The sequence below is a fragment of the Aythya ferina genome, assembly GCF_964211825.1.
Source record: "Aythya ferina genome assembly, chromosome: 1".
Taxonomy (NCBI): domain Eukaryota; kingdom Metazoa; phylum Chordata; class Aves; order Anseriformes; family Anatidae; genus Aythya; species Aythya ferina.
The window spans coordinates 90,827,239-90,893,543 of NC_140296.1; the positions used below are offsets into that span (position 1 = coordinate 90,827,239).

General features: G+C 43.2%; 1 protein-coding gene and 1 long non-coding RNA gene across 4 annotated transcripts; both read right to left on the bottom strand.

Annotated features, from left to right (window-relative positions):
• Positions 1-7,117: 7,117 nt before the first annotated feature.
• On the bottom strand, positions 7,118-27,500 carry NDP (norrin cystine knot growth factor NDP). Of its 3 annotated transcripts, none has more exons than XM_084521790.1 (4): positions 27,273-27,500; positions 26,183-26,350; positions 16,390-16,741; positions 7,118-9,695 (listed from the first exon to the last, which is right to left on the bottom strand). In XM_084521790.1, exons 3-4 carry the CDS (start codon positions 16,561-16,563, stop codon positions 9,468-9,470), a joined length of 402 nt encoding a protein of 133 aa, XP_084377916.1. In that variant the 5' UTR covers positions 16,564-16,741; positions 26,183-26,350; positions 27,273-27,500; the 3' UTR covers positions 7,118-9,467. The 3 variants fall into 3 exon arrangements, with proteins under 3 accessions (XP_084377916.1, XP_084377917.1, XP_084377918.1); XM_084521791.1 differs by lacking the exon at positions 27,273-27,500 and adding an exon at positions 25,399-25,472 and having other exon boundaries at positions 26,183-27,182; XM_084521792.1 differs by lacking the exon at positions 26,183-26,350.
• A 23,789-nt stretch (positions 27,501-51,289) lies between these two features.
• Positions 51,290-52,986, bottom strand: LOC311430360. The gene is made up of 2 exons (XR_014688730.1): positions 52,863-52,986; positions 51,290-52,751 (listed from the first exon to the last, which is right to left on the bottom strand). It is a non-coding gene; the product is annotated as an uncharacterized lncRNA (long non-coding RNA).
• Between the last annotated feature and the right edge of the window lie 13,319 nt (positions 52,987-66,305).

Consider the following 66,305-nt stretch of genomic DNA (forward strand, 5'->3'; position numbering starts at 1 on the left):
GTCAGAACAAATATTCTACTTAGCCTACACTTTAACAAGTCAAATGTTGCCGGGCCTCTGTAGGCTGCCCCATTATGTGAAATAAATTTGTGGTATGTTTACTTTCTCAAAACTTTGCAGCTCTGCTGTCTTTTTATCTCAGTTTTGAATGCAGCTTATGAGCGATTCTCCTTCTCTGCCTGCTGATCAGAGAATCACTTCGAAGTCAACGTGATTATTTTGTGGGAGCCTCCATGATGAGGAAGAATGCCTTGAGCTCCCCTGCTTGATTTAGTGGCACAGTTTGTTTAGCCTTCTTCTCAGGAGTCATGTATCATGAACTCATCCAGGAGAAGAGATACTGTGATGAAATTGTCACATTGCCCTGTTACATACAGGGGCATGGATTCAGGAGCCTGAAAGAGGCCCAAGGAGATAATCTACTTCACTGCACTATCCAAAGGTAGGATCAGCAGTACTTAAACCATCTCTAGAATGACATTTATCTAAACTGTGCTTAAAGACACACAAGGATATCTCTTCACAACCACCTACTGCATTTTTTTTCCAGCTCATTGTCTTCTGTGCAAGGTTTTATTTTATTTTATTTTATTTTATTTTATTTTATTTTATTTTATTTTATTTTATTTTATTCGTTATAGATGTTAGGAATCTACCCTCTGCAGATGCTTTTTGCATATTTTAATATTTTCAGCAGATTTTCCCTCAGCCTTCTTTTCTCTAGTTCATACAACCCACGTCTTTGCATTCTTTCTTATAGGCTGTTCTCATTCCCTTTGTCTACTGGAATTTCTCTCCTCTATAACAGATCAAGCTTTGCTAATGCTGAGTATACTGGAAGGATTGCTTCAGATGCCTCACAATGCCTTCAAGTATCACATGTAGTTTTCTCATAACAACATGGTGTTATTGAATAGTGCTTTGGAGTAACCCACCATAAGCTCTTTATCTCTTCCTGGAGAATTGCTGTGAAGGCTTGTATTTGTGCAGCTGATTATTCTTTCATGACTGCTGCAGCTTGCAGGTCTCTGTTCTGGATATTAGGAAAAATTCAGGTTGGACATTGGGAAAAAAATCTTTACTGAGAAGATGGTCAAACACTTGAACAGGCTGCCTAGAGAGGTGGTTGATGCCTATTGCCCTTAGTAATGTGCTTTTTTTTAATGTACTTTTGGGTAGCACTGAAGTGGTCAGGCAATTGATCTCTGAAGGTCACGTCCAACTGAACAATTCTGTTCTAATTTAGGCAGCACTTTCAGTTTGTCAGGATCTCTTTGAATACCAATCCTCTCTTCCAGTATATTTGCAGTCCCTCCTGCTTCATGTCATGTCCATGTCAGGTGAGTTGACTCCAGACTCGGTCATCTCAGCTGGATCTCTGCTGACTGCAGTGGGAAGCCAGACATCTGGCTAAGACACAGGTCTAAATCAAGGTATTTTGGTCTGTGAGCCAAATCCCACCTGCTAAGTTCTGTGCAACACACAGGATATATACACTATTTGGTATATTCTAGCCATGTTTTGGTGCATGTTTTTAGAGTGCAGGAGAAAAGAAGTGAGGAGGATAATAGTTACAGTACAGAGGTAATGCTGCAACACTGGAATTTTTGTTAAGCTGATCTGAGTAGCCCCTAACAGTAATTAGCAGTAGTCATGTGAAAGGGATAGTAAGTCTTTCTAACCATGACCTATGAGATCATCTTAAATTACTAATGGTGTTTACATTTGTAATAATTGGGCTTTATCCTGTGAAAGAAACAGGGGATCAGGGAGGAAAATAAAGTAATAAGAACAGAATGAAAAGCATGTATCAGCAAAATGTTAAAGTTGAAATTTGTTTTCCTTACAACTGGATTTCCTTTTAAAACTTCTTACCACATGCATGAGAAATAGGTTTGGATGCTGGTAGGAGAGATCACAAAATGCAGAAGGTTATATGGTGCAAATGTAGTTTCAGTTGACAAGTTTGTCTAGAAAACAGCTTATATTTATGGCTATTCACAACCATCAGGTTTTGTTTGTTTGTTGCTGTTTTTTCTTTTTCTTGCACAAGTGGCATAAGACCAGGAATTCATGAAAATGCAGCTGAAATAAATAAACACCAAAATAGGAAAGGAGAGCATCTCTGTAGGATGCAGAATTATTAAGCCTACTTAGTTTGGATTTAGGCTTTGTCTTATTTGTTTTTGTATTTTATTTTGTTTTGCTTTCAAAGTACCTTTCACCCTTCTGGACTTTCCTTTGTCTACAATGTGGTTACACCCAATTCTTCCATGGAGGCATCACTTTAAGTATCCTCTTCTACCTGTTAGTGATTCTCACCTGTAAAGGCTCAAATATCATTTAAGTATGAAAATGAAGCTGGATCACAAAATTTGCTCTTCAAAATCCTTGGCTGTTAACTGAGTGTCTGAGCTGTGCTTCACTTTTATTGTCCCAGCTACATAAAGCTAGGATGCTAGAAGGTAGACTATCCCAGCTGAAATTGTCTGAGACTTGTGGTATCAACCTTGTTTGACGCTCAACAAAACCTCACAACTTATGTTAGGTGCAAGAAGGGGAGCAGGAGCTCAAAGTCACAGTACTTCATATGAAATGACAGTGGAGTTAGAGAAACACTGCTGGTATTTCATGCCACCACCCTTGTAGAAACAATGCAAGAGTCTGTTGCATGCTGACCCCACAGCCCAGGCTCACTCTAGCCATCAAACTTTTTAGTTTGTTGGGGCAACAAGCTAGGGTCAGTTGTTATAAACCTCACCTCATTTGCTGCCAGTATTTCAATGGGACACAGGGCACCTGCTGATACCTCTTGGATGCCCATGTAAGGTTCTCACCACTCTACAGATACCAGAGGATGCCCTCAGTATAAAGCTGCTTAAAAAAAAAAAAAAAAAAAAAAAAAAAAAAAAAAAAAAAAGTGCTGCATCCCAGGAGGCTGGGGAGTATAAAATTGTGGTAGGCAAGATTTGAGGTTATGTCAGGCTCTTCTGAGAGTATGGATTGATGTTTCTGGCAGCTTTAGGAGAAATAAGAAAAGTGGAGTGCAGTGTTTTTGCCTTTTCGTGTCTTGCAGGTTCCAGGACTCTTCCTATCCCCTTCTGCTGTCCTAAGCTATCCCCTGATACTGTTCAGGATGTCCACATTCTTCATTCTCCTGAGCTGCCACAGGCCTTGCTTGTGGCACCACTGAAAAGGGCCTGGCTCCTTCCTCTTTGCACCCTCCCTTCAGATATTTATGGACATTGATGAGACCCCCCTGAGCCCCCTCTGAACAGCCCCAGCTTTCTCAGCCTCTCCTCACAGGAGAGGTGCTCCAGACCCTCCATCACCTTTGTGGTGGTCCTGCATTGCACTCTCTCCAGTATGACCATGTCTGTCTTATGCTGGGGAGCCCAGGGATGGACCCAGCACTCCAGGGGTGGTCTCACCAGGGCTGAGCAGAGGCGAAGGATCACCTCCCTCCACCTGATGGCAATACTTTGCTTAATGCAGCCCAGGATACCATTAGCCCTCTTTGCCACAAGGGCACGTTGCTGGTTCATGTTTAGCGTGGCGTCCACCTGGACCCCCACAGCCTTTTCTGCAGAGCTGCTTTCCAGCTGGGTGGCAGCTCCCAGGGTGCAGGACCTTGCACTTTGCCTCGTTGAACTTTACCAAGTTAAATAAAGAATTTACCAGCATGCCTATGCGCCCAGTCAGGACAAAAGTCCTTCGCAAACAGCTTCCAGAAACCTTTTTTTTTTTTTTTTTCAGCTGGCGAGGAGCTCAGCAGTTAACACAAACTGTGAAAATCAGGAGACCAGCACTGCTGCCTGGCTCTTTCCTCGCAGGGCTGTGGCCAGCAGGAGCTGCAGTACGTGAGCTCCACCTAAAGGCTCAGCCCCAGCCCCAGCTGCCGCCCAGGAAAGGAGGGGAAACCGCAGGGACCTGACGATGTGCGAGGGGAAAACGTGCATGACTCTGCAAAACGCAGGAGCAGAGTCAGTAATGCCCTTTGCCTCCCTCGCACTGGGCATGCTGCTGATCCAGCGTCATTTTGTATTTATGGCTTTTGATTTTATTGTGTTCTCGGTATCTAAGCAGTTCAAGGTCATTCACGCAGCAATTTTGTCTGGCAGCAATGGTACTATTAAGGTTTAAATGCATACAAATGCATTTATGAATATATAAAGGTAGATCTGTGTGTCTCTGTATTTTTCTCTTTTACACCTAGTTGAAAGAGTGTAAGACAAACCATTTCCTACAAAGCTATGATTATTAAAATCATGGCTAAATACTAAAATGTGCGGCTTTAAAGTCTGCACTGTATTGCTGCAGCAGGTCACAGGTTTCTTCTGCCACCCTCCATGTCCAGTTACTGCGTGTTTGGATGAGCCCTCTGTGTGACACCGTGGAGATGTCTCTAATATTAGCGCCTAGATCCCAGCATCACGATTGTTCCCTTGGGTTAGAGGTTCAATGGAAGCAGGGCAGGGGAAAGGAATGAAGAAACTTTAATGAGCAAAACTCTGAATTTCCCTTAGTTAAGGGCAGCTGATTTATGAATATCTGATGCTGAAGGCTGACAACATCCTGAGCACGTGCATTACAGAGCTAGATCCTTTTTCCCTCACTTCCCCCCGGCCCTACTGTAGTTTTAGCAAAGTACATAATATGGCATCTTTGTTCCCCCAGACTTCCTCTGCTTTGCTTCATTCTCATCTGCAGTTACATTCTGTAGAAAATAACTAAAATTTTAAACAATTCCAGAAATGAGAAATAACACAATTTCTAAACACCTTTCTAAAAACTAATTGTGCTAATAATTCTCTCTGTCCATATCCCAAATGGATCAAAGCTAAAGTTGGGAAAATCTGCAATTTATATTAATCTTAATTTAAATAAAATGTACAGGTGAAAAGAGTAAATGTAGACATGCAGCTTCATATGGGATGACCCTGATCCCCTTTATAAAGGCAGCAACAGGGCTTTGTGCCTGGAATATTTATTTGGCTACAGCAAACGTCCCCTAACGTGACCACAGAGAGCTGTATTTGAGAGTCAGCTGATGGATTTTGGTGGCCTTGGGTTCCTACTCTGAGGTCTCACTTGTGGAGATCTATGAGAGAGATTCAGGCCACCTGCTTGCTAAATTTTGTCCATGCCATTGGTTGTGAAAAGTAGCTGCTTTCCAAGAACAGTAGAGAGGAGCTAGGAGATGTGCTTGGTCCTCTCTAACTAGCAGCCTCTCAAGGAGGGGTAGAAGGCTGTGAGGTTGAAGAGACATGGCTGTGAAATAGAGCTGTTTTATGCGTATATATACATCTGCATTTACACATTGATATAACAAAAAGATCAAGAGTTCTTAATTTTAATAGCACCAGATTCGTCCTTGATAAATCTGTGGGGCTGATCACCCTTATTAATGTTTAACTTCTGCAAGAGCATATTTATTTCATTTTCAAAGAGCAAAGAGGTCAGTCAGCAATTTCAGTACTTGAAATACTTCCAATGCATTTTCAATACGATTCGTGTGAATTTTGCAACCAGAATTTCTAATATACTCAGACACCTGCCTGAGATATTCTCGGCCCTCAGCCTTTTGGACAGAAGCCTCTCTGACCAGCAGAGGTTACCTCTGCCTTTTCTTCAGGGACTACCCAGGAACTTGCATCTGCATGAGGTCACTTGGCACACAGAACACTGAAGCCCAAAGAGAAGACTGAATTTTCTGCCAATGTCCAGGATATTCTTAGCTTACTCAGACTGCACTGCATTTAGTGACAACTGTGTCAATGATTGTGCTGCCTCTCTTTTGCAAAGCCTACAATGCATACTCACACAAGCTGGTAGAGACTTTGATTTCAGACCTTCCTACACACAAACAGAATGTTTGACCCAACACACACTGTTACAGAGAAGGGGCAGAATACTTACAATATGCAAGATCGTGGGTTCTTTGTCAAATCACAGATTATTTCTGATAAACACAAAAGGCAGTGGCACTATAAGTTTTTTCCTGCAAGCAAAGGAGGTCAGCAACGTTTTAGTGTTTCCTGTGGTCTCCATGAGTGCACTCAATGCATCTGAAATGTAACACCCCCACTGCTGGGATGGGTGGCTTTCAAAAGCAAACCAAGCTGGACTCAGAAACTTAATTGAGAAAATAGAGGGCACGGGAGTTAAAAATCTGCATATCACATCTTGAACAAACTGCAGGACCACCACAGTTGAACCAGCCTTTCTGTGCCTGAAGAGTGAGGCACAACCAGGGGAGGGAAAAGAGAAAGCTGTGTCATTGGAGTCTCAGGGAGAAGATGCTTTAGCAAAGAAAAAGCTCTACAGTATTATCTGGACAAGTAAACCTCTCCCTCCATTTGTTGTTCAAAACCAACCCAATTTAAGAAGCACATACGCAGTAATCACACTTGAAAAACAGAGCTTAAGTACATAGAGTGGGGTAAAGCAAAGAAATTAGGAAACTGCTTCATCTCCAAACACCATTTAGACGCCTTCTCTTGAGCCAAACCCTGTAGTTTTTACCTGAAGCCTCATTTTCCTTTGTTTCAAAATGATTTTTGAATCAAAAATTGATTTTTACCATGAGTAACCTTGTGTGCTTCATTCAGCACTCACTTGCCTAATATTCTTATGAAAATGTACCAAAATATAGTTTTATGAGAGTCTTTTGGCAGAATAGCTCCACCTTTTGTTAATGTTAATGTAAAGATTGCCTGACAAAGCTAAAAGAAGAATTTGGAAGTTTGATTTGTTATTTAATATCCATTTCTAGCTATTTACAAGCATGTTTTGCCTCATGATGCCTAATTTCTGTTTTTATTGCTTCTGTGCATTTATTTGACTCAGCAGTTAAATTAGATGATGTGGAATTCACTTCACCTTTACGCCCAGCAACAGACTTTATGATCACAAGGTGATGATTTCACTAGAGGAATCAAGCAAAAGGGGAAGGAATGTGGGGTGTGAGAGGGGAAAAAAAATAAATATCTTTGGTTGAAACACCAATACACAAATAACTTCTGTGCGACCTGTTTGAGCAATTATAGCTCTTACACTGTGACAGTGAAGGGATGTGGAAATAAATACTAGCCAAACTCTTCTCTTACTATAAATATTTTTTTATTTTTTTATTTTCTAAATTGGCCCAGGAGGGGGGGGGGTCTCTTCTCAAAGCCCTCTTCTGACCCCATTTCAGGACTGTCACAGGGTGCCATGCTGCCCACCCAGCCAGCAGAGCTACCAGGAGGCTAATTGTCACCTACACCTTGTGTCACAGCCCTGTGGCCTCCCATTTGCACTGGCAGAGGAGGCCAGTGGTGGCTAGATATAGCAGCTACCCTTAAAACATTTCCCATTCCTCAGACAGCTGCTTAGGACTGCTTGTGTGCTTTGAGGTTTCACATATTTTGCAGTGCAGTTACTTGGTTATTGTTGATGTTTTGGATAACGACAGGAAATTTCTCTATCTATGAACAGTAGAGGTTGGTGCTTTTTTGGATGATGGGGTTTTTAGCTGCTGGAGGTTGAAAGAGTCAAAAAGGGATGCCCATATGATCTTCTATATAAAGCAGTCTGCTGATAATGCCCAGCTCATGCTCCCAGCCTTCACCCTTTGATGTTCAAACCATTCTTCAGAGGTGAGAAGAATGGTTGACAGCGTGGAAACAATGCATGGTGTCTAATGAGCTCACTGGGGCTTGTTACACATGGTTTTGACATTTTAATCCGAGCCCCCCAGCTTCTAACAGTTTGATTCACCTGTTTGTTTGCATGCAGTACTGTGATGTTAAGAACTGGCCACCTCCAAGCCATCTCATGATGACAAAGAGAGTTCATCTCAGGCAACACAAACTCCTCCCTAACCAATGTCTGCAGGTGTATTTGTCCCCTCTAATTTTCCACTTAGGACTGATTGCCATACTGCTCAAGGATTTGGCTTGTGAGGTCCATGTCTGTCACCCACCTGCCTTCACATCCCAAGCCTATTCGCCACAAGGAGTTAGTCGCAGAGGAGTTTGGCTTTGCCCTAGCAGTCTCAGTTACTCCTGTGTAGACCACAGGACAGCTGCCATCCCTGGCAGACCTCGGGGACCTCCTGCTACATCAGTGTGTGTCTCTGAGCTGCTGCATGTGGCATTTGCTACAGACAGACGGGATGGAGCTGAACAGGTGGACCAAACGCTGGGCTTGGGTAGGACTTTCCGTCCTCACCACAGTGCGTCAGACACTGCTGAGCAGGAGAGCTGCTCCAGCCTGTCTGAGAGATTAACTGTGGGACAGTGCATGCTGATCCTACCAAAGAACAGAAACTGCACTGAACCTGAGTCCTTACCTGATAGAGATGTCTCTGGCATCTTCATTTCTACCCAAATAATGGCTTATCTAGGTCATTGTGGGCCTACAGCCCATCCAGCAGCTGCCAAGCTGGATGGTGAATCCACCAGCGCCCCAGGTAGCAGATCATTAGGTAAATCAAAACACAGCCCTTGTGATCCAGTGGATAACACTGGGGTTCAAACTTGGCTTTAAAACTCCTATGGGCACACCAAGCAAAAGTGATGCTCAGTGGTCTATAGATGAAAATAAACTCTAGGTTTGGTCATTACTTTAGTGGCTCTGCACATCAAGAGTTCTACCCAAGTTAAGAAAATACTCCACTTATTATGTATCATTTTAATTTTTGTTTATTTTCTAGTGTTCGAGTAATGGCTTTTGTGACCATTGCCATGTGTCACATTTCCAGGTTTTTAGAGGGGGAAAATGAGTCTCATGACCTTTCATTTCTAAAGAGTTCCTCAGCCACTGAACTGTGGTGCTGTGTACCACAAATAATCATTTTAGCTGGCACTGGGTAATCCCAGTGCTACATTTCATACCGGGTTCACTTTTCAATTATATGTTTGCAATTTCTGCTAAACCACAGTTAAAGTTATCCAGCAGTTGTCTGCTAGATCGGTAACAGGTAACCCTTGCCAATGACACAGTTTGTCTGAAAACCAATATTATGAGGAGACTGAGAATACACTGACAGGTTAAGAGGTGGTGTGTGGGACTGATGCCCACCCTCTGCCCAAACGCCGACTTCCAGAGAGCAGCACTGCCATCCAGCTGACCTTCCTCCCTGTTCCCTTGCTGCCCTGGGCCTATAGAGAAGGCACCCCTCTGTCATCAGGGCTGGGCCTGAAAAAGAAGAAACTGGCAAAAATATCCTTTCAGGAAAAAAAAAAAAAAAAAAAAAGGTTTCTCAAAAACAAGTCCACGTGCTTTTGCCTTTGTCACAGACTGTGCATTGGTACTGGCAGCATCCAGGGCCCCAGGAGGTTTTCTGCGTTAGCTCTTGGCTCCAGCCCAGCTTGGTTAGTCGTGTCCTTCCTGCAACCCCATGCTGGGAGCACTGGCCTCACCCAGGGTTACTTCTCAGGAGCCTTCCCCAGCAGCAGCATCCTGCTGTGGCGGGCAGGCCCCTAGGAGTTGCACTCCTCGCAGTGGCAGGAGAGGATGTAGCGGTAGGTCGCGGTGAGCCGCATGCCACCTGAGCAGCGCAGCCGCATGGCTTTCAGCTTGGAGGTCTGGGGCCGGCAGCAGTGGCAGGTGGAGCGGAAAGGCTGCTTTAGGACGGTGCTGAAAGACACCATCGGCTCCGAGCGCGACGTCTGGCTGCAGCGTCCTTCGCAGCGAGCCAGCAGCACCATCTGTGAAGGAAGAGATAACGGGTTAGGAAACATGCCTCAGTGGCTGTGAGAGCACATTCTAGCACCTGCAGATAGGGCAGGTCCTTCCAGTCTGGCTGACCTTCCTTCACCTCCTGCATCTCCCTGCCGGGGTGGTGGAACCCGGCCCCATGCATACACTGCCCTGGAGCTATGCCCGAGTGAGCTGAGGAGATAACGTGGACGGGAGGAAAAAGGAAAAGGTCCTTCTGGGCACCCAGACACCATTACTGATAAGAAATACAGTGCCTGGCTTTCTGAAAGCTGACCTGAGGACTCCAAACAGTTGCAGCCGGCCCCATTTTCCAGGCACAGTGACTGCAGGCATGGCTTGTTAATCCTGGGGTTGGGGCAGCCAAGCCCTTAAATCATCAGCCAAACCGATGCTTCAGCTGGATATTTTCCAATGTTTTGAGTTCATATAGTAGTGATCAGCAGAACTGGTCCTCAGGGCCAGTAAATCTCTCAAATGCTTAGATATATAAACATATAAATTAGCAATATAAAGAAGCAGCTTAGTTTATGGCTTCTAAAGCAGTAAGTTTCTAGCTCTGTTGTCTGCAAAGATCACCTGGAAGATGTATTTGCAATTGTGTGTGTGTATGTTATATATAATTATATCAGTTGTGTCTGTATAAAATGCACTGCATAGCATAAGGCAGTGAAAATGTAAAGAGATATGAACTCCTTGCTAAGTGTGAGGGTTCACCAGTGAGATTTTCAAAAGCAGTACAAGCTCCATGGATCTTCTCCTGGGTGCACCAAGTGAACTGTAACCAGGATAGGATAACCTGTACAATGGGAGGTGCTAAGGAATGAAATCCCATGGGAAGTCACCTGCTTCCCTTCCCAAAAATCCCTCATTGAGCAGGTGAGATAGCTACAGTCTCCCAAGCTCTATATAAAATGTGGAAATGATGTCTTCATGATCAGGTGATCATGTGGCTAGAAACAACTGGTATCACCTTGCAGAGCTAAGTTTTGTAGAGCTATAAACAACCTCTCATACCTTTTTGGGGAATTAAATATTATTTAAGTCCAAATCAGCTAATTCTGGCTAACGAATACGAAGTTCAATATCAACTTTTTGTAACATCCAAGCAAGGTAAAAATGTAGCAAAGGTTATAAAATATCCACTAATAGAGTAGTAACTCTATCCTATAACCAAAGAAGATAATTGCATTTTAACTCTGTTGCACACATCTCATGACTTCTCTAGACAATCCAAAAGGACAACTACAGATATGATAGCAAATATTTTACAATGTTAAACACCTCTGAAATTCTTTCACTGCTCATACTTGACTGGCTACAAAACACCAAGTACAATATACCATCACTGCCGGTGTCCTCGGGAAAGGCACTTATCATCCATAATGAACACACTTTGTACAGTACTTTAAAATGTCTCTTCCAAGCATAGTTGCATGCTAAAATGGTTACTTGGAAATGCACTAATATATTAACAATTACACTTCAGTCAACATGGGCTGATCACAAGGAAGTTGCCTTCATGAGCTGATGTGCTGGCTTGGTACCTACCACCTTCTTCCTCAGTTTAATTAAGAAAGAGGTTCTTGTTGCTCTCCAATAAACTTGCCATCTTTCTTGATTCTTAGTATGAACTTATTGTCCCCTTTCTTTAATTCTGCCTATTCATAAGAAAATTCACTTCAACTGCTAGCAATACAGGTATGGGAATGAAATTCCTGTATAATATTGAGTCACATGTAAGCTTTGGATGTATCATCAACATCAGGTTCCATCATACCAGTGTATTTAGTGTGTATGAGAAGAGGGCAAGGGACAGTTACTACAGTCCTAGCACCCCGTTACTGACAGATGAACATCCACTTTTATCCCCTGGCAAACAAAACTCCCTTCCCATAGTGAGTCAGGCAGCTGGTGAAGAGCGACATGGGTGTCTAACCTTGTGTGCATTGCAAAGGAAAGACAGCAGATTAGGACATTTAAGACAATCAGTTTCCTTCCCTGCATCTTGACAGCCCTCCTTAGGCCCCCCACTCTGAGCAGGTCATCAGAACATGAGCAGTCTCTTCCCCAGCTTCTGGCCGATGAGGAGACCGAGAAGCAATCTGGCTGCAGCCTGCAACCACTCAAAGGAGAGTTATAAAGACAACACAGACAAATGGTCTTCAGGAGTGGCAATAGGGGACATAAAATGGCCACCAGCTGCTTTTTGGAAGGTTTAGGGGACCTCCAGAGTCCCCTCCAACCAACATTTCTATGATTCTGTGATTTCGGACTGAACGTGACAGCACACATTTCTGTATGATGGTCATGACTTCTAATGTTTGATGCCTCTGGAGCCGGAACAATTAGTCACTTCTGGCACTTTTATCCTAAGGAGGTTATAGCATGCATCTGCTCCTGTATTGGCAGGTACTATCAGAAGCACCAGGGGAAAAAAAAAAAAATCTAATAATATCAATATCTATCTCAGCGTTTCTAGTGCAAAACCAATCAATATTTCTTCAATACACCACTGCATTTATAATTGCTTAGTGAGCTTTGCCTTTTAAAACATGTTTCATTCTTTGGAGACTCTAATTTCAACCTCAGATTTTTCTGGCTACCTAGTTTTACCATACCTCAGAAGAGGATGGTTAGAATTAATCACATAAAATTGCACAGTGTTGGTTTTACACCTTATTTTTGGATTACAGTGTAAATTTTTACAAAAGGCATTACTCCATGGCCCTCTAGTCAAGCTTGCAGGAGAAAATCTGTTCAGATTTCCCATTTTGATGCCTTTCTAAACTTCTGGACTAACCTGAAGCCCTCGGCATAATTTAACCTCCTCCTCATAGATCCCAAACAGCACCAGCAGATTTTAGCAGGTGTGCAAATGAGCTGGAAATAGCATGTACTTTAAAAGCTTTGCTTTGCCATTTAATCAATTGCACCAGCTGTTTATTGCAGCGTATAGCATAGCGCAATAGAGATTATCGCCTGAATAATTAGTAATGATCTGATGGCATAGCACAGTAATACAGTAAGTGTATATATAGTAAAAATGTGTGGGTACTTTATAACCTGATATCTGTGCCTCTCGGCTCCCCTGCTCCCCCGCACATAGTAGCCTGTGCATGTCACCTTGCGGTGCTATTCACGGGAGTGCAGTGTGATGCAAGACAAGAGCAGCAGGGATTTTGCATGCTTGTTTGGCAGCTAGAAAAATATATTTTCACACTTAAAGTCAGCAAGCTCATAAGCATCTGATGGCTGTAGAGCAACCATGTGCTGGAAATTTAGAACTGGTTTGTTACAGTGGGTGTCTGTAGTCCTCTACTCCACACCCTTCAGCAGCACACCGAGGCCTAGAGAACAGATGTGCTGAAATGCACAAGCAAAGGCTTGACTTGCACACAGCCTAGCCACAAACAGGAATAGCTGCAAAGCTCACAAGCCACCTCTTGAGCAAACGTCTTCATCCATTTCCTAAATCTTTCTTCATCTGGCATGTCTCTCTGGCCTGGATTCTTTGCTCCTAGGCTGTCAATAGTAGCACTCCAGCACATCTGGAGGAAGCACTTGTGACAGCCAATACTGTAATTTACGAGGATCTGATTGCACTGGTGAGATGATCCAGCACATTTAAGATCAGTGACAGAGGTCAGGCAGAAACCATTATGGTCCGGAAAGGCAGTATTCATAGGCTGACACACATATTTCCTTGAAGTCAAAGGAAAACACGGTTTTTCAGGAACAAATTACTTTCTTTCATCCCTCCTTTGCATCTTCTATACATTTTGTTACTATAATGGACTACATTTCCGAAGGCTTTGGAAACCTGTTTTCAACATCTGCTCGAAGTCACAAGCAAGAGGGATTTCAATGGCTAAATTACATTAGCTGGACATTTCCAAATGTAACCCAACTACTTCCCATGTGGGTACAATTGGCAGCCTCCACAGAGAGTTATGGCGGACACAATCCTTTTTTAACCAAGACAGGCAGCAAATGCAATGCATCTTGCAATTTCTGAAGCCATTTTTAACTTCTGTAATTCTACGCTGCACTAAAAGGGAAAACATACAGAGTGAAAAGGGACGGCTTGGTGGAACCAATGTGTCATGCCAAAAATGGGCAAAGTCTCTGCTTGACAGAAATTGTCTGTCCAAGCTCCACAATAGAAACTCAGTGGAAACAAGAGGTACCACAATTCCCACAGCTATGCCAGCAGAACTTGCCTTTTTTTGGCTTGTTTATATTTTATCACAATATATATATATATAGGAGCAGGCATTGTGTCTAATTTTCATTAGCAAGTCTAATATCGATCTGTGTTTATATGCTAAATCCAGAACAGAAGCCATATGTCTAGCAGAATGATTCAGATTCCTGAGACCTTAAAAAAAAAAAAAAAAGCTTGACTTAACAAGCAGAAAGAAGGTTTCTAGGAAAAGTCAAAATTGTTCTGCTTTGTATGGAAACTTTTCAACTGTTTTCATTTTCCACTTCATGAGAAAATCCATACAACTTACAGTATTGTTAAAACACATTTCTTAAAACTGTTGTGGAATTTGGGAAGACAAAAGATGTGATAATATTTTCAAACATGATTTCCATTAAAGGTTTGATTTCAAAAAAATGTCACGGACATTCTCGCAGTTAGAGTTACACCATGTTTATGTCAACAGCTTTTTTTTTTTCTTTTTTTTTTTCTCAAAGCCCTGTTTTAAAATAATATGTTTTTCATTAGATTGTCTTCCTTGTTCTTATTTCCATCAGTCTTACTCCTACAAGCTTGATTGCTTTTCTCTGTCATAGGGATGATAAGAAATTGAGTTGGTGATGGGATTCCTTCCTTCCTTCCTTCCTTGTTTCTCAAAGAGAAGGAAGTGTTCGTGTTTCCTTCACAAAACCAGTGCCCTATCTGATGCCTGCACCAGCTGGGATTTTAAGAAAAACTAGGAGAGGAAACAGAGCAAGGAAGGCAGGAACACAGTAAAAGGGCTTTGTTCGGGTGATCAGGAGCATGCACATCTCAGCCATGGTGCAAAACAAATGACAGCATGCTGGAGAGGTGCAGTCACAACTCCTGGTCACAGGAACACAGGCTCCACCTAACACAGTTACCCTAAAAGCCACTGGGACGCCCAGCCAAGGAATTGGCTGTTACCTAACACAGTTACCCTAAAAGCCACAAGGACGCCCAGCCCATGAGTTGTGCAGGAAGCAATGCCCTGAACAAATAAGAAAACCACAGATGGGGTGCTGCGGGGGCTGTTTTGAGGGATGCAGGAGTGTGTTTAGCACAGAGGCACCAGTCCTGGGGACAGGAGAGGCTGCTGAAGAGGCAAGAAGCAGAGGCAAAGCCGTGCTGTGGGAGCTCACTGCAGCCAGGGATCGGAGGGGTGCCAGCTCACAGGAGAGGACAGACTGGGACATGGGAGCCCATTCTCCACACAGCCCAGCAGGCTGTGAGATGGGTGTAAGGGAGCCCCAAGCTTGGCCTTCCCACGTGCCCAGTTTGGAGGCTGCCAGGCCCCCTAGCCCCACTGATGGTGCCCAGCCACTGCCACAGGCACCTCCTGGTGCTTGGGCACTGGGCTGGGACGATTTTCTGTTGATGCTTCTCTCTGTGCTTTATTCTACACGTTATGGCCTTCTGCTGCCAGTGGTATTGCCTCATGCACACGTTGAGCCCAAGAAACAAATATTCTGCATGCAGAGGGACTCAGGTGAAGGAAGAGGGGTCTCTGCAGCCAGCATGACTCCTCCCTTCTCAAATCTCCCAGGCTTGATGCTGCTGGGCTTTGCTCCTAGGCAACACCACAGCTAGCCTTCCTGCCCTAAAACCCACCATGCACTCATCTTCGATTGCTCTCCTACGTGTCCCAGAGCCAGCAAAAGTGCTGCTGCTCCCTTCTGCCAACCCAGGGAGCTGGGTGTGTGAGGCAAATCCCTTTCTGAGGGACAGAAGGACGGCCAATGTGGAGACAGCATACACACTGGTTTAGTTCATTTGGAACAAATGAGGACAAGACAAAGGGGACCAGCAAGGATTTTCCCATTGTTTCTCCCTATTCTTTTTCTCCGCACAATGAAATAAATGACTGTGGGCTACATATACTGACCGTTTCGACACAAGATTTTTCAGGCTTGAAATCTCAAAGGAAAGGCAAGCTTTTATTTCTCTCTGTGAAGCCCTAAAGTAAACATCCAATTGGCATTCTTCACGAAAACAAAGGCTTTGAAACTAAATGGGGGAAAAAAATCAGCAGTGTTTTTCACATTCTTTTTTCATTACCACTTTATAGCTTGATTCTTTATCTCAGGGCTCAGTCTCACAAGCTGTAAGTTTACATGCTCTGGATTAAAGACTCACTTGCAGGAGAGGTCTGACTGGGATGATCTACTCTTCCAAACTTGCCCATCTCCTTGGTGCTGGCAGCTGAGCCCCGAACTTGCTCCTTTGACTTGATTCACTTAGTGCGTGTTAGTTTGACCCATCACTGTGTGCTTCTCGTTTTGAAAAGGTGAAGAAGAAAAGACCCAGGAGACTTCCTCTCCACCTGACATGTATGCTCAGGTGTCTCTATCTCTGCATTTGCATTTTGGTCACAAGGAATTGATGCAGAGGGACTCACACAAAATGGCTCATTTTAACAACTCCCCTGCAGTGAGGGGGGTGAGAGGAGCCCTTACCTTCGAGCTGCACTTGTACAGGGGGTGGCTGATGGAGTCCACATAGTGATGCCTCATGCAGCGACTGGGGTCAGCGTCGATCATGAAGGAACTGTCTGTTTTACTGTCCGCATCTCCCATCATTGCCAGGAGCGAGAGCATAGAAATAGAAGCCGCAAGTACATGATTTCCCATTGTTGAGGAACTTCGCGGTGATAACAGCAGAGGGAGGTAGAGTATTAAAAAAACTCCAAGTCGTGGGACCCAGTTCCTCTCCAGGATAGCAAAAAGTCTGGTTTAAGTCTCTTAGCTGTCATTCTTCTGGAGTTAGAGTTTACTGAGATTGTAATCCATCAGAGAATCTCCCGAGTAGCTGGAATAAAAACACCATAAATCACAAACCTAACCAAAAAAAGCTCTGGAGAAAAACTGACATAAATAATAATAAGGCTCATAGGATTTTTGCTTGCCAAAATACACTCTCTGAGCAAGCATCATTCCCACAGTAGGTACAGCATGCAACATTAGGAATGAGATGTCAAGGCCTTGTTCCTTTAAGCCCTGCTCTGTCTTTCTACTAGGGAGAACCTTTTAACTTGTAATATCATCAGTGCTGCAACACCCATCTTTTCAACTTGGTGATGTCCCTGATGGGATCCCCTCAAAGCTGGTGATCAGTAACACATCAGAGCATGTTGCAAATGGCAAGGAGAGCTTATTCTCTCAAAACGTCAAAGATGCTTGGGGAGCTGGGGGGGGGGGGTGGGCACAGCCAGGCTGCCTCCTGCAGCCCTAGGGGGAATTTCCCAGGCAGTAAACAGGATGCTCCACGGCCGTGTGCCGCTCTCCTGCAGGGACAAGGGATGCACTGAGTCCCAGCCCAGGCATGAGCAGAGCAGTGCCTGTTAGTTAGAGCAGGATCTTAAAAATCACATTATATTCCCTAAGATCAAAGTACATCAAAATAAGCTATTGATTGGGGAAAAATAGATATGCAGGTGGGGTCACACAGATTGCCACTTGGTCATCTAGTTTCTGATGCATGTTGGAGACCATCCCCTCAAAACAGGCACAGGACAACCCTGAGAAGCTCCCCAGGTGGGAATCTCCCTGGGCTGCTCCACCACAGGCCCTGGGGAATTATTCCAAAGCTGGTAGTCTTAAATGGGCGATTTACTTTTGCTTTTACTACAGACAGCTATGTCTTGAAAGAGCTGTGAATCTCCCACCCAAACATAACCTGACCGAGCAAAGAGCAGCTGTCAGTACAGCTAAAAGTGTGAGGACTTTCTGAAGAAAATCGGGGTAAAAAAGTTCACCGCGCATGCAGAGACGTTCTTCCCGAGTGCCTTGCCTATTTAAAGAGATGCTGTGTGCCTTTATTGCCTTACACAAGCTCTTTCAAAACTGCTCTCTGCTTTGCTGGCGATGCTCTAAAACGACTGATACTCATCTCCCAAACAGTCTGAAACTGCGAGGCCTCCCCACCAGAGTGCTTAATGATTTGTGTACTGCTTGATGGCTCACTCCAACACTTTTGCAAGAGGAGTGCATAGCAGTGGTAAACACTTCCAGAGCTCGTCCAAGCTGGGAGTCGGGACTTGTCGGGCTGAAGTGACATACAAAGTCTCACGCTGTGAAGAAATGTAATTAGGGATACTCTGTGTGTTAGACAGTTTTAAAAGCCTTTTTTGGGTTTCAAACTATTGTCCAAGTGCCTAAATAGAAAAGGAAAAATTATGTGACTGCATCTAACTGACAATATATATTTTTTTCCAGACTGTTACCTATGACCTGCTGTATTTCCTTAAGCAAATGTTTTTCAGCGGATATGGCACTGAAAAAAATACCGTATCTTCACAGTATATGGAGTTTAAGCAACATTAAACACTCAAGATTTGGGATACATCTGTGCACAATCTCCTTCATCTCAACAAATATTCCTCCAAACATTTTAGCAAGGCAAGACAGAAACCTCCCGGTCATGGGAGCTGGGACAGAGCCTCCACAGAAGCGAGATGTACAACTGTGGTTCATGGAGACGCTGTCCAAGCATTAGCTAACAGGACGAGTGATGCACTTTTTTGTGTTTAACCTTTTACCTACTTTCCTATTCTTTATAAAGAGGCTGACCAAAACACTCGGCTTGGCAAGGTTTCTCTCCAGCATAGCTAACCAGTATTACACACCCAGTAACTCCCTCTCTGTCCAAGTAAATTTACTTGATATTGGATGGTTTCATCCCATTTACCACTATGTCCAGGGATCCCCATTTCCCACTCTCTCTGTCCCACTATCATGTTGTTTATTTCTCTATCTTCCTATGGTTTTGATCAGTGTGATCTAATACAGTGAGAGAAATCTGGACTCCTGGCTCAGCTTTCAAAGGCTTATCTTTCTAGTTTTCTTCAGGAAATAATTGGATGACACAGAGTCTGCCTCATGAAAATACTGTGAGAAAGCTGGAAAGGAGCAGGGAAAAATGTGAGAAAAGGAAAATGTGTGTACCTTCTTTAGGATAAGTACAGCACAAAATCTGTACAAAAAGTATTAGCGCTCTCACAATCTTTTGAAATCTCTGTGATACTTTCCTGGCAAAGGCGTGTAGTGAGATCTGATAATAAAACTCCAAAAGAAGAAGAGAATGGTGCTATCACATTACTTGTTAGTAAAAAGAGAGGTGTCTTTTGTGACTCATCTTTTGTGAAAAAGCTGGGTTCTGCTGTTGATGGGCATATTGGCAATATGACTTTGTCTGCATTGGAAGCAGGTCTGCGAGCAATACTGGGATGTTTGCACATCCAGTATCTACTGCCATACTTATATGAGGCATACATATACATTTCTCAAGTACAAATACCACATATAATTAAGCTATACAGAAAAAAATAAATAAATAAATAAAAATCTCACAGGTATATTTAAACATACAGAAGTCAGTATGCATTTGGAGCAGCAGAAAAAAAAAATGGTTGGGTAAAAAGGGTCTAAATATTTTCCCTCAGGTACATCACCATAGTGAGTATTTTGACATGACATTTCCATTTCCAGCCGAAATTATGCACTGGCATTTCACTTTAAATTAGCATTCAAAATTTATTTCTTTAAAAGAAAAAAAAGTTGTAATCCTTTTGAAATGTTGTCTGAAATTATAAAATCCTACACAGTACATGATATCAGGAGTGGCATCTGTAGCTTCCTGTCTATCTTTCTATCCAAAAGCAGAAGTACATATGTAATCATTAATCAATATGTATGTTCCTAAGATGACATTTTGTGTTCTTTTCATTTTATCAAAATCAAGAATATCACACAGAAAATTTTTATTTTATCTGAGCTGCCTTTTTTCTGGTTTCTTTTCATGTGAAAATTTGTGGTAAACAATCAACCTGCCAAGCTACCAAAGAGGAAGCTAAAACACTTCTGCTTTACAGCATCCAATAAAGAAAAAGATGCAACGGTGACTTCATCTTCCTAGGCTGAAAATTGGCTCCAAAAATATTTGGCCCAACAGTGGATGAAAACCACTCCTCCCCGTTCTTTCAGAATTCACTGATACGGGCATTACACGTTGTTAATAAAAGGCTTACAACGCACTTCCCCTATAAGTACTTTTGGGGAATTCATATGGACATAGCATGCTAACTTACAGCTGTTATCCAAAACTGCTACAGCTGTTACCTAAAAACTGCAGGGAAAAATAGAAGCCATCCCAAAGCAAGACCATACAAACACGTAACCCAAGGTTGTATTGCACATGAACATCAGGGCAGAGTTAAGGTTACTTTCCCAACTTTTAATTGTCATTAACTGTTTTTTTGAATGCTGAAATAAAGATTTTTCACCATTGTCTTAATATAATTCAAAGAGTAGTGAAGGTTAAGGAGGTTTTTGTTTTCTTTAAGGACAGTGGAGAAATTCCATCATCTGGAATTATTTAGCCAGTTGCTTTGAGAGAACGTAAACAGAAATTCCCTTTCGCTATGTATCTTGGAAAAAAACAGGAACTGAGGAATTCTCTGAAGGTCTATTGGATCTGCACAGCTTTTACTCTGGAAGATAGGAAGGGAGCAGTGGAAAAGCTCATTTCTGGTGTACTTCTATTAAGCTGTTCCCTGCTCATGAGCCCTGTGAATTAGGCATGCACGTATGTTCAGCTTGGCCTTCACTTGCCATGTATTTTCCATGCTTGAGACTCCTGCTTGACGACAATGGTGCAGTTCAATTCACTCAATGTCTTTTATGTTTCAGAGGCTGCCAAAATCCAGTTGGAGCAGCAGTGTGTATATATAACTAAGCCTGGCCTTGCATGTTGTGCATATTTAGTAAACACAATTACTTGGATCCTGCCATGTGGTTCCCTCATTCTGAATTTGTTATGTAAACACAAAAGTTACAAGACTACTCAGTTTCTCCAACTCCAGCCCTAAAAAAAGTGTCACTATCCACATATGAAACTCTGTGTGTGTGTGTGTATAGATCACCACTGCTGTTTGGACAGAAATGCCACAACGATCTTTAGGAGGGCAAAATGGATTTCTCCAGAACTTTGTCATACCTGGAAAAGTTTGAATCATAAAGGTTAGGATTAGGGGGACGTGCGCTCTACCAAGATCTGGACTGGAACAGAAAGGACTGTGTTGGTCAAACTGTGTTCCAGTGTTACAGGATTTGTTCTGCAGGGTTAAGTTCTCCATTGCCATGAGAAGGGACACAAAAGGGGCTGGGCTGGAGAGGTGGGGATGGGCAACCTGTGCTATGCAAATAAATGTGTTTTTCTTCTCGTTGGGTCTGTTTCTGGTACAGCAATGAAGTAGCTGCTGGCCTCTACTTGCATTTGAAAGCCTTGCTCTGCTCCACAGCCACCTTTCAAAACACCTGATCAAGACACTGAGCTGTCACATGGCAGCAGGTGAACTTGAGTTTGGGGGGGAGATGTCTCCACACAGCACTCAGATGGTTTTCTTCTCCTCCCTTCTGCCTCAGCTGTGGCAGAGGGGCCATGGGGTGGCCATCGGGGCATGGGGCTGGGGAGTGGGCCCACAGGGGCAGTGGGTGCTGAGCCTCAGACACAGCACAGGGCTTTGCAGGCCCACAGCATAAAAGCAGTGCAGCTCTGCGCAGGGAGGAAAAAAAAAAAATAGAAAAAAGCCTCAAGGCTTTTTTTTTGGCCTGACGGGAGCCGGTACCAGCTTGTAGGCAACAGGAAGGAGAAAGGAAGGAAACAATGAAAAGGAAAACAGGCTCAAAAGAAGGGGTTGGAGCCTCTCCATCTGGATGCCCACAGAAGGGAAGCACATCTTCTGATCCTACTGAGACTACTCTGTCCTACAGCCTTGACCCTTGAAAACCAAGAAGAGAAAATGGGCACTGCCTCTGGGCAGCCAGAAATGTCAGGCACACTGGTGGCAGCCCAGAGAAATGCCTACACTTCATCTTCTTTGTTGAGGCTTTGCTAGTATGTTAATATTTCTGGAGATAAATACTGTGCTGGTAAGCAGACTGGAAAAAAATAATAAACAAATAAAAGAAAAAGAAAAAAAGACCATGGTAATTAAAGCAAAGGAAACAATGAGACAGTAGTTGCAGCATGTGCAAAGGAAGAATGCAGTGCTGCAGGCATGGGGCTCGCTCCCATGTGGCCTCTGCGCAAGACCCCACGAGTGGGGGCAAGATGGGGGACCTGGCACGTAGGGTGGAACACATTAGGTACTCGAGCAGCCTGAGCTTGGCTCCCCCTCTTGAAGTTTCCAAGCGTACTTGCAGTCCTCCAGGTAGCTACGAGAGGGGGGAGAGCCACCGGTAGGTTTCTGCTGGGTTGAAATAACAAAGTCTAGTGGGTGCTGCAGGCTGGCGCCCGGCCAGCAGACAGACAGGGACAAAAAATCCAGAAAGGTTTTTAATACACTCGCAAAGAATAGCTTCTGGTGGACAAAAGAGCGCTTGTATTTTTGTTCTTTCCTTTTCCTGCCTCCAGGAAACTTTAAATAGACTGATTAGAGGCATGCATAGGATCCATCTCTAATGAGCTCTGAAGCGCGCCGCTTAATGGCAAGGTGATGCCAGCCTCGGATTCTTTCTTTATTCTTGCTGAATAGGAGAACAGTCCTGATCCCGAGTCTGGGACAGGAATCGAGAGGAAGACAGTTTTGCACTTGCTCATCCAGCGGGTGCTGGATGGCATCACCCTTTGGAGAAGCACCTGGTGCAGAGCCAAGCTCTCAGGAGGTGACTGGCAGGGTGGTGGCTGCTGGGTAAATGCAAATACTCCCAGCCGAGCATTAGCTATAGGATTTGCTTCAGTAATTACCTCTGCTTTGGTCTTATGACCCAACATAAGGCAGAATGACTCTTGGCCAAATTACAAGTTGCTGAGAGGTCTAGGGCATTCGGGCATGTGTCCTCTACCTGTTGGAGTGTGCTGCAAACCAGTGGGCATTTCTGGTTCTCTGGCTTTTATTATTCTGCATGCCTGATGACTAGAGGCTGCTTTGAGGCACTGACTAGAGAGCCTAAAGAACCATAGTTATCAATAGATGCGGGAGCAGGAATGAGTTTCTTACTCTTTAATATGAAGACATCCCTGCCACCAGGACCAGTAGAGAGCTATGCATGCTAGAGACAACCAACAGCCGAAGGGGATGTTTCCTCTTTTCTGGCCATAGGGACAGAGTCCTCTCTTCTTTTACACACAGCAAAAATTCCAGCCACCATCCGTACACCTCGGTTAATTAGGGAACCTAAACATTTGGCTCATGGCAGCAATTTTGTCTTCTAACAAGGGGAACAGCGTTCCCCTAGGTCCCACTCTCTTTGAGCCGTGCTGCTATGACAGTAATGCGATTGTCACTGCCATGGTATGCTTAACCTTTGCCAAACCAGAGCTGAGGCATTAAGTCAGATCTTCAACTCACATGTCTTAAAGGGCAACATAACCTGTGCTGCCTCTACAGGCCCGTAACAATAAGCATGAAAATGTGACAAGCGTAAGCCCTAACAATGATTGATGCAGATAGAAAAAATAACAAAGAGCAGCTAAAAAACACTGATGCAGTGGAATTCCTGGGAGCGGTGTCTCCATGGCATCAGCAGCCAAGTGCTGGGACACCAGGAGAAAGGCTGGATTTGCCCGTGGTAGAAAGGATCACCACACTACACAGCGAAATTCCAGTAAATGGGACAAGAGCTGATGGTGTCTGGAAGTGGTAGTGCCACTGCTGCCCGGATAAAGGTCTGAATTAGATTATGTGAAAAAAGAAGGAATATATAGACCACCAGCTGCTCAAAGGCTTACAACAACCTTGCTTTTATTGTTCAGCTAAGTTAGAGGTGGGGCATCAGAGGGATTCCACGCATACCACTGCAGAGAAATTTTAATATGTTCCACGCTGACACATATAAAAAGGAAATAACAGCTGATCATAGCCAGCAGAGCCTGAAGCATCTCTTCATATGCCTGCACAGAAGAATGGGCAAAGAGGGGTGCTTTTGGTCAGAGAGATGGCCAACCGAGCTGACCTGGCAGCAGCACCACTTTTCTCCTGCCACCAAGCTGGCCTTTGGCGAAAGGGCTGTTGAATGGGAAGCAACGAAAGAGAGATGGAAAAAAGGTGAAGCAGGCACGGCTACTGACCCCATCCCAAGATACCAGGGTGTGTAGAAGGGCAGGGGAGCGGAGAGGCTGAACGCTTAACATGATGAAAAGAAACACGTGTTTACACAACCCACAGCAATCCAATGGAACAAGATATTGCAGAGGGCAAAAGTTTAGCAGGGCGCAGCAAAAGGACTTGATATGTATGAGAGGGTTGCAGCCGTAAGGGTTTTATTTTTAAAGAGTTTGGGGAAGGGTTGTAAACTCTTGGGACTCTGAGAGCTCAGTTGATGGGGTTAGGGGAAAATCCTTCACAGCAGCAAGTTCCCCTGTAGCTGCCTGCCCCGGGGTCTCTGTGTCTTGCTTTGATGTGGCCGCTTCCAGCCACGCTCAAGAGGTGGATTACTCAAATAACAGGGGGCTGTGGTGCGGGCTCATGTAGCAAAACTTTCCTAAGCCGCAGAGCAGCAAGTCTGTCCCGGTACTCAGGGGGACATTAGAGGCAAAGGAACTTGTCCTGTTTGTAATATAACTGCCTGATAGTTGTAATTGCATTTACAACAGTAGTATTTGGAAAATAAATAAATAAATTATACTGTCAATTAAATAAATAAACTGCCAGACTTTTTGCAAAAACAAATGTCTCAGTGGCTTCACGCAAACTTTGCACCCTAGGTCTTCAGCTCCTTTCAAGATCCAAGGACAGCCTTGGTCACTTCCAAGAGCATCTAGGAGCAGAGGGCTGGGGAGGAGATAGGATCAGCTGCAGGAAATGGGGAATGAAGTCACTCCATGAGGATTCCCTGTCAAATGAGTCACAGGGGCATTGGTGCCAGACCTCCAAGGAGGTGGTTCGCTTCCCTCCCACCCTGGCAAAAAACACTGCAATGCTGGCAACTCAAGCAAGCAAGAATATACACGTGGCACATTAGGGATTGTTCCCTATGGCACGTTAGGAGTTGTCCCCTATGACACATGAGGGGTTGTTCTGGTGGTGTGGATGGCTATTGCCAACATCAGCCATGCTTTTGTGGCTACCTGGGGTATTGCTACTGATACCTGTACACAAGACTGTCCATAACAAGAGTCCTGCTCTGCAAGGAGGAATCATCAGCATACATGCATCTGCTCAAGAAAAAGTGCTGAACAAAACCACGAAACTTACACAGGACACATTCATGTAGTGATCTGAGTTTGTAATTGGAATAATCAGCAGTAGCCCCTAATTATATGCCTTAACTAAATCAAATCACATTCTATTTTGTAAGCCTGAAACGTCTTCTATTCCTTTCCCTTTTGCTTTTAAATGGAAAATCTTAAAACATCTTCTTATAATACCAGTATTACAAATAACACTGCATTGTTCCAGCATGAATAATGTCAAGGTACAAGTCACATTGGTAACCCCTGATTCAAGCTGGTAAGTAATTACTCACCAAATAGTTGTATTTAAGTCAAGGGAATTATTCATGTGCATAACTGCTCACAGATATGAGTAAGGTCCCACAGCCTGGGCAAAAGTGAACATCATTAGCAATTCAAAAGAAAAGAATAGAGGCCCTAAAATGTAGGTGGAGGAAGGACAAATAACAACACTGCGATTATTATATCCAATTCATTGACCCCCCACCAGGCATATGGGCTGCTTCCAATAGGAAATAATTTTACAGTGAGGAACTGGTTTGAAGTGAGTTTGTACCCACTGGTGGTTTTAAATAATCATTCGACTGTTCTCTTCCAGTATGCAGTGTCCTCACCTCTCAGCAACTAGGACAGAGTCACAAAGCTGTAGAAACTGTGACAGTTAGCATTTAGGAAATGTTTTTTCATCTTTAAAGAACAGCAGGAACTTTAGCAAGTTACTTGTCAAGAATGCTAGTCCAAGGTAGAAACAAATAAGATTTATTACAGGGAAACTAAGAGAGAGACTTAAATCAGCTTAAAAGGTAGGATAAGAAATCTGCTTGACAGTCCCACAGGGGTCAGTCCACACACGCTGCCTTGCAAATTCATATTTGCCTCGAGAAAATTATCCCCCCCAACACACATTTGTTGTGAGTTGCTCTGCTGTCACTAGGACGTTTTGCTAGCATAGCACAAACAACTCAAACAACTGAGATTGCCCTTCACGTGGTTTGTCTTTGTTGCTCTTTTTTTATTACTATTATTTTTTGCTACTGGACCCATTAATTTGAACTTTTATAGGATGAGTTCACTCACCTGAATCTCAGCAGGGAGATGGGGCTTTCTTCCACAGCAGGGCTCTCTCGGAGCAGTATCCACACTGGGGGATTGCACTCACACTCCTCTGGTACTTTATCACTTGGCTCATAACAGCGAAACTCCTCTTTTCCCCCAGAGAGGCAGAGAACAGCTACACTCGCGCCCCTGACACCGAGGCAGAGTGAAGAATTGCCCCGGTAAGCTGGGATTTCAGAGTGCTGAAAGCCTCCCCCTGTCCTGCAGTGGGCGGCCAGGGGGTCCTGTGCAGCATCCTCCCACGCCACTGACTGCCTGCACGGCCAAGCCGCACGATCTGTCGTGCCGAGGGGGTAGGCTACCTACTAAATATACCCCTCGGGGCTACAGCACAGGCAAACACCGCGGCTTTCCTCCTAGGCTTCAGCCAATCAAGGATGTGTATTAAATCTAGTCTAATCAATAGCCAGTGCTGTCCAGTCCGTAGTAAAGCTTCCCAGAAGTTTGGATAAATAATAACGTGCAAATTAAAAGTGCTCCTGCAAAGCATGACACACAAAGCTAGAAATAAATATTGCCTGTTGTTTCAAATTATTCTGAGCACTCCAGCAGATGACTGGCAAGAGAACAGCATGCATAAGTAGTAATAAAAGTAAACAGTTCAGCTTTAAACTAGCAGGCTTGCCTGTGTTCATAGAGCCCTATTGTAATGGGACAAAGGCAGTGCTGGCGGTACCGGCGCTCTCGCTATAAGCTCAGGGCAGCACCCAGCTCATCCATTCACTCCAAAGCCATACAGTGACAGCCAGCACAGAATTGCACACATGAGCCCACAATGCTCACAAAAACAGAAGTTTAAGCAAGTTGCTCAAAAGTACACTGTGCTACCTCTCCACTTGCTTACAGGCATCCTTCAGGCAGAAGACAGAATTAAAGATACGATAATAAGAAGGAGGCACAGGTACTAGAGCCGTGTCCAGTCTACATTATTGCAATCCAGTTAAAAACTGGCACACAGGGAACATGTATTTGTCAGATAAACAGGCTAAGGTCTCGATTTAAGTCCATGAAACACTCAAAATCTGGAGGAACCTCTTATTTGCTTGCTTACCTTCGGCAAATGCTCTGCTCCTTCCTTCCCTCCAACTCTTCAGAGAGCTAAAAAGAGGTCCTGTTACTTCCAAATGCTTTGTTCTTCTGTCCCTCTGTCACATGGCTTGCCTTTTATATTTGCAACACACAAAAGTTAGGGCTGTTATTTAAGAGAGAGAGGGAGAGAGAGGGAGAGAGAATGTCAAATGGAAAAGTGCCATTGCAGTCATATATCAATCAGGGCAGCGGCAGCAGCAGCTCGCTGGCAAATGGGAATTCCACAGAAATGCGAAGCTCTTGTTATCTGAGAAATCACAAAACACCACCAGCCAAGCTCCCCTCTGCAGGGACTTATTAGTGGCAAGCTGGGAAATAGAAGGAAATGTAGTTTTTCTGTTGATGTTGTTATTGTTTCAGATCTGGAGATATGTATGCGAGGGCACATATGAGACAGTGGAATATAAGTCCTGAATAAAATTCCTTTCTAAATAAATGCACTGTGTGCAAGATAAAGCAAACCACTGTGAAGTGGAGTAATTGGAGCAAAGTGAATAATCTCAAAATAACAATTTAAAAATTTGCTATGTGTTTGCACTTGGAAAAAATCCATAGGGAAACTGCCCTTTCCCTGGATTACTCATTAATATCCTTTTTTTGTTTTTTTTTTTTTTTTTTTTTTTTTTCTGATGATTTTTTTAAAGTATATTTTTACGTGATTGATCTCAGATATCCTAAATTCAAGCTGTTCTGCTTTACTGCAATTGGTCACCTAAATCATCTGACTCTCCCAGGCTTTCCAGCTGGGTAAGCAGGCAAGCATTTTCTGTACTAATATTTGTGGGCAAATCTGCAGTTCAGATGCTTCAAACAGTCTCACCCCAAATTCAGAAACTTCTCTCAAATAAACCCTTTATTCTCACAGAAGCTGGGTTATTTAAGATTTCAAACCGACATTGTCTTTCTGCTTTACCCACCTTCCTCCAAAGAATGCCAAGTTTGAAAACGCTCCTCCTTCAAACCTTTTACGTAACTGTTGTGCCTTTTATGTAAAAATGAATGCCCTGGGGGGCTGAAGGCAGACTCCATCCAGTGGAGAAATGCACTTACAACGAGCGCATCCCAAACATGTTTGGATATGCGTAGCTCTGGATGCACCGAACCTCCTTTTTCCTCTGTTCCCCAAGAGGAGGACGTTTCCCTTCCTTTTGGAGTGCCCCCTAGTCGTCCTGAAGCAGTACAGGAGCCCAAGGAAGAGCAGACCTTAGCCAGTTAATTAAAAAATAGGCGACATAGCTGGCCATTCACAAGCTGGATCTGTTCAGAGGCACTGGCCAGCAGATGGATGGGGTCCTGTGTCGATTGTGTTTGAACTCTAAAGGAAAGTTGGTATTTGATGGATGATGTTATTAGCTAAATGTCTTATGTGGTATAAGATCAAAGAGCAGATGGAAATTATGCCTTAAAAATAGAATAATCTAAAAGGGGAATGGCTTGTAGATGAGTAAGCATCATGGAAACAATAAAGGAGACATTCTTTGGCTTGCCTTGCTGCAGAGCCAGGTTTGGCTGGTGGGATAAGCAAATGATCCACTTAGGACCCAGATCCTTAGGATGTGAGTTTTGCTGCACATTTTTCCCCTCATATTCAGTGTTTACTTTGTTTGGACTCTTAAAGAGAGGAATGGCCAGCAGGTTGAGGGAGGTGATTGTCCCCCTCTGCTCTGCCCTTGTGAGGTCTCACTTGGAGTGCTGTGTCCAGGTCTGGGGACCCCAGCACCAAAAGGGTGTAGGACCATTAGAGTGGGTCCAGAGGAGGGCCACAAAGATGCTCAGAGGGCCAGAGCACCTTTCTCCTATGAAGAAAGGCTGAGGGAGATCTTCAGCCTGGAGAAGAGGACTCTGGAGAGTCCTCATTGCAGCTTTTCAATACTTAAGGGGGGGCTTATAAAAAAGACAGACAGCAATTTTTTGCTTGGGCAGATAATGATAGGTCAAGGCAGAATGGTTTTAAACTAAAAGAGGGGAGATTTAGATTAGAGGTTAGGAAGAAATTCTTCATTCAGAGGGTGGTGAGGCATCGGAACAGGTTGCCCAGAGAAGCTGTAGATGCCCCATCCCTGGAGGTGTTCAAGGCCAGGCTGGGTGGGGCCTTGGCCATCCCACCATCTGGTGGGAGATGTCCCTGCCTATGGCAGGGTTGGAACTGGATGATCTTTAATGGCCCTTCCAACCCAAGCCATTCTATTATTCTGCAATTCTATGATTAAGTCAGATGTGGGTTTCTCTCACAGACTATATGTGTCATGGCGCTCTGCCTCCCTTGCCACATTCACCCAGGGTGGACAATGGCACAGCTCAACAGCATCTTTGCCTTGTTGGAGTTGCAGGCTGAAATGCCACCAGCGTTCTGACATTGCACTTTTATTAAACAAATAGACTACCCGGAACAATAGTTTTGAATTTAGCCAACTCCTGCTTTTTGAACTGAAGTCATTGGCCCTTTGGTCATTCAGCTGCCATATCCATTTGTCTCTTGTTATTTATTTTCCATGGAAAAAACACGGATATTATTTTTCCATGGGAAGGGTGTGGTTCACGTACCTGGTTGCTCACACTTAGGAACTGCCATGTCCAAGACAAAAGCCAGGCTAAGTAGCTCCTGGGTGAAATTTGCCAGGAGATAGTAGATAACTCATTTGCCATCCTTATTGCAAATTATGTTCCTTAAGTTCTTACTAGTGCAGCATATGTTTGTTTTCTTTGTGTCATTTATAGGAGACAATATCCATATTAGTTACTTGTTGGGTGCCAGGCTTACTTTAAATGCTCATTAATTATCAGTTACATGTCAAAAAGGTATTTTTGAGAAGTAGTACTCAGTTGTTTTCTACCACAACTACAGCTTTACAGATTCCTAATACAGGAAAATCTGCAGACATTGGACTAATTTTTATTTTTTAAATTAAAAATTGCTTTCAATTTTTGATCTTCAGCTTCAAGTCCATCTTTAGCAGTAAGTAGGAGTTAATCAGCAGTTAATTAACCTCACAGGCTGGCAACTTATAAACTGACACCCTCATTTGTGGTCTGAATGAACTTACACAAGATTGCAAGCACAAAAGCTAAAGTATAAAATATAGCCTTTCCCCTCCTCCCAAACTCCCCAAAAGTGATGACCTATAACTTTTTCATAGTTGTTCATAAATCTTCATCTTCTCTTAACCACTGTCACTTAATCCTTCCCATAAAAACAGTATTTTAAATAAACAAATAAAAGCAGAAAGAATGGATCAGAGCTAGGTTTTCAAAGATGATTAGACATTTGAGAAGACCACAGATGTTTGGTACGATTTCCAGAAGATCTAAAGATCCTGCTGCCATCCCAGTTTTAATCTGAGTTCTCTTCAGGGGAATTTATCTTACCTTGCACAGGAGTCACCAGAAAACTAAGTTTAGGCTCTCCCAACAGGAAATTGAGAGTTTCCATTCCAAATTGCATTCATTTCAGGCCAGTTTAAGGTAGTCATCAATAACAATCTTTCTCCTCATGAACAAAAAAGGAAAATTTGCTAAATTAGTAGGACTAAATACCAATTTTTTAGATAGGTAAAACTAAGCAGGATAAATACCACCCAGAAGTACTGAAGCAGTAGTTTTGAAGAGATAGAGAACCACTTCTGAATGGAGTTCTACCAACATTCATGGCTCTATCCTCATGAAACGCATTGTAGCCCTGCAGCCCTAATTTACTTGCTTCCCTGTTCCACCTCAATATGCCCTACAAGACGCAATATTTGTTCTCAGAAAAACATTGTACTACCATTACCTGCAACTTAGTAGAACTGAATTCTTTGCCTCATTAGCATCGTCAATTTCGCATTGCCTCCTCAAAAGAGCAGGATTTCACCTCCACATAGTGCGCTTGTTGTGAAATGCATTCTGATTTCTGCAGCAAGATAAGCCTCAAGTTTCACTTTGAAGGATTTTCCAGTGCTGCAAGTTCATAGTCTTTGTTGTGCAATTTTTGCTTTCTGAGATGATGGGTAACAGACCTCAATACCATCAAATGTACTGTCAGAAGAGGCACAACTTGGTATATGTGCTGGTTGCACCTGTGAAGGCCATGAATAGAATAAATTTGCAAGGACACTTTTTAAATTTAGATATATACTCACGCACAGACACAGACATGCATGCTATTTCTGCAAGCATTTAGAGTGGGCAGGATGCATAGGAATACAGCTCATGGAAGGATGATGCTTTGTTCGATTATTGAATTGGTAAAGGGTGGACTATATTAGGGACTTGGCTATTGGTATTTTTTTTACAGCTGGGAATGTAGTGGGAACTGAAAGAATTGTAACGATGGGGAAGGGTCTATAGTAACAAGTAACATAATGTTTATATAAAGAGCATATATTTTGTACAGACAAAAGATACCCAGAATCCTAAGAGGAGCTATTTTCTATCTCTTTTAATAATCCAAATAAATACTAGGTAAATAATAAACCCAACATGTAAAATTACACACCCATGTACATTAACCTAGGATCAGGTGCCACAAATGTCTTTCCAGCCAACAGATGCTTTTCACACCTTATTTTATCCTGCCATGCATTCCCTGAGATGCATTTTGCAAGGTTATTTAAACACCTGCCTGCGTATATTCTTCCATAATCTAAACAGGCCTCTTCTTTTAGTATTTCTTTGAATACATGAATGGGTATTGTTAAGAGATGGTATCTGGAAGTGTTTATTCAGTGGCTTACACATATGTCATTACTAGAGCAAAGCACCCTTTATTTAGGGTCTAAGGCTGCTATAAAGAATACTGCGAAAATTGGGTCTGGACTATGTGCTTAGACGTTTTACCACAGAATTCAGACAGACATATTACCTACAGATGAAACGCCTATTTTTTTAAAATGCTGTGAAACTGCATCTGTACCATGACCAGAAGTTGGTGTGCCCCCAGCGTTGGTGTCCTCTTGTTTTCTTCAGCAAAGCAGTGGGAGCCAGTCGTGTAGGTCTCCCCTGGGGTATGCTGCCTACAGGAGGCAAATGATGGTGGAGTACCAGTGCTTAAAAAAGCCAGGCTTAGGAGCCTGGCTGGGAAAACAATGTACCAGGGAGAGATCTTGGATGAACATGGCTTGGACGTGTCTGTGGAAGGAGGGTAGGTGGTGATTCGGATGGGGAAGGTTAAAGTGATCTGAGTCACTGCTCTGCCCTCCTAGAAAAAGGCTGCTTACCATTAATGCCACTCAGGCTCCCCTGCACTCAGCACAGAGCCTTGAAAATGGGTTGTATTGGAGAAGTGAAGAAGCCTGGATTCCTACGCATTTTTAAGCCTATGTCCCTCATAGTTGCCCACTCAGGTTTTCATTACCTTCAACTCCCCGGCCCCTTCATCTCCTGAGGATGTGGTGTCCCACCATGCCTCAGTAGTGCCTTTTGCACCCACAGAAATTTCTACTTCTTTTTAAAGCTCCTACCAGAATACTGAGCAAGGGGCATTGTGCCCTCACTGGTGAGCATGAACATGCTCATCATCTGTAGTGTTGCAGCTCCTCACCTCAGACTGCTGAACTGTATGTGCTTCAGTTCCCTTCTGCCAGATATCAACAGCATGCAGCACTCTTGCCTAGGGACCATGCCTCCTTACATGTCCAAAAATTTATCAAGAAACTTAGTTTTCTCTGAGACCTCCGCCTTGCTGTAAAATTGATTGAAATTAGTTGGCTGGCTGTAAAGCCATTGAGAAAGACTATGGTGAGGGGTGGTGGACAGAAAGGCAGCTCAATCCTATAAGAAAATCATGAACGTGAGAATAAAGATGTCTTTTTTCTACCTTCACATTTTAGAAGATAGTGTATCTTTGTCCTCAAAGAGACTGTGGCCACCATAATCCCTATCCCCATCTCCTTTGGAGTGACTGGATGCACCACTCTGGATGCCCAGGCAAAGGGTAAATCATGTATAAACAGCACAGGCCTGACTACTTCATGGGGCTGCAAACACATCATCCTACCTCCCCAGATCATTTTAACCATTAGTCTGAAGATCTGGTGCTAATGTTTGTTCCTAAATTCTTGTTTAGGAGTCAAATCTTAGGGTACTGCAATGACAAAATGCTGGCCAGCATTTCTACCACACTCTGCCTGCCATTGCCACTTCTTTGTATCTAATGAAGAAAGAGGAAAGCTGCTGTGCTTCTGTGAATCTCAGTGATATGGATCAACAGTTCTGCAGATACTTGTGGGATTTCTCTGCCCTTTCTGAAGCTAGAAATCTCAGACTCAGCTAGTCGCTCTTGGTTCCTCTTATTGTTGGTGGAAACTACAAATAGGTGCTGCTCATAGGGCTCTTTATTTGATGATGCTAGGCTGAACTGCCTCTTGTCAGTATCTGTTTCTTTCCATTAATAACAAAGGAAGACAAGAGTGTTGGCCAAGATGCCAAGAGTTCTGGTTTACTAATCCAGCTGTTGGATGCCTTGGCTATGGCACATGAATTCCACCTTAAAGGTTGCTTGAAATTATCGTATAACCATATGCCGTGTATACATAATATGCCAGATATCCATAGTTGTGCATAGGTCAATGCTAAGTATTTTGCTTTTTTTTCCTGAGGCTGCAGGAAAGTTTTGTGTCAAACAGTGTGGGATAATAACACTTGATGTGCAGTGTAGAGTTTGCAGTGTATTTCTTCCATCTGTTGGAGGGAGGAAGAAATACACTGCAGAGATTTGTAACCTGTCAAATGCTTATCTGAATATCAAAGAGCAGTTATGATGTGTCCTGTGGGATCTCCAAACCACATCTAAAAGTAGGCTCTATTAACCCTAATCTCTTGTGTGAAGGAGTCTTAATCATGCCCCTTATGGGTTTCTCTTGTGGAGTTTGAGACCTTGGAATACAGCCTACCTGTGGTGTTTCTTCTCCCAAGGAATTTCTCCCATGCATCTCCAGCATTTATTTACATCTCTGCCTCCCCGTGCAGGTGATACATGATGCACCTTGGGTATCAGAGTTGGTTTATGCCTTACCATCCCAAAAGTTTCTGAGGGTCAAACTGTAGCTTCATCTCCAATACGGTTTGCACAACAAAGAGGGAAAAAAAAAAAAAAAAAAAAAAAAAAAAAAAACACAACTCAGGTGGCAGGAGTCACTCCACTTACTTGAAAAGAGCTTTTTTGCCTTCCTCAGCATATCAGGTGTAGGAGTGTGATTTGCACAACATTTCTGTAATGACAAGAACTCTTCCGTAGTTTCACTTATAGCAGCAAAAATGACCTGGCAAGATACAACCAGATTCTAATAATAGCAACCTTATTTTGTTATAGCCCCCTGCCAATACCTACATGACATGATTTTCTTGCAGTAAAATTGCAATAACCAAAGTGGAGATGTTTTTCCACGCTGCTTATTATCTGAAATTAAATACAATTAATTTGTTTACTACCCAACTTTGTGTGGTCACTCCCTGTACAAAACCTCACATGTAAAAAGGAAGCAGTAAGTGAAAATCAGCCCCAGCTGTACAATTTGGGTTAAAATTGGAGGGCAGCTTGCCATATGTGAAGTTGCTGAGAAGAAATGCTATTTAGAGCAGGAAATTTGTGATTCATAATTGACATTAACTCTAGTTACCCTCCAATGTGCATGCTGTACTTCATGTGAAATTATTATAACCAAAGAAAGGCCATTCCCTTGAGCAAGTTCAAGTTAATGTTTAGGAAACCATTTAAGTTATTATTAGGACAAAAGTCATTATGGTGGAATGGTCGGATGCTCAGATTGTGCCCTCAGTTGCAAAACCTGTGCATTTAAATACCTCTTTTCAGGTAGCTCTTCAGACATGCTCATTTTGGCCAACCCACTGAAATTTCAGCCTCGCAAATGTCCCCAGTACAAACTCCCAGCAGTTTTAAAAACAGCTAGAGATCATTCAAGCTCTCCCTGTGGGCATCTTCCTAACTGCGCCCAAATTTGTGCTAGCCTTTGGTTTCACATGTCCCTCTGCACTCAGACGAACTCCTCGGGCCACAGCGGCTGGAAACAGGGCCCCAAGGACATGTCTGTACCCAGCAGTGTGCAGGCCCCAGCTTTGATGCACCGTGTGTGGGCAGACACCAAAATTGCAGAAGGCAGCTTGTGGAAATTCAGAGACTGCCCAAGGGCCAGATCCTCACCTAACGGGAGCCAACAAGGCTCTGAGGCCTTTGGGGCAGCCTGTGACCCTGCAGTATGTGTTAACTTGGTACCAGGCTGATGTCCACCTCGGCAGCCAGCTGCTCTACCTCCTGGTCTCCACAGCAGAGGAGCCCACCGAGCTTCCTTGGAGTGCTGCAGTTTATCCAGTCCAAATGAACATGTGAACTTAATTACTCCACCGTCCTGTAAGCTTAGAATAAGGAATTAAATAGATCTTGTTATGGATTTTGATATGAGTGAAATTTTGGCAAGTTATGCAATTTTTATAAGCTTTTTTTTTTTTTTCACATGAAAGTAAGAACATCTTTCCTTCTGATAGAGAATATGCCTCAAGCTGCAAGCATACATGTAAATCAGAGGCAGACTTCAGGCACAGAAAGAGAGAAGAGACTCACACGGTTATAAATTCAAGCATCTTTGAACTTGAGAAAAGCACTGTAAACCACTGCCACCCTATTACCACTAAAAAGGAGAGATCTGGATTCCTCTCTCCAAGGCGAAGTCCTCTGCAGGCCCAGGGGACTGAAGATGCTGGGCCGTGGCTGCTTAAGATCTCCCGGGCCTGAGCTGACTGTTTTCAAGTAGAGGACAGACAAAGGAAAGTTTGCCCTCATGCGGCAGAGCTAAAGCTTCAGAGCCTTCCCTGAAGGAAGCAGAATTAACTCCAGGGAAAGGAATTGGGATTTGCCAAGTGCAGGAAGTCAGCTAGGACAGACAAGCTGATAAAAGGTCAAGCAGAGACTGTGAGACACCTCAGGAAAAAGCCCTGAGGAGGAAAGGCAAGCCAAGCCTGCACTGGGAGTTGCTGGAAGAGTATATACGATAGCGACGTCTTCTCAAGCTGCAGCTAATGCCCAGCATTTGGGAAAAAAAGATGCAAGAATTGCTGCAGATTATGTGGTCTGTGAAAGAATAAACATGAAATTATGGTGAACAGCATGGGTGAGGAGGATGGCAGCAGCACCAGTAGAGGGAAGGGGCTTACTCACAAGAGCAATGAAAAATGTTGTTGCACAAGATAAATGGACAATCAGCCCCTAGGCAAATGGAAATAATCAATTTTCGGCTGGACAGAGCTGCACAAGCTGATAAGGGGTCTGACAGGGTTACGAGCACTGAAAGAAAAGCTACAGACAGCATAACATAAGAAAAGAAAGGGCTCAGAATGGGTTGTTTTCCACTGAAGGAGATAAAGGCATGTGTAAATGAAAGAGAGTTCATAACAGTGTCAAGGATTTTTAAAATGTTACATCCTTGATCTCATCTGAAGGGTGAATGCTCTGGAACAAAAAAAAAAAAAAAAACAATAGTGGAAAAGGCAGAGGAGCTCCAGGGAAAAGAGATGCTCCCCGCAAGCTGCAGAGCAGAGCACAGCAGCACCTCTCCCTCTCCATCCCCACCCTGGCCAGGGGCATGGGCAGCAAGCCCAGGGCTGGGAAGCAGTGGTCCAGGGAGAAAGGCAACCCGTGGGGAGCCCACACCCACCCACAGGAGGGAACATCGCTTACTGAGCAGATGAGGAAAATGGGATCAGAATGTGAAGAGAGAATGTTTTCCTCATCTCCCAGAGGGCAGTGGCTTTTAGGACATGGCTCATGTTATACGCTATACTTGACACGCCACCCTTGGGCAGGAGCCCTTCTTAAAACTGAGCGTGCCTCCAGCATTTAGGAGATGTTCTTGCCTCACTCTGCAGTGACTGAAGCTGAAGGTGTTTTTCAAGAAACCTGCCATGAAAATCCACCTTTGGACTGCATAAAGCTTCCTGGTGTCCGTATGCAGTCTTACTGTCAGAAGGGAAGAATATGTACAGACCTGGGAGCTTGGTCAGTGACTGCCACAGATGCTGCCCAGGCTTCTGCCCCACAGACAGTGGCTCAAGCTGTTGGCCACGGTGAAGGCACCTGGTTTTCCCACTCCCTATCAAACACTGAAGGGAAAATTTTAAGAAGTCTTTGAATGTTAAAGGACACAGGAAGGGCAGGAAAGGTCTGGTTATGTTTCTATGTAGAAGAGGCTGAGGCACCAAGCTCAAGTGTGGTTCCCTGCTGGTCCATGCTGTGTTACTCTTGCCCACTCCTTGGCTCTCTTCTAAACCACCCCACTCAGCTGCGTCCAAGCGAAATCTCACAGAGAAGGAATTCAATCTTACCGATGCTATGTGGGCCTGTGGCTTTGGAGCTGGGACTCAAATGCATCCACACGGATGGTGACTGAGGAACTGAAAAACCCTGGAGAATGGGCAGAAAGTTCTAGTGCACCTGACATAAGAACATCTGACAAGGACACAGCCTTGTGGGCACCTGTCAGACCCTGGGGTGTGGAAATGCAGCCACTGGTGCTGGTAAGCCCCTGCCCAATCTGTCTCAGCACAGCAAACTGGGAACTGTGCTCCAGAGCACAGGTGGGTTTGCTGCTTCCTAACAGCACCAGTGCAAATACCTCAGGTGAGGCCAGCATCTTCACTCAACTGTGAAATAATTAGTACATTGCCTATGTGCTATTAACTTTCATGTTGTAGTTTGCTCCTTGTTATGGTTGTTGTGTTTAGCCTGGTAGGAAAGAAACAGGAAGCTAATTTTGGAGGTTCTTGAAAGACCTAGCTGCAGTTATGGTTGTGAGTTGTAGAGTTTCTTGCTGTGCTGTGATGACTACTTACAACTCAGCCACGAACAAATGCATGAATGCATGAATGAATGAATGATACAGACCTTCGTCAGGTTTCCTGGCCATGAGGTCTGAACTCTGAGCTCCATACACACATCCAAAGATAATAAAAGCTCCAGTTACCCACTCCCTCTTTTACTGTGTTCCCTTTGCTGAATTGAGACACTGCGAAACTTCAACCTATGTAAGATCAAATTCATGTTGCAATCTGCTTCCAGCCTGTAAATTCCAATGATTGTAGGAGATGCTTTGTAACCAGAGTGCCTCATCCTGCTAGCTCACCCCTGCAATTTCAAAGGACCGCTCTGGAAAGTAAGGTGGCAAGACTGTAACTCCAGCTTGCAAAAAGTGGGGGCCGGTTTCATGGTTAAACCTGCTTGCACTTACGCAATCAGGGAGGATTTCCTAATTTTGCAGCTGGTGTAAATTTACCCTTCTGGCTGTACTGCGATAGTATCTTATTTGTTATTTTCAGTACATATTGATCTAATAAATCCAATGAATGGGATGGAACAGCTTTATTGTTTCAATACTTAAAACACTGTAGGATTTTAATTTCTCATGGTGAATTTGGGAGGGGATCATAGCTGTGCTCTAGGCTTTCTAAAAAGCTCTGGAGATTGTGGATGCAATATTTATAGTTTATTATCGTGTTGTTGAATGTAGAAAAGGGATGGTCAGTCTCCAGGAATTATCATTTTGTTATTTTGTGTTTTGGTTTTTCTGTTGTTGTTGTTCTGGCTCAAAACAGAAGGCCTTCAGGTTTAAATATTGAAAAGAGAGGTAGTCATAGCCAGCAAGACTGATTGTTTTAGTGACGCTGAACAGTGCACAACACCATATGATATCGATGCAGTAGCAGCAGAACATACTGATGTGTACCATGAAGGCACTGTGGCACTGCAGCCTCTGTTATCTCTTCACTCACCATACATGCCTGAACTGCCTGTCCCTGGGTTCATAATCTGGAAATAGTCATGCAAGCTCACTATTCTGGTATTTCTAAGACATGAAGTAATGCTGCAGGGCCACCCTGGAAGTAGGTCAAGCCCATGCAACTGTCTGGAGGACCTGTACTGTAGACAAAACGTTGGCTTTTTGGCACTATGTCTTCTAAAGATGCTTACAGCATAGTTAGGTAACACAACAGGAGAAATACCCATCTTTACCACATCCAAATCCCTACACTGTTAACACCAGGGGTGAATTAGTTTCCATATCTCCCACAGGAATGAAAAGTGATCCATTGCTGCTGCTGTTGGAGCCAGGATGCTGGCTGATGTGGATCTCTGCCTGGTGCGGTGCTGCCATTCTTAGGGTTTTATGATCGACATAGCATGATATGGTACAGCATGACATGGCATGGCACAACAGTTTACTGAACTACATGAATCGAATTAGGAAATCCAGATGGTTTTGCTTTTCCAAAAGAAAACCTTTCAAAATTATTAAAATCAAATCTCTGATTAATAAAAGCAATATCATGGGTTGTTGATGTTGTCTGTCTGGGTATTTGGGTTTTTGGGTTGTGGGTTTTTTTGTTTGTTTGTTTGGTTGGTTGTTTTTTTTGATGGTTACATTTTCACAGAACATTCTATTTACATTTATTCTGCAATTTCCTGGAGAAAATGACATTGATAGACAACAGAAATGATGTCTTCTGGAATTTTATAATACTAAAATTACAATGCAGATTCTCTGTAGTGGTAAATCAAATCAATTTACTTCAATTGACTAGTTTACCAAGCTTGAGAGGCTAGCTCTACGTCTAGTTTGTAAGGAAGTGAAGAACATCTTTGTTCAGCACAGCAGTCTCAGACTGCTCATAATACTCAAGCACTGACATCTCTATATAAGCATTTTCTGTAAGTACCATTGCCAATTCTGATTTTCCAGGTGAAGGCAGACACCTTGCTAAAATGCTAAAATCATTTATTACATGTCTTGAAGGAGAGAGTTTGTTGGCATCCTCCTGTGCAGGGAGACATGCTGTGATCCCAAAGTATTCCATCCATGGCATAGATGAAACACCACCTGCTTTGAAGTTTGGAAGACTATATAATTTTTAATTTATGCAGATTACCATCTTCTCTGGCACAGGAGCAGCACAGGAAAAAAAAAAAAAAAAAAAAAAAAAAAAAAAAAAAAAAAGCTTTGTAACTGTTTCACAGCAGGCATAACTACATCGCATTTATGTCAGACAGCTAATAATGTAGTTTTTCTTCCAGATATACAACTCCTCCCAGGAGCTGTGCAATGACTTAATTTCTATGGCCTTACATGGAAGGATTGTCTGCAGTCAACACACTAATGCTACCAAATCAGAAATATTAAAAAAAAAAACAGAAGATCTGATAAAACCCATCTGGTAATTCTGATGTGTACATCAGACCGGAAACCTACAAATAAGAGAGAAACCCACCAGTCAACAGCTAATTCATTTGCAGACCTGCAGCTGGTAGAACTCCATCAGCAGCAGTGCCCCCCAGACACACCAGAACAGGCAGGGACATCCTCAGGGAAGATGGGCTCTGGTGCTCACATCACCATGTCAGAGGCCTCCTGATGCCCTTGAGTTGCCATCCAAGTGGTGTTGGGTCCCAAGAGAAAAATGAAAATCCTGCCATTCTCAGCAGGGGCCAATGTGAAAAGGGGACAGAGAAAAGAAAATTAAAAAAAAAAAAAAAAAAAAAAAAAAAAAACAAGAAAAAAGAAGAAAAAACAAACAAACAAAAAAACAGTGGTTGGTGCCAGAGGAAGCTGTGAGATGAGCTCAGATTTTGGGGTTGCAGTGGAGACAAGGCAGAACCAGCACTGGTCCCTAGTTGTTGGCCCAGGTGCAACTGCTCACAGCATCCAGAGCATCAGGATCCTACACTTCTACTCCTTTATAGACACAATACATTTATAGGGCAGTGCTTTTTAGGGAAAAAAAAATAAAATAAAAAATTAATTGCAGTGACTTGGGGTATTCCCTGTCACCTGTGCTATGTCCCTCAAATTGTTTTGCTTTATATACAAGTTTAGGGAGCAAAGGCTGCAGGTAAACAACACATCCTTACTTGGCATCATGCTCGCTGCAACACCCAAAGGTAGGACCCAGGCTTGTAAATCTAATTTGGAAGTTTATGTTCTTGTCTTTAACTCATGTAAAAGTGGTGGGGGATAAAAAATCCCTTCAGCCCTTTGCAGGAAACTCTGGCTGAAGCCAGCATCATGCTCCACCTATATGAAGAAGTGGGGGTCCGGCAGGTCATCTGGGAGCAAGGCCACCCAAAAAACAAACCTCCCAGCTTCATCTTTTATGCCTTCCCAGAGACATGCAGTAGGGCACCACCACTCACAACACAATGGGGCTATTTTGGCATCTGGGAACTGAAATCACATGTGAGAAGGAAAAAATGCAAGGAGTTGGGCAGAGAAGCTTCAACTTGAGGCAGGCAGTGATGGACCCTCTCAGGAGGTCACCCATCCCGCAGCTACAGAAAGGAGGTGAGGAAGGAGCCTCCTCCTAACACATGTGAGATGCCCACACCATCCAGACACCTGCCCAGCACCAAATGCTGGGAACCAGAAGGCAAATGCCTTCAGGGAGTCTATGGGGTCTTGAGGTTTTGAAACACTGAGTCATATATATAGGTCTGCAAAGGTCAATGTAGGGTTGGAAGCTTTGGGGAATCACTGCATGACTTTTTAAGTCTTGGTTCATGTGTGCTTTGGATTAAACACAAATATGGTGTAAGTAGGGTTTTTTTTTCCTCCTTTGCCACATAACTGCAGAGGCTGTACACTCAGATCAAGGCAATGTACAGTTCTCATTTAGATTCAAGTACAGTGCCAGTAACTGTTAACAAGTGTTACTCAGCAAATTCTTCTCTTTCTTTGTTTGCTTTCCAGATGGAGTCTGTGTTTCAGATCTTTTCTTGATGGGGAAAACCAACCTATCTACTGTTCTTTTCTCATTTTTTTCTCCCCTCAATAGTGAAACACAACCTTCATACAAGGCTCTCAAAGGAATGTAAAGTTTCCTTGGTTTTCAAAGAGAATCAAAGTAATTTTTTTTGTGTTAAGAGTTTGTTCTGACATTAAACGTGATTAAATGTCATCTTCTGTTTGTCTGCTATGTCTTTATAAATTAAGTTATCAAAATGGTGTTCTGAAAATTTAGTTTTAAGTAATCCCAACCTGTTTTATTTCCTTTGCCCCATTTCTTACTTTATATTAAATTTTGAAAATTGTTTTTAGAACTTCCTGGAATAGGAACAAAAATGATTCATCACTGCTGGATGGAGGAGAGAAGTGTTTGGTAGGAAAAGAGGTGGGGGGAGATAGGAAGAGCAAACAAGGGAAAAAATGTATTTACTGAATCTCTAACTTTCAAGTGTCCAACCTACAACTGGTGTTGCCAGCCTGGCCTGACAGTTCTACATTTTCTTTTGACATTTGAAGATTAAGGGAATCATTTATATGCAATAGTACCAGCAGGCAGTCAACTCTGGTCTCTCCCCACCTCTTTGGGACCTGTTGCCGAAGTGATACCATGGAAACTGCATTGCAGAAATGGCAGGGAACATGCACCCATACCAGAGACCAGTTATTAACTGATCTCCTGATTTAAGGCGATATTGAAATCATCCCCAGTCCTGCTTCTCTTCTATACTGAGTGGTTGCAGATAGACATTTCCTTTTAACTCTATGTTTGTGTTTTATTTCTCCCTTAAAATTTTGGTAAGGACACAAGTAAGGATATCACTTAATGGCTGCTATTTATTTTATAAAGTAAACATGAAACAATTGACCGTAAGTTTCAAGTTCATAGTGCTTTACTGGGGTTTGATTCGAAAACCACTAAAAATCTACTTAAAGGTACTTCACTTTCTAAAGGTTTCTGAAATGTATCCAAAACTGACTTGTAGAAGTAACATATCGACATTGCCTTTATTTATCATTTACCTTTTGATCCTGTGTCTTGTGGCTATAAGTTCATTTAAGCAACATGACTTGTTGGTAGGTAAGATCAACCTTAAAGCTTTCTCTTCACTAGAAATACCTACCCTAGGTGGCAAATGGAAATAGACACATGATAGGCTTCAAAGGAAGGAGGATTGGGAGGGAAGGAGGTAGGGGGAGAAGAAGGAAGGGAGGGAGGGAAGAAAGGAGGGAGAGAGGGAGGGAGGGAGGGAAGATGGAAGGAAGGAAGAGAAACAAAGAGAGAAAGAGAGAAAGAGAGAGAGAGAGAGAGAGAAAGAGAGAAAGAGAGAAAGAGAGAAAGAGAGAAAGAGAGAAAGAGAGAAAGAAAGAGAGAAAGAGAGAAAGAGAGAAAGAGAGAGAGGGAGAGAGAGAGAAAGAGAGAAAGAGAGAGAGAGAGAAAGAGAGAAAGAGAGAGAGAGAGAGAGAGAGAGAGAGAGAGAGAAAGAAAGAAAGAAAGAAAGAAAGAAAGAAAGAAAGAAAGAAAGAAAGAAAGAAAGAAAGAAAGAAAGAAAGAAAGAAAGAAAGAAAGAAAGAAAGGGAAAGAAAAAGAAAGGAAGAAGAGGAATGGCATGAAGGAAAATGAAGGTTTTTTTATAACCTTGATTTAACATCCAGTCTGATCCAAACCTGTTTTTCAGAATATGTTTCCTTGGGGGTTTATAATGAGACTACTACAGAGAAACCAGTGTGATCTGACACAGCATAAACTGTTCAGCAGCCTGCTGAAAACACAAATAGCTCACAATGACAGGAAAATCAAACTGTAACTGCCTGGAATGTGATATTATAAAATGCAAGATTATAAAATATCAAGATCCAAATTAAAATTCAATATATTTGTTGAAGTTGTCAGCAAAGCCATATGGACTATTGGAAAATGCTCAGTGCATTCCATGCAGTTGCTAACAGCAGCCTTTGGACAAGGAAAGAAGTTGCAAGTTTAAAATAAAAATAAACATTAAAAAAAAAAAAAAAAAGTCTTCTGATGTCAATCCAAAGTATTCCAAAAATGGAAAATGTAATGGGAAGCAAGTAGTGAAAAGCCAGCTTGGGGTGGGGGGGGTAAACAAAGGCAACTGTAGCCTCTTACAATGATGCCTCAAAGGCAAAGACAACTTACCCTTAAACAGAGGGGTTTTCAGGAGGTACTTTCCTGTGTAACCATGACCTTGCAAAATCTGTGGTATGTAGAGACTGCAGTATTTAAAGGAATGTGCTATCAGAAACTGCTATCAGATTAGGCAATGTCATATGTACAAAGTTAAATGTCAAAGAGAGAACTAGCCAGCCTGCTAGGCTAGCCATTAGAGTTAGTGAAGATAGCTAACTGTACTAAGGTATCCCTATCCAGGAAAGCAGTTAAACAAATATTTAGATTGAGCATACAACTTCAGCATTCACTTAAACGATTTAATACACTGAGACCAGATTAATGAAATTCGACTGCTATTCATCCTGCAGCACAAAAGTGTGCTCTATACCGTAGATATGAAAGCATATAAGATAAAAGGAAAGATGAAATAAAAAAAGAGGTGCTACTTACCTGTGCTATACATTTTGTCTTTTTTATGGAGCCATTTGTAATCATTCCTAAGCATGGTTTGCATTAAGGCTGGATCACAAATGACACCTACCATGCAGCTGTTTACATCTGGCTCACAGGTGTTGGAGTGGTGCTTGCCAGGAGCAGATGGACGCCTTAGACGGACCTCTCAGAGCCGAGATGCAGAGCCAAAAAGGAGGAAAGGGAGTGGGTCTGTTCCCTACTGCTGTTACCTCCCCATTAAGCCTCCTCTTATGAAACGCCAGTCAAGTTGAACAGAAATACTGGATGGAAAGCTCTCCTGATTTTCCTCTTAGGTACTGAAAAGTGCAGTAGTGAATGTAGTGAATATACCCAGACAGGGCAACTCAACTAGGAGAAAAATAAAAATAAAATAAAAATAAAAATAAAAATAAAAATAAAAATAAAAATAAAAATAAAAATAAATAGAGAGAGAATGGACATTATTGTATGGTAATTCAGGTAAAGCTGCCAGCAACAGGAGTTCAAAGCACAGCCTGTGGCTGCCCTGGGATTGCAGTCAGCTGTCCTGACCCAGTCTCCTGCCCCAAGGGCCAGAATGGGGCCAAAAAGCTGCCAAACACTCCCTGGGGCCTGGCAATACGATTCATACACACCCCAAGGAGCCCTCCACATGGTAAGTACACATAGCCCCCCAGTGCTTCCTTCTCTAGCTGCTCTCCTTTTGCTTCACACTCTGTATGCTCTATTTTTTTTTTTTTTTTAGTGTATGTTGCTGTTCTCCAAGTTGCCCCTAAGGCCTCAGTGAGAAAGCAGGAGCCTCCCAGTGCATGCAGCATGTACTAAAAACCTGCCTGTATCACAAAGAGCTTAGTGCTTTGGCTCCCCACAGGCAGATCAGCTAGCCCTGCTTTTGAAAGCCCATTTGCTTCACCTAAGAGGCCAGATGCTAGATCTGACACTAGGCAAACTTACCCAAACCTGTCTGGAGGGCAAGTCTTTTGCCTGCCCAATAAGGTATTGTTGGTGAAAAATATAGGCTGGTGAAAAATATGAGCTGCAAGGAGCATGCACTGCAACATCTTGCCTGCATTCATCCCACCCATCGTAGCAGAGAAATAGAGAAGTGGTGGGGCAGGGGGACCCAGGGAAGCTGAGGGGCAGGAGGAGCGGGCAGGAATTCGCCCCCTCTGCTGCCAGCCTGGCACTTTCAGAGCCAAGCACGCCGGGGCTTTGGCAGAGGAGTTTTGTCAGAGAGGAACGATGCAGCAGACACGGGCCTAACAAAGAGACCTTTGTGAGCACGACTGGCCTGTATTACAGGATAAGGCCTTCTTTTCAGACTTGCTGCCTGGAATACTGAAGGAGGGCAAACAGCTTCCTGAGTCAGGAGATTGTGCCTGAAAAATCTCCACGCTTTCCCCTAGCTCCCTGTCTGTGCAGCTCCTCAGCCCTACAGCAACTGGTTCTTCCTCCACAGGACAGCTGGAGCAAAAGGAGGGGGAAATACAGAAGGCCAGGCAGACACTGAGGATGCTGCTGTTTGCATGTGTAGCACCCACAGCCCAGAGCCTGGCTCCTGCAAGAGGCTGGTCTGCTGGTCTGCCCTGTTGTGAAGTTTGAGGAGCCCTGTGGCTCATAAAGCCCGCACTGACACAATTCAGTGCCTTTGCTCCCCAGAGCCAACCAAATAAACACCAACCCCAAACTTTGGCAGATCTGCTGCTTCCAACTTGCCTGGAGAACTATCACAAAGCAGAGAAACTATTCTCAGCCCTTCCTCACACAGAAAACCAAGGGATTTTTCCATGGGCTGTGTAACTTAAAATACCCCAAATTGGCACCATTTGTGCTACTACAGTCGGGTACCGCATGCACAGCAACACCCCCAGCAAGAGCATTGCAGCCTGTCTTAAAAACCTACAATATAAAATGTGGATTCCCAACCCAAATATACCACCAAAGTCACCCATTTCACTCCTGTTCAGGCCATAGGAACCTAGTTTACCCTAAACTACACCAACTGCTTCATAACCAATTTCACAGGAGATTTTTCTCTTCGTATAACCATGTCTCCAAGCCTGTGCTTTACCCAACATTGGGAAATCACATGTTCACCATCTGGAGTGGAAGCCTGTACTCTGTTACCAATTCCCATCACAAATCCAGTAATCAGCAATGCCATCAAGCTGTCTTTGAAATATTCTCACACCCCTAGCAGCTTCACGGGCAGTATCATCCCGGCAGTGACACGCTGAGTCTCCCATGTACAGACATGCCTGCAGATCAGCCCTTGTTATCTCTGCCGAGCTGGCAAGCACTCAAAACCTTACTGGTTGCTGGGCCTTGCAGCAGGCTCTCAGATCCTTCTGGTCACTTGGAGGAGAGTGCTCATGACACTTGGTTCATTAACATGAAACCAGGCTTTGCTTATCAGGGAAACTAATCTTGCCTTACCTTGAGTGAGCAACCAGCAGCTTACCTTAATGCAAAAAATAAATAAATAAATAAATAAATAAATAATAATAATAATAAAACAAAACAAAACAAAACAAAAAACAATCAACTGACTCTACCCTTCAGTTTTCACATACTAAGCTCTAATGACATCCACATGGAAAATAAGCGAGCAACCACAACCAGCATTCAAAGACCGTGTGTTTTGAAAGAAACCTTGCCCAGCAACTGACTCCCTAACTTTTAAATAACTCCCAGCCTCAAAGAACTCACAGTCAGAAGTAAAACAACCTGAGCCTACCCCTGACAGAAAGCAACAAGCAGAAAACCTGTGAGCCCACCTCCAAAGCCACTGCCACATCTGCTCCTCAAGCAGCCCTGCTACCATCCGGGGACAACTCTTCTGTAATAAATAAATAAATAAATAAATAAATAAATAAATAAATAAATAAATAAAGTTAAGGACTTAAAAGAGACACTCTTTTTAAGGTCTATTTTCATCTTCCTTCTATCTCACTGAATCATGGTGTCTCACAAACCTTGCATGTGCCTTGCAAACCTTGCATGTGCCTTGAGCCCTTCACACCGTGACCTGTCACGGTGTGCATTGCTCTGGTGTTCTGCACACTATGGGAGGAACGTGCCGCATGTGCATTGCGCTGGGCCATGAGGAAAAGAGTTAAGGTCCACCTTGTGTCCTGGACTCACTGGAAATCTTCCATTTCTCGGTGCATTCAGTGAGCAGCACATGAACAGCAGCTTCTTGCCCCACCAATGCCTGACCCCATTTTGAAGCTTCTATGCTCTGTTGCTCTATGCTGCACTCTAAGTGCACCAGCACCAGCCCCAAGCTCGTGCCAGGAAGATGGTAATTCTGCATAGCCGAGGGCATGCTTGCTGCCCCTAGGGATGGTCTTGGCTGCAGTAGCAGCTTTCCTGAAATGCACGTGAGACGTGGTGCTCTAGTTACTTTCAGGAATGTGCCTTTACCAAAGATTAAGTAAAGTAAATGTTATCTGTTATGATATCTGTTTTCGTGTTTGCATATGCATACCTGCCTCTAGCCCTGTCCAATGCTCAGTCCTGCCAACTGCTTCTAGTTATTAGAGAGCATCTTAGCTTTACAGGGTCACCCTCCACTTTTCAAGAGCCTTTTCTGTAGAGGATGCTTACATCTGCCTGTTCACATTCCCTCCCTAAACTCACAAATACCATATATAGAGCTACAGTTCCCTACAAATGTACTTCAGAAACCATTCTTGCATCATAAAGAAGTAATTCAAACATAAAAGGTCACATTTAAAAAAATAATATGTATCGTAATACTTGCATTATAAACTCCTGCAAGACTTCCTTGGGTGCCCTAGTTAACTAAGGGTGCCCAGCTTTTTTTTTTTCTCTGTGGGATTTCGGTGAACTATTTTTGTAGAGCTTTCATTCATACTTTCTTTGAGTTGTCTGTTCTCAGCCATAATAACACAACTTAGCATTGCTTTAGCACATCATTTTTGCTAAATTTCCAAGCTACTGGAAATTTCCAAGCCACTAATTCTCATGGCTGCTACTGGTGGCATCTGCAGAATGGTGCTGCTCTGGAGTTCAGCCCATGGTTTTTATTGAATACAATGGTGTTGATTTTTAAGGGGCCTCTTGCTCCACCCAAAACTTGCAGTCGTGCTATTTCCTGGGCTTCCGCATCTGTAAAAACTCTTGTTGGCCCTAAGGGAAGAGTCCAGTTCTCACACCTGGGGAAGTGGGGATGTCCAAAGCGGTTTTCTTGCCAGCCCATGCAAGGGAGGATGGTGGGCTCATGGATCCATGGTGAGGATCTTTCTCTTCGGTCTTGTCATCAGAAAATACTAACAAGTTTTATTGTATAATGTACACTGCAATGTATACTGTAATTCTGAACCTAATAGATTTCTCCTGACAGCAAAGACAAGCTATAAGCCTTGAAGAAGACAGCTTCATCCAGTAGATTAAAGTAGAAGAAACTCTGTCCAACTTCTACTGAGCAAAAGCAAGCTCATAACAATCTTCAGTATCGTTTAGTCCCTCCACACGTATAACTAGTTTTGGTTAATTGGGTCCTTGACACTCTTTTGGTTTATGCCAACAGAGGGTTCAACCCAGACAGTGCAGGTAATTGTAAAAATCACAGGCAGCTCTTAAAACTAGCTGTTGATGGGTTGCTTGGGCATTTCTGAGAAGGACTAAGACCCACCTCCCCTGCAACCTCTGAAAGCCACAGGACAGCTGCACCGTGCAGGCTCACAGACAGATTTGCACATCACAGCATGGAGCTCTGAGAAAACTCCCCCAATGCTTTTTGCACAGGAGGTGTTTGACAGTGCTCAGGGCAGGTCATTATGGGCATTGCTGAATGAAATTGTCTGCCATTGTTTCCTGTGGAAAAGGCAGGCGAGGGGACACAAAGTGCCTCAGTTTCCAGGCTGGGGCAGCAGCTACATTTCACTACTGCCCAGACATGTTACTCATGCAAAAATAACGAGACTGTCACCTTCTGAATATTTATAAACTCCGTGTGTCATGACCCAGATGAGTGCTAAGTGTGGAGCCCTGCAAATATGCAGCTTAACAAGTGTGCAAAAGCATTTGTTGGTCCCACTACCGAGCTAGCAATTTTGACAGCAGCCCAAGAAATGGTGCTTCAGGGTAAATTATTAAAAAAACTGGTCCTGAACTTTTCAGTAGCACCTGTAGCTGGGCATTTTCAAAATGAGTTGCAGGTGCATATAAGAAAGTTTGAATTTCTCATTATCTGCCTTAGGTGAAATTCAGATATGGGGCAGCCCTGGGAGACAGTGGTGGCAGTCGCAGAAGACGAGCAGGCTCAGCACAGTAGCAGAGAGTTTGCTCCCATTCCCTTCCGCCCCGTCAACCAGACCATCTTAATTTCTGGATGCTGCATGTCAAGACCAGCACGGAGGAGGGGATGAAACTCTTTCTCAGGAAAAAGTTTGCTTAATGAGCCGTAAGTAGAAGATTTGTACCTGCTAGGACTTCAAGGAGAAAAAAAAAAAAAAAAAGAAAAAAGAAAAAAAAGTGGATCTTGAAAGCTGTCACTGTACAAGCAGTGAGTCACAGAGCTGTGAGAAACCTTTTCTGAGCAGCCCCAGTCGTGCTGGGCATTGCCAGGCCAGGCACACTCGCTGCTCTGCAGCTGACTAGCTCAGAAAAGAAAGGATCCCAGTTTGTGAGAGAGAAGCCATGGGCAGGGCGCCAGCCCCCTGGTTCCTGGATGCTGAGATGGGTAAAGGCTGCTCCCTGGGGAAAGGCTGGGCCTGAAGAGTGAATCCAGAGTGGACAGGGAGATTTAACCCTTCCAGGGTTTCTCCTGCAGGGAACTGTAGGGACAGAGAGTACATCCAGGGAAAGAGCAAAGCTCACCCAGCTGACAAAGCCTGGCATGCAGGAGTTGATGAAGCTCACATTTATTAGCCTTTGCCAGCTCAAGTCTTTATCCAGTAACTTCATAGCAGGCAGGCACCAATTTAATAATTTGCAGAGTGGTGCCAAATGAAAGACACAAGAGAAACTGCACTATTCCCAGGCATTTAAACAAAGCACCTACCAAAACTCATATGGCAGCATTGCGGTCTCCCTAATTCTTACGCGACAGTATGGCCAACACTGTCCAACATTACTTAAGTCAAAAGCAATGTATCATGTTAAAAAAAAATTTAAGAGCCAGCCTGTGTAGTGCTGCCAGTTTGTTTTTCCTCAGCAACTAAATGCAAGTGGTGCTGAACTTTAGATGTTAATTTTTGTGTTTTCCCCTGCTAGTTTGTTTGTTTCTGGGATGTGTATGGGCATGCTTTGATCTGCTTCTTTCTTTAATCCGTTCACAGACCACCCGTCTTCTGCCTCACAGACCACCACAATGCGTGTACCATGGCCTGAAAAGCCCTCTTCTTTTCCTTCCAGAGCCTTACCTTTACAAAATGCCAGGTGTTAAACTAATGCTTTATGTTAAGAAAGATTATCTGTCATATACTAAGAAACTACCTGGCAGGATACCTCTAACTGGTGCAATGACGAAAACATAAAGGAAACAGTGGAAAACACAAGGGCAGAAAATGTTTACTTCAGAGAAAATGCAAAAGAAACATTTTCTCAAATTGTGAATGTTTTGTAGCAACTTTATGCAAGCAGGAGGGGACTGGTGCAGTCTCAGAAGATTGTATTGTAGTTTATTAAGAGTATGGAAAGAAATGCACAAGAAAAAAAGGAACATTCTCACTGGTCAGTTGGTTGGGTCCTGATAAGGAGCATGAGCCTCACACAGTCACTTCAGCTATTAAGAAGTAACATGGATAAGAGTCGATGCCAGATCCCTTGTCACATCCTACAATTTATCTAGCCCCCTCAGGCTTGCCCAGGTTCCTGACCTTCATCTCTGCTGGTCCCTGATGCACTCACACCATCTTTCCACACTGCAAAAAGTCTGCTCAGGGGTAGTCCATCCATTATGGATGATATATTCCTTCCTGCGCTGTGCCTAAGAGCCTCAGCGTTCACTGCTCAGGAAAGCTCGATACATGACCCCGTGCCCTTCTGTGACTACCCATTAAAGCACTTATCCTTCAAATGAAATTATAAAGTTATGTGGCTCCAAAAATAGGCAGCGTGATCTAGCTTCGAGCTGGGAAGCTTAAAGCATCATATGAGCAAGCAGCAAGCAGCCTGCTCTTCTCTATCAGTATGAAAAAACAATGCCCAGGGTGGAAGCATGCGCAGAGCAACTTGGCCCAGAGGTGCCCATGCTGCACTTCTCTTTGAAAAGTAGATGATTCTGTTTTGAGTGTTGCTAACACAGCAAATTTGAGAAGAAGGAAGTAACAACATGTTGTTTCATCCCTTTTTTTATGTCGCTGATAGAACAGATTTTCAAATTACTATAGCAACTGGCTCAAACAATGCTCTGGAACTTGTGGGTATTTATCCCATAATCTAACAGCACTGTGTTGACTGTGCTACTCAGCAAGGCGAAGACATTAAGTCAGGACTTTATTCGTTTAACATACGGTCCCCAGAAAAGAGATTTTCTCTTGTGCTTTGTACTATGCTCTACAGTTAAGTGCACTGACAGTAAGATTCATAAAGAAAGGCATTAGTTACCCGTGAGTAAACCCCAAAGCCTAGGTATGGATTTAAAATTTATGGAAATAAAATTATAGACATAAAAACGAGGTTGCATAGATCAGATGAGTGTTAGCAAGTGTGAAGGCCTGCAAGAGTAATGTGCTATTTTACTATTATTATAACATATGTTTATCTTTAAAGAAGGCAGCTGTAAAAGGTATTGCACGGGACTTTAAGTCAGGTGGGTAGGTGCAAGTAGCCCTGGATTAGGTGTCTGGGGGACCAGGCAAAGATCAAGGAAATTACGTCATTCCCAAATTCTGAAAACTCAGCAGAGAATCTCAAGGGGACTTGGGAGAATTCCACCAGAAGACATTTTAGGAGAGGTGAAGAGGAGGAGGCTGCACTGTGTGGTTTTTATATTTTGGAGGAGCTAGCTCCCTATGACATGTCTCACAAACATGGCAAGAGACAGCAGTCCTTCTGGCCAGGACAGGCATCGTTCCCTTCTGAATCAGTGTCCGGAGATCCTCCTGCTGGTGGACAAATTCAGCTCCTGTAGTTAAACAGCAGATTTTGGTTTATTTGCAGCAGCCTTTCTTCCCGTGACACCATGCTTACTGTGTGCTGGAGTTCAAATAAAATTGATTAAATTAAAAAAACTGACCTGAAATCAAGAGGATGAGACTCAGTGAGAGGCACGTTGAGCACAACATTTGGGAAGGAGAGCGCTGATACACGTCAGACGGACAAGCTGGCAAGACAGACAGCGCTGCTGTGCAAAGCGATCTGGGGCTTGGAGCAAACCAGGGAGCGAGTATGAATCAACAATGTGATACTGTTGTAAAAAAGGCAAATGTCATTCTGGGACATATCAGCCGGCCCTGTAAACAATCGCTCCGCTCTGCTCAGCATCGACGGGGCCGAAGCAGCCGCACTGCGCCCAGGGCTTGGCACCAGGCCTCGCAGGGGAGCGCGCACCGAGGAGGGGCGAGAGGAACCGCAAGGGACTGACACACATGATTTATGAGGAAAAGCTGAAGGAATAATTTGTTTAGGCTAGAAAAAGAGTTCCGCCATAAATGCTCGGCAGAACAATATTAAATGCTGAAATTCACGAGCTTGCTGGCACGGGGCGGATATGCTGGGGAGCGCTGAGAGGATTCGAGCACTGAAATGAGGAGCTGGTCCAACACGCCTGGGAGCCAGCAGGCTGCCAGGGGTGATCCAGATACACTCGGGCTTACTTCAGAGCCTGGAATAACCCTGATGGCCTTCCAGGCTGCCCCCAGTGTTTAAGGCCCTGCAGTCCCACCCTTTCCTTGACTGAGATCCAAATGTATCAGAGCCACCAGCTTCCATCAAACCACTGCTCTGAGCTCATGTCACCAGTGGAAGGAGCAAAAGGTGCTGTGTATTGTGCCGTGCCGTGTGCTTCCACACGTGACGCTTGCTGGCAGCACTAAGGGTGCTGTTGGAGTGGGCTTTGGTCATGCAGGGTAGGAAGGAGAGGACCCAGCTGTCTGTCCAGTACTCTGGGGGGCCGAGTAGGCATGGAGCAGACATAGTGTACCATAAAACAAAAACAAAACCCAAATGAGCAAAACATCAACAGCAACAAAGACAGAAAATCACTTCTGGCTGTAGGGAAGTTTGTGGATGGGTTAGCACCACAAAAAGAGTGAATCCATGCAGTTGAGAAGGGTTGGGGCCAGGAGTGGGGGTGGTTGCTTATGGTATTCAGGGCGTTCTTCATACAGATGGAAACCAGTCGGGAGAGTGGGGAGAGGGGGTTATTAACTTCCCCCACCCCAGCACTGGCTGCTATCCATAGTGGCTGGGGATGCCTCTGCTGAGTCCCACTTGTTTCAGGGGTTAGGAGGAGGGGGTGGCATAGCAGTTGCCAAAATCATGCTTGCTTGTCTTCCCTGTGCTTCACATGGGTGTGCCTCTCTGCCTGGGTCTTCTTTTTTATTTCTTTTTTTTTTTTTTTTTTTTTTTTAATTGCACATTAATTGTCAGTGAATTCTGTTTATTTTGTTGCAGCTAATAAAAAATGCATGGTGTAGTAGTATGGCTGGGTGCTGTGCTGTACAGGCTGAAATGTCCAGTGATTTGTTATTTGCACACTGCACCTTGGCTGCTTTCTTACTGTCCTTCATGCCTCCCTCACCCACACACTTCTTCCCCTTATTCTTATGGAAGAAGTATTTTGCTAAAACACGTCAAGACTTCAGACACACTGAGAGGTGAGAGGCCACAGTCCCCAGAGATATCCAGCATACACATTACAGTGCCACAGGTCCTGCTTACAGGCACAGGGCTTCATTCTGCACAATGGTACCCATGAAATCAAGAAAACAATCGTTGCACAACACGCTGTCAGGCATGGTCTCCCTCAGCCAGGGTGAAAACAACATGCCAAAGCTGTACCTTGAGCAATTTTATGTCATGGTACTTTCCTGTAAAACTGCAAAAGCTTACACTAGTAGAAACTGCCTCTCTGCAACTATTTTCTGTACCCTCTGCTCGACTACTGGCCCGGTCACTGTCACTAGTTCTACCACTGATGTGCCAACCACATTGCCACGCTGCCCTCCAACACCTGTCCAGCCTAAGTCAGGTGTATACATTCCCCACCTCCGTAATGCCACTCATACCAGAATACTCAGGCCTTTCCACGAGTAAATCCACAAAACCTAAGAGATTATTTTACCCAGCGCAGAAATGTCCTGTCCATCAATGGTCATAATTTAATGCATGTGCCTGCTATGTGTCTTCAGTTGTGCAAGGCAGCATATTTTACCAACAATACATCCCTCTGGAACTATGTGTCCCTTCAGATCTCCTCAGAGTGTTCCCATTCCTACATGGAGAAGAAAGAAGAGAGAAATTATTTCCTGAGTGCGCTCAAAGACCTTCCCCTGCCCTCTCCCCCATGACTGCTTCCTTGCAGAGAACAGGCAGTGCACGCTACCAGGGTTTCTGAGAACGTAAAAGGAGCATGTGATAGTACTTTCAATGTCTGCTGCTTTTCCATGCCCTCCTCTGTGTTTGTTTCCTGGGGCTGTACACAAGCCAAGCCAAGAAAAGACTTTGAGCGACCCTCTGAAAATCCTCCTCCACTGTGTCCAGGGAGCTGGTCCTGCCGGACAATGCGGAGAAAATAAAAAGCACTATGGGCCTCCTACTCAAAGGAATGCTCTTAGCTTGAACACACGTATCCATGGATGATAGAGATGAAAAGAAAAGGCAGACAAGCATCTCAGTTATTCTAATTAGCACAAATGCTGACATTCACAAAGGCCTTACCTCCATTGATTGAGGTGCAACCTCAAACTCTGGGGGGGTGAGAGGGAGGGGATCCTGCACAGCTCTTTTGACAGCCCTGGCACCACCACAGTGTTCATATTCTGAGTTACGAAACATTGTCGTTGCTCCAGGCTTAGTGGGTTTGCTTTGTTGTTGTATTACAACTATTGGACTTCACAGTATGCCATGCAGAGGAAACACACAGGGCCCAATCTTCAGCGAGGTAGCAATTGAGGATCTCACCCTGTGAACTTTATTAATATGCCAGAAAGAAATGAGAAGCTGACAGATACATTCATTCCCCATTATATGAGTCTTCAGTTCCTGTACTGGCTCTCAAATGCCAGACTGTCATAGATAGGAAAGCACTGTCTCTTCAACAATCGTATACACTGCAAATTAAAATAATAAAAAAGGGGAATGTTACTAAGGTCGACTTGCATTTTCACATATGTCTTTGCAGAGCAAATACCTTAGAATATATGCTGCACTTAAAACATAAACATTATTATGTAAAATAATATTTTATGCATTTTCAATATCTTTCTGCATAACTTCAGGATTGGATAGTAAAAGTCTCTTGAATGACATATTTCAGATAAGAGCTCATTCAGAGATGGAGGTTTTCCAACCATTAAAAACACTAGCTGATTACAGCATTCAATAACTTGTTCACTTAGGTTTTACAGGCTTCTTGGTGTTGTGAAGCTGTAGTAGGTCCCACAATTCACATAGGTGCATGGGAGATGGAGGTGACACTTCAGAGAAAAACTTTTCTATGCCTGGAATCCCCCAAGGAGATAGCAGAGCCCAACATTTCTTTCTTAGTTTAGTACAAGATTACCCTGAAAGAATGAAAAACAGAGTTTTCTGCAAGACTGAGAGTTCTTGGTAATTTCACAACAGTTGCATGTCATTGGTGAATCTCATTTATCACGCAAATTAGAAGTGGGTAGCACATAATGCTTTCTGGCCCGACAGAAAAATGACATTTATGGCTATAGTCCTTTCCCAGAAAATGCATATTGACAAAAACAAGTACTAACTTGTTTTACTTATTTTCTACATTGCTTGGTTGGACTGGTCAGAAAAAGAAAAAAAAAAAAAAAAAGAAAAAACAATTAATGAAAAAGAACTTAAAGAACTCCCTGACAAAGGGAGAAAAGAGAAAAAACAATCAAACAAAAAACAACATAATTTAAATGTTCATATTTTTAAGATAAAATGCCATGATTTTTTGAATGAAAGCAGGGTTCCAACATTCATTTAAATATTCAAAACACTTGTTTTTAGACACAATAAGCCATTTTATTCAGATAAAAATGATTTTTTTCACTCTTCCGTTCATCCAAAACACTTTGAATATTCTCATTTGGGGACAACTTGAAACAAAGTGTGTTGTGGTTCTTTCAGTACTGCCAATGAACTGAAAAAAAAAAAAAAAACAAAAAAAAAAAAAAAAAAAAAAAAAAAACCTTACTAGCCAAGCTTTATTTGCAGGTTCTATGCCCTGTTTTAATCCTTCAAAGCCTCTCTGTGTTTTCAAGTAATTGCGGGTGCTTCAGGCAGAACATACATATATATATCTATCTGTAAAATTAATTCTGGCATGAAGTCTTAGTATGATGGGAAAAGCTTTTTGATTTATGACACTGAAAAACTTAGTTTTGATTCTTCGTTACCTGAAGACTAACTTAAAGAGGAATTAAGAAGGATATTTTATTTTAATCTAGGATTATCATCTCTTTAGCTAATGGCATATAAGATCAATGTTTAAAGATGCCTTTTCTGTTTCCATCTAAAATACAAAAAAAAATAAAAAATAAAAAACAAAACAAAAAAAAATCCTCTTGTTGTTGTCCTAGAAGTGTTACTGATGTCGTGGACTTTTTTTATTTGTCATTTCTTACATCTTCCTTTGTAGGGTCAGATGGTTTGAGTCTTTAGTAGTTACTTTTTTGTATCTTCAAGTAGTCATTGAGGTATAGGGGAGATGATGGAAACAAAAACGAGAATTCTGTCACCTTAATGGAATACACTTTTAGTTAATACTGGGATACGTCTTCAGCTGGGGAGAAATTGTGGCCCAGAGAAGCACAAACCATCTGACTAAGCATATTCTTCCTTCCCACATGTCCCTTAGTCATTCCCTGCCCTTTGTAACATCACCACTTTCCTAGCTGTCCCCAAACTGTAACATCTTCCAGGAAAGTAGGACATAAGCAATTATTTTTTTTCTTAGCCCTGGCACTGCCAAACCACAGCTCTGTGCTGCAGCTCTTCTTGGTCTCCTACATTTGAGCTGATGCTCCAAAGAGCTGAGAAGAAACAGAAAAATGGTGGTGCAGGGCACTGTAAAACTTGGCCACAGAGAAAAACACAATGTATAAACCAAATCACGGATGTTAAGAGCCTTGGAGGATGGCTTTTGTAAGTAGGGAAGGTTAAAAGAGAAATTAGGTATGACTATGTCTCACCTAACTCTTGACCCATCCAGGCCATGGACTTTCTGCAGGATATTTTGTATGCAGTAAAAGAAGGACACAAAAATGGAAGGTAGAAAATAAAGTTTTAAAGCACTGGTGCCCAACAGAATCTGCAACAACGTCTGTATGGGACATGCATCCCACCCAGGCAGCTCTGCTGGGAGCATAGATTAATTCACTCATCTCTTTCACTAACAGATACAAAAAAAAAAAAAAAAAAAAAAAAAAAAAAAAAAAAAAAAGGGTGCTGAAAAACATAGTGATATTTCCTAAATGGTTATCCTGACATGGAAAATATCTGATGTGTCTGTCAGTTAATCTCAAACACACCTCACATTCCTTGAAATCGCCAGCTGAAGAAAAGGAGTAGATTAAAATGTGATTAAAACCCACACACATATGTATGTTTTGTTCAGCCATCACATTTTAATGTGATGTGTGTATATATACATATAGGTGTGTATATGTTTTATACATGTATGCATATATATATATATAAACATCTTTTTCTTTATCTTTTTACAAAGATACTTTCATAGAACTTATTTGTACTAATTCACTACAAACTAATACTCTGTGTATTCATACTGTGGATTAACATTTTCCTTTCTCTCCATCACAATTCAATGATTGTAAGAGAAGCAAGAATGTATTTTCTTTTAATCCAGTTCTTCCTCCAGTTTGACTCTGAGGTTTACAGAACTAAATCTCCTGCATCTGTCTTCCAAGTACTTCTGCCTTGGCAACATCAGCTGCTGCATAAGAGCACAGGCTCTCCAGTGAAACGTGGTTGTGGCTCTGAATTTACTGTCTTTACTCTGTCTTTACTGTCCAAGAACCCATTTCAGCTACTACTGAAGTCAATGGAAAACGTAAGGCACCTATTGGGTGAAAAAATTTCCTTAATTTGTGTTTAAGTTTTGTGAGTTTAATCCTGGTTTTACAAAAGTCAGCAGGAAACCTCTTGCTGTCTTCTGAGGGGCCAAGCTTTCTTCCGCTGTGGTTTTTCTGATGAGCAGATTGGCAGCATCGCTCAAACCTTTCTGCCCTCGCTAACTCCCCCCTAGGAAAAGTCCTCTGCGTGCCCTCAGAGCGTTACACAGCCAGCCAAAGACAGGGAGCTTACTTGCCATTTCTTTTGATGAGGCACAAACTCAGCTATAACTCATTTCACTGCCTCCCAGTTGTGCTGGCTGGTGGGAGGTGGCTGAAGGAACAGCCACATGGTCCCCCAGATCAGCAGGCATGGCTTTGAACCAACATTGCCAGCATGGGGCGACTGCTGGGAGAAGAGCTGCACATTGCCCTCCAGCCGGACGAACACACAAGGCAGAAAAGTTGTTCTTGATTAAAAACAAATATCGAGCATGGCAAGAAAATGAGTAAGGATAAACAGATTAAGTGTGATATGTCTGAAGGCTTCCCACAGTATAAAAGCCATATGTGGGAGGCATGAGCCTAAAATTAAACTCCTAGCAGTGTGAGTTGAGGTTTTTAAAAGAGGCACCTGACATCAGAGGGGGAAAGTCTGAGTAATTGGCTCCTCTAGGGAGGCTCTCGCTAGCTTTTCCCATGATCTGCACCTTCCTTCTGCTGCCGTGCTCATCCAAACAGAAAAACACCACTGGAAGTGAGACCAGACAAGCTGACCTATGGGGCCATCCCGCCCCGCTCAGCCCAGGGCGTCCCCACATGAGGTAGCAAGGCCAACACGGGCGGCCCAGGCCGAGTCATGGCCCCTCCAGCACCCTCCCAGGCCCACACAGGCTGGAGACAGCATGAAGGCAAACGCACTAGCAGCCTCCATCTCCCATGCTCCAGGGCCCTGCGCCACAAGCTGAAGTGTGAGAAAAGGGGACTTTTTTTAGAAAACGGCAACAGATTATTTTTTTTTTTTACCAGTCAATAAACCACAGCAAACAGTAACACGAGGCCTCCCTCACAAACAATGAGTGGCTGATGGCTGACCTGGTGGCAGTCGTCACAGACCATAACCTCAACGTACGCACAAGCAGAAGCGCCAAGTGGCATGTTTCTGGGGAACATAAATCTTGTACAATTTCATTCTGCTCACCAAATGGTTTTCATTTTAGGTTGCCACTTTCTGTTCACTTGGCCCTGTTGCAGGCTTGGCTTCCGTGGGGTGGCTGGCACCATTGGTGTCCTCGTCACCCACCACCCTTCACCATGTAGTCACCTGCTTTCCTGGGAAGATTTGCATGCCATCCCCACGCAGATGGGATTGGCCAAACTTTCCATCCCTAGGTCCCCCGCTCTCACACAGGCCTCCCCATGGGCTCTCTACTCATCTGTGAGCATGAGCAAGCCTGCAGCTAGCAAAAAGCCAGCATCTCCCAAGGCTTTATGACAAAGTGCTTGCGCTGCCAGCGAAGCCACTCAAACCACATGTTTTCCAGTAACTGTGCAATCAAGTGATCATTCCACCAGACCAGGCTCAATAGCTCTGTGTTGCTTTAGATTGCAAGCTGCTCAGCTCTGATGGTTTCCTCCTGGTCTGTCTTCTTTATGGACCCTATCAACTGTGTCTTCTCTTATCTTCACTGAGGAAAACATAAACCAGATCCAGTCACGGTATGTTTGTGACTAGGAAAACCTGAAGCAGTGGTTTGCAGCTACTCCACTGAGAGAAAAACAGTGGTGAGACCTCTCCCAAGGGGCAGCTACGGCTCCCAGAACATGAGCAGCACTTGCCAGCCTTCTGTCACAAAACCCTCTTCCAGTTGTATAACATTTTCATATTTCTGAGAGACTGTTTACACAGCGTGCACTGTATTCAGCCCATATGCCTCTCTGCTGGTTTGGTAGTCCAAGGACCAAACTTTGCACCTCTCCTGGTGCTCAGAGGCCACGGGAAATGCACACAGCATCTCAGCCCCTGCTCTGTGGCAAGTTCTTCCATCAGCTCCCACCAGCAAACGAAGTAAATTAATTTGCAAGTTAAAGCTATCAGCCACTCTGTGTCAGACAAAAGATTAATAAATGGTTGGGAAGGGGAGCTTTTCCTCTTCTCCCTCTGTGGAGGAGCTGTTTTCATCCAACTCTGCACTGCTCCAAGACAAAGTAATTTTGGCTCTCTTTGTTTTAGCTATTCGATATAACAAACTCAGATTTCTTAGACACCCAAAGGCAAAACTATCTTTACCTCTTTGCTGGTGTTCTGGTTTCATTTTCACTGCAATCTCTGCTCCGTGTGCAAGCATGTGAATCAGCAAGACACAGAAGCTGCTTTTTATTAGTCAAGTTTTTTCTAAATGAGAATCCATCTAGTATGAAATGACCTGGAGCAGTGAGAAATAACTAGCTCTGAATTTTAGAAGTGCAAGAGGTGAAATTCAACCATTATCAGTATCATTTCTGTGCAGTGCTCACACAACTGTTCATGGATGGCTGTAATTTTTGTAAAGGATAACCAAAAAAGCCTGATGAAAGGAGTGCCAGGTATGGCATAGTTGCTCAAAGGCTTCACTATAAACACCATGGGCCTGAAATAACCATTTGTACCCATGTTTCCTCCCAGGAGTTACACAAGATTCACACCTGAGGGTGCACCTGAATGTTAGTAACAGCCAGGAGACAGTCTTCCCAAGAGTGCCCCAAGAGTCACTCTGCAGGGTAATGTGTTTTCAAAGCACTTTTAAATGCTAAAAATTGAACTCTTGGTGGCCTGTTGTTCACCTCTTTGGATTTATTTATTTATTTATTTATTTTAAATTTCCAATGCAGGGCAAAACTTGCCTCCAGAATAAATGCTTAATCATAAGATAGAGTATGTGGGTACTTCTGACTGGACTAAATGTTAAGTGGAAAAAGCACTAGCTGAAAGCTACACCTGTGTAAAATGGCTATGCTCTGCACTGCTTGGAGCTGGAAACCAGTGGCTCATTACAAGGGCTTCCTTTTAGTTTATTTATTTGTTTAGAGCACAATCAAATGTTAGGGATATACAGACAAGTCATTGTGGAGGCAAGAGTTATTTCACACACCTCCCTTAACTACATCTGCTTATAGACAATGGCCACAGAAAGGAGACTAAGGGAAAATGTTTTCCAAGATTTATCTTCTACTAAAAACAAAGAACACCATCATGCTCCCAAAGCCAAAGGGGCATGTTTTTCACCATCTATGTTGCACGTAAAATTTTCTTATACAGGTGAATGTAACTTCCTCTATGCCACATAATAGATATAGCTGGGAAGTAGATATAGTTACTAGAAACCTCATTCTTTAGTTTGCACTTCCCTAGGCACAGACAGCAGAAGCATGCTAAATGGCTAAGCATGTAACCAAAGCATCATAAATATCTGTTACTCACCATGACCTGCTCCAGGCCAAGAGATTAAGGAATATTTTTCAAAAGTCATCCAGAAAGTATTGTTGATTAATGAACACATTCAAAATAATGAGCTCTCTTGGAAACACGTTAAAAAAGAAAAATAGAGATGAAATTAATCAGATTGATTTTTGCTGACGAGTTATTAGCCCTGCTTTGTTAAGTAGCAGTCTAACCAAAAAGGATTGTATAATCTACTTTCCTTTAATTGTCCATTTATTGTCTCTCTTTTTTTTTTTTTTCCCAACTATATAGAGACTCTTTTCTCTTCATGTAAACTTCCAAGACTCCTTTTCCTTCAAAATAAAGAAATAAATAAATAATGGGTGTGATTTGGCTGGTGTGAGGATGACTAATTTCTGTCTAACTAACCTTTCTTGATCACAGTGGTCAGCCAGAATTTGAGCTCCAGCAGACTGTCTCAAATTAAGAAGATAACAATCCCAGTCAATTTATTGATGGTATCCCGTTTATTTACCAAATTAAGGGGAAAAAAAAAAAAAAAAAAGAAAGAAAAAAAAAAAGTGTACAGACCTATTCTTTTGGAGTCAGAAATAGTTAACATTGGGAAAGGAGCTCCTTGCAGGTACCCTTCACAACCTTTCTGGCCAGCAGCTGTTCCTAAAGCTCTTGGTAAGAGCTGCACTACCTTTCCATCCTCATCACCTCCTTCTAGGATGGTGTCCTGGTAGCCTCTCTCATATACTTCAGTTCTCCCAGAAAAGTCCATGTATCTATGAAATTCACATTCTAGATAGCTGTGGTTCTTCTATATGTCATAATTAATATATCCATTGCATCCTAAAGAGATGATACCATACAAAACATGTCTTGCTATTTCACCAAAAAGTTGGCAGGTTTGGCTTTATGGAGATCTACAAAGTCACTTATCTAAGATATCAACAAAGACAGGGGTGTAGTTAGATGTCAGGTTAGGCAAACTGAATTTACTTAGATTTATTTTACTCATATGAATGCGCACTAAACTGTGTGTGTATACATACATGCACACACACACCCACAAATGCACAGAACCTATATGCATACTTAAATGAACACATATATCGTGTTTTCCTATAGATACACCCATATACACCAAACAGATGAGTTCATCACTTTCTTCTTTACTGTATTACCACCAGTTAGAAGTTTGTTGAAATCCGTTAAACCCAGACAAGAAAAAAATGATGGATGCTGAGCAGATGCCTATAGTTGGCAAAGAAAGTGAAGGTTTGTGAGGATGCTGCTGCCACTCAATCTGGCAGAACAGAGAGGGTGGGAGATCATACATAAATGTGACCCATCACAAGAACATCATCTGAAAGAGAAAATTATTCTTCCAACTGAACAAGATAACCATCCACCAATAATCTTTTAACCAATACTGTCTTCTGGGGAAAGTTCTTCAATTTCCCAGTCTGAGATCTCCTGTTATGAGATAGCTACAGGGTTTTATGGCCAGCAAATATAGTCCAGGATGGTAAATGCCCATGTTCCTCACTTTCCCACCATTTAATTTCTCTGTCCTAAGGAATCAGAGCATGGACAAATCCCATTGACGTAAATGCTGTGGGGTAGAAAGAATGTTTGCCACCAGGCCATGCTCTGGAATGGCAAGTATGCAAGAATTAGCATCTATAACTCTCCATAAACATTGGGGTTAATCTCTAGGGTTTACAAGACTCTTTAAATGTGTTTTAATAGGACAATATGCTTTACACAGGACCCATCCAACACTTCGCATATCAGCAAAGTTTACAAGAAGGTAAACTGAGCTGGGGTAATAGTTCAGATTTGCAGCCAGGGCTCTAATGAGAATGCCAAAGTCAAAGTAATAAATGGATTTGCAAGTATAATATCTTCCCAAATGGCCGAAGAGCATTCCAGTCTGGCAGAACAGTCAGAAGGGAAGAGCTGCGAGAATTGCATTGTTCTCTCTCAAGCTCTGAAATCTAAATAAATGGATCAAATTACTGCATATTCAGTGCAAAACGACGGGCCAGCCTCGCTCAGTGTGGGTAGGACATCGCTCCTGGGGCAGTCTGGCTGAGGGAACCAGTGCTGCCCACAGAGTTTGATGCTGATGAGAATGAGTAAATGCTGTTAATCAAAACTGAAGATTGTAAAGAACCAAAGGAGCTCAGTGGGGTTTATACCGTGTTTCCTTCAATCAGCTACCAGGCAGCATGTTCCAGAGCTTGTTGTCAGTCTTCTTCTGGAAAAATTCTTCTGGAAAAATTAACTGGTGATGCTAAGACTGTGAGAAAAATATCTCCCAGCTCCAGCTGCTATTCCAGGCTCTGATCTCACACGTGCAGGTCGGGACAAATTCTATGGAGTTGCTGGAGCTCCAGTGCTTTGGCACAACTGTCCACCCAGTGCCTCATCCAGAGAGCCTTTTCTCCAAGGGTGTCTGGAGTTTCCACACCAAGCTCCAAGCCGCCCTTTTTGGAGCCTGTTTTATTCTCCTGGCCTTCTCTTGAACTACTTATCAATATCCTCTCATTTACACCAGCCCTTCATTAAGCTGATAGTGGCTAAAGATTTCTTCAAGTGTATGCGGATTATGTGCAAACTGTTATCCCAAGTGAGAATTCAGGTACTATTTAAAAATAATAATAGTCATGAAAATGGTGGATACACTTTTAAAGGAGTTAGAGTAGCATTCTGGCAATCAGCAAGACAATGTTGGCACATCACGGATAAACTGAATGGACACGGCCTGTTCTACTACCCTGATACTGGAGAGAAAAATGCACCCTGAATTATCTGGACACCTAATTTAGGAAGAGAAGACTGAGGTCTGACAAACCTGCTCTTCTCCGCTGATGACAACAGCAGCCTACATACATCACCAGCTTGCACATGGGTACCTTCTAGCTACCTAAAGCCAGGTGAGATTAATACTGTCCTGGGTTTATGAGAGCCTTGAGTGGCCACTTCATACAGACTCTATCTCTGGGGTCAGAGAAAGCCATCAGCCCCAAGGACAACTTGTTTCTGTTTTGGAGAATGGTGTTTAAGATGGCTGGCCTCAGCCTCACAATTATCCAACACACTCATACAAAAGGCCACATCAGACTCTGTTAGCAGTTGACCAGTTTCTTTCTAGCTAACTTATTCTTTCTGTGATTTTTCACCCAAAACCAAATATCAAAGAAAACGAAGATGGAAATCTTAAGAAGTGACACATTTCCATTAAATCAATATGAAAACCAGCCAGACTGTCCTAATAAATGTAATGAATGAATTAAGCATTCAAAGAAGAATGACATCATGTTTCACTTCTTTATCCTCATCCTAATAATCAGGGAACATTTGCCCAACCTAGGCTCTATTTCCGTGCTTCCATAAAGACCTGAGGGGACTTTCTGGATGGAGTCAGCCAATATCTTAGCTTCATTTGCTATTGTCTGTGTTTATCACTTGGTGCAAGCTCATCAGAGTACGGGTAGATTGGCAGTAAAAGGATGATTGCTTCATTATAATAATTCAATCTGCACTGAGACAGGCTGTCTCCCTTGCTACATGAGAAACAGCTAGAAATTTTATTTCATAAGCAAAATTACCACTGGCCATTTGAAATGCCAAGAGCAGCTATCATTAGATTGTGGTTCGGCTGGCTCTGCTCTCTGGTGCAGGCTGGAGAGCTTCTATCTCAGGAAGGAACCAACCTTCCTGACATGCTGGAGGAAAGTCACACAAGAGAAGATCTGACCATTTCTTTAGCACATAATCAGAAAGTTCAGGAAAAACATGTCTATAGACCAAGAGAAGAAATTCTGTAATTGCCTGTATAGTGAATTGGAAACATTGTTTTCACCTTTAGAAACAAGCTTGACCTGATCAGTATCACTGAAATCTGGTGGAAAGATTCCCATATCTGGAATGTTTAAATCAACCATCATCGATCAGTTGTGTATTTCAGGAGGATCAGCTGTGCAAAAACTAAGGCCTTGCG

Coding starts and splice junctions, on each gene's coding strand:
- NDP (XM_084521792.1), bottom strand. CDS start 16,563: ATGGGAAATCATGTACTTGCGGCTTCTATTTCTATGCTCTCGCTCCTG. Junction 9,696..16,389: donor TGTACAAGTGCAGCTCGAAG/GTAAGGGCTCCT, acceptor CTTCCTTCACAG/ATGGTGCTGCTGGCTCGCTG.